General features: G+C 36.8%; 2 protein-coding genes and 3 pseudogenes across 2 annotated transcripts; 1 reads left to right on the plus strand and 4 right to left on the minus strand.

Moving 5' to 3' along the window:
- Positions 1 to 308: 308 nt before the first annotated feature.
- On the plus strand, positions 309 to 3138 carry LOC120192706 (annotated as a pseudogene).
- Positions 3139 to 4861: 1723 nt separating this feature from the next.
- Positions 4862 to 18780, minus strand: LOC120192715 (protein VAC14 homolog). The gene is made up of 20 exons (XM_039195448.1): positions 18579 to 18780; positions 18365 to 18482; positions 18191 to 18276; positions 17738 to 17827; positions 17535 to 17654; positions 17415 to 17443; positions 17154 to 17296; positions 16978 to 17072; positions 16644 to 16730; positions 9693 to 9800; positions 9433 to 9524; positions 9150 to 9231; positions 8680 to 8745; positions 7624 to 7739; positions 7325 to 7445; positions 6967 to 7128; positions 6709 to 6837; positions 6109 to 6177; positions 5663 to 5959; positions 4862 to 5208 (listed from the first exon to the last, which is right to left on the minus strand). The coding sequence occupies exons 1-20, from the start codon at positions 18666 to 18668 to the stop codon at positions 5107 to 5109; spliced, it is 2202 nt and encodes a 733-aa protein (XP_039051379.1). The 5' UTR covers positions 18669 to 18780; the 3' UTR covers positions 4862 to 5106.
- A 1662-nt stretch (positions 18781 to 20442) lies between these two features.
- On the minus strand, positions 20443 to 21245 carry LOC120192657 (annotated as a pseudogene).
- Positions 21246 to 48698: 27453 nt separating this feature from the next.
- On the minus strand, positions 48699 to 49513 carry LOC120192675. Its single transcript, XM_039195421.1, has 2 exons — positions 49204 to 49513; positions 48699 to 49016 (listed from the first exon to the last, which is right to left on the minus strand). The coding sequence occupies exons 1-2, from the start codon at positions 49471 to 49473 to the stop codon at positions 48699 to 48701; spliced, it is 588 nt and encodes a 195-aa protein (XP_039051352.1). The 5' UTR covers positions 49474 to 49513.
- A 19389-nt stretch (positions 49514 to 68902) lies between these two features.
- The window catches only part of LOC120192685, a 4203-nt pseudogene continuing 1016 nt past the window's right edge, over positions 68903 to 72089 (minus strand).

Genomic DNA, 72089 nt, shown 5'->3' on the forward strand with positions numbered 1-72089 from the left:
TATGGTTATGACAATTTCTTATCCTTGTAAAAATATATGTAAGATGACTAGCGTACGATTACATTTAAATCTGAATAAGATTAAGTAAAGAGGATAGATGATTAAAGACTAGGCGTAATGGAAAGTGTTGAAACTGAGCTATGAACTCAAAAACCGACGACCTTGATCTATATATCAAAGCGAGTAAATGGCGAATAAAGCCAAATACTTATAAATTATACCTGCTTCTTTCTTTTTAAGCATCAACTTTACGTCCTTGTCACATGGTTGCAATTACAGTGAGTAGCATTGAAAAATAGAATCCCACAATATAAATTAATCCAATGCCCACCATTGATTTAGCTCTCTATTATCCTTTACAGCAAAGAAACAGCTGCTTGAAAATCAACGCAAAACTCCCTTTAAATGATCAAACAAGAGGGAGAAGAAGAAGAAGCAGTGATGGAATCAAAGCCTTTACGTTCCTAACACAGCAGTGTTTCTTCGCAGCTGTTCGATCTGGGGAGCTCGAGTCCGTGAAGCTGTTATTGGATAAGTTGACGAAAGACGAACCGGCTGATGGGTCATCAACGGTTTCTGATCTTATGGCTGCTCAAAACGAATCGGGAGCCACCGGTTTGTATATTGCTGCCGAGAACAATTCCCAGGACATTTTCAGCTATTTGCTCAAGTTTTGTGATGTGGAGATTGTTAAGATCAGGTCCAAGTCTGATATGAACACTTTTCATGTTGCTGCCAAATTAGGACATTTGGGTATGATTTTATTTCTGATCCATGGTTTTACTGTTTTCAGCTTTGATTTTGATGAATTTTGAACTTGGGGTTGGTGGGAAAGGGATGAATTTTGATGAATCATGTGTATATATCTAGATATGGAATTCGACACATACCGATATTCGACATGCTGGAGTTCGAGTAACATAGCTAGAAATGGAATTAAGCTTAATTTAGCAACATATAATTTGTCATTGCTGTGTGTATCCAGAAGATCATTCACTATTTCTCTTGCTTTGATCTCTGCCTTGGCCTTGGATGAACCGTGTAGCCAAGATAACCACGAGCTCGAGTAGAAGAGCTATCTGCACCCATGATAAATACTCTGTAGTAGCTTCATCAGAACTTTATATCTTTCTTGGTATATTAAGATTCGAGATAATCTATAGCGGCATAAGTATACGATCGACTTTGAGCTGAAATCTGGTATTCAATCGGGCAGCCCTGCGATATAGCCTTCCATTTGATTTACGATAGTTAATGTAGATTGAACATGTTTTACGTTGTCGTTTGTAAACTGTGATCGACTGTTACGATTTTGTAGGCATTGTGAAGGAACTTTTGGGGATATGGCCAGAGCTTTGCGAGATATGCGACTCTACGAATACGAGCCCCCTTTATTCTGCAGCTGTTAAATGTCATTGGAGGTGGTAAACGCAATATTGAGTGCCGATGCCAGCTGCATAAGGATAGTGCGGAAAAATGAAAGACTGCGTTGCATACGGCCGCTAGGTATGGCCTAATCGATATAGTAAAGCTCTTATCGATTGTGATCATGGAATTGTTAGCGTCAATGATAAGAAAGGCCAAACTGCGCTCCATATGGCTGTCAAGGGTCAGTGTCCCAGTGGTAGTCGATGATATATTGTTTTGCCGATCACTCCATTCTGAACGAGCGTGACAAAAAGGGGAACACAGCTTTGCACATAGCTACGAGGAAATCTCGCCTGCAGGTATCTGTGTATATATGATAAACCACATATATTGCTTCAGCCTTTCATTTTTCTTGAAGTTCCTTGTCCAAAATCCGTGTCTAATTCATATACCCGTTTTGGACACATAGCTATATCCATGCTCACATCTGAGTTTCAGTAACATGTCTAGAGATTTCGAATATTGAGGATATGTAATCTGCATCATTATGGCTATTTTCCTCTTCTTATGTTCTGTTTTTCTGCTTCCTTTTGCAGAATGTTAGCTTGTTGCTAACTTATAGATCTATCAATGTCAACACCCGTAAATAATCAGCAAGAAACCGCGATGGATTTGGCAGATAAACTCCAGTATGGAGAATCTGCACTCGAAATTAAAGAATCTCTAACTGAGGCTGGTGCTAAGCACGCTAGGTATATCGGTCAAGTAGATGAAGCAATGGAACTAAAGAGGACAGTGAGTGATATTAAGCACGAGGTGCACTCGCAGTTCATACAAAACGAGAAAACAACCGAAGAGTTTCCGGAATCGCCAAAGAACTTAGGAAACTTCACAGAGAAGCAGTCCAGAACACCACGAACTCCATCACGGTCGTAGCGGTGCTCTTTGCTTCAATAGCTTTCTTGGCCATCTTCAACTTGCCCGGTCAATACATAAGCGATGGACCGGATACTGGGAAGGCTAACATAGCCGATCATGTCGGTTTCCAGGTTTTCTACCTCTTGAACACTATATCCCTCTTCATATCACTTGCCGTTGTTGTCGTTCAGATCACGTTGGTTGCATGGGACACAACGGCTCAGAAACAGGTCGTATCAGTGGTTAACAAGCTGATGTGGGCCGCTTGTGCTTGCACCTGCGGAGCATTTCTATCAATAGCTTTTGTGGTTGTAGGAAAAGGTAGTTCATGGATGGCTGTTACTATAACCATCGTAGGAGCACCAATCCTGGTCGGAACGCTTGCTAGCATGTGCTTTTTTTGTTTTCCGGCAACGTTTCGGGATTTTCCGGAGCGACTCTCAGAGACGAATAAACGAGCGAGCGGGAGTAAGTCTTTCTCGTGGTCATACTCTGCGAATATATCAGATGAGGATGACTATAATTCTGATCTTGAGAAGATATATGCTTTGTAAACACTTATTGTAAGCATTGTAAAAAAGCAAGGTACGGCGAAGAATAGCTAATACGAAATAACCCGGAATGACAGAAGAATCGGTTATTCCGTGCAATGGCCATTCATCGGACCGACGTCCGGGTTACTTAACGGAATGGTCATTCCGTCGAGCCAACCTTGGTGTAAATGACCGATGATTTGGAGTTGTTGCTTACAAGGTCTGGATGTGTAAGCTAATAGGACACGGGAAATGTTAACAAACGCTGGAGTACCGGTTAGGTATATATTTATAGAAAGGAGTTTCTCTTTCTGTTCCCTGTAAAATGATAATTGAATCATCTCTGTTTTAGAAGAAGATAAAAATGGGGCTGAGAAAAAAAATATATAAAAAAATTGATCGAAATTATAGTATTCCCGTGATTTTTTTTATTTTTTATTTGGTTCATAAGCTAAAGAATAGGAGTATTCGAATGAATTAAAATCTAATTTTATTTTTTATATAATAATCAAATAAATATTTTATATTTAACGGGAAATAATTTTAAAGTATTATACACGAAATTATTTTTAAAAAATATTATATTAAGAATTATTGGCTTTTTTTTATATATTCGATATATATTTGGTTATAGTGTACTAGAAGCCCTTAAATTATAATCAAGTGAATTTTTATCATTAATTTTTAAAAAGGGTAAAATACACAAACTGTCCTCCGACTATAGGGTATTGTTTTATTCAATCTTTTGACTATTAAAAGTGATAAAAACAGTCCTCCAACTATAGAGTGTTGCTTTGTATAGACCCTCAAATATCAAAAGTTGCAAAATTATCACTCTGACTACTCATATGTTTCAAGCTTGTCTTTTCCGTCAAAAAATTGTTGACCTTCTGAGCTTAACGTTAACCTGTTGACCGATATATTATAGAATTTGATCACATAATCTCAAACGACTATTATATCTCAATCATCGTATTAATGTTCAGATCGGACGAATGATATTTTTTTAACTGAAAAATAAGAGTTTGGAACATAATGAATAGTCGGGAGACTATTTTATAACTTTTAATAGTTGAGGGACTCAACAAAGTATCATTCTATAGTCTAAGTAATTTTTAATATTTGAGAGGCTTAATAAATCAATACCATATAGTCAAGGGACTATTTGTGTACCTTTAACCCTTTAAAAATTACAAAAATAATGATTAAACTTACTATAATGTTACAAATGGTCAACTTATCATTTTTATGATCATATAATTTGATTAGTTTAATAATTAGTTTATAATAATTTAATAAATTTATTTGATCTGACTCGCATAACTGGGATGATCGACTCAAATGGCTGATTGATAACTTGAAGGGTAAATCTCTCCGGGTGCAGATTCTCAAGCACTTGGATTGGTTTTTTGTATTACATTTGAGAGGAGCGTAATCATAGGAACTTCATGGGTTCTTCACGCTCTGTTGATATGATTGTAAATAGTATAAAGGATGCTCTAAAAATCTGGGAGTTACCTTGTTTTGTAGCAACTAAGCTGCATTCTTTTTTGGATGAATATAATTTACTTATTTAAAAAATAATAATTATTATTTTTATAACGATTCAATAAAATTTAATGATCATTTATAATAAATTACTCATTATTTTATAACTTTATAATAATTATTTTATGACAATTTAATAAATTTAAGAATCATTTTAAAAAATCATTTAAACATTATTTAAAAACCTCGTATGTACTTTACACGTAATTTTAAAAAATATTTTTGCGAAAGATTTTGAAATGTTACCTAATAATGTTTAAAAAACAATAAGAGAGTTCGATTTTAATCCTAAATTATTATTATAATCAATAAATCCAAATAACTATAACTACAATCAATTATTATAATAAAAATCTAATTCATCAAAATAAATGCACTCATTTATGTCTAAAGATCCCTCGGCAAACGAATAATCAATTTATGTAGAGAATACAGGCAAAGAATAGTGTCAAATTTTGTACATTAAATCAGAAAATTCCCTTATTTTATAAAGATTCCACCAACAAACAAATTCTATTTTTCTAAATTCATTTTCTCCCTCTAAAACCATGTGGTTTTTTCAATAAAATAATCCAACCACATGGGCGTATTTGTTTATAAAGGGAAAAAAAGAATAGCTTTCAAACCCCCCAAAGCTTATATTCACCATGAAATTTAAATGAAAACAAACTACCATGATATACAATTTTACAAGCTACTAACAGATACCGGATCTCACCCGGACCATGAATGGCAATGGTTAAGTGTACGACTGCCCCGGGCCTTTCTTAGATAATCTCGAAGGGGGTCTATTTGTGTCCGATGTTGCAGGCTGCCGGAGTTCTTCGGCTTTTGGCCCCTCCTGCATAAAGGAATGACGACAAGTTGAATCTCATTGTGTGGAAAGCCATAAAAGAGACGGGAAAAAGCATATAGTAAATCAGAGTCGCTGAGGCGTGCTTCTTAGCGCCAAAACAACAGAAGCACATTACAACCTTTAAGACGACGCCTAAACATGCATTTTTCATTAAGCAATAAACCCCCCCCCCCCCCAAAAGGCCCGCTCGATATAGGCAATAGGCATAGGGCTTTAACTCAAAATACAAGGAAATCTTGAAAATAGTTTTAACTCAAACCCGAGTCCAAGTTACATAGGGTTTTCAACCATCTTCAAACATACAATGATATGGATTTAATTTACAGTTATTTCACTCCTTTAACATAAATTTAGAGATTACCGGCGTATGCTACCACAACCATTATAATAATATCCACAACAATTTAAACGAGATTCTCTCAACAAGCAGCTTACATACCTTCAATAACGAAGTGGAACTGTTTCGTGATTGTGATTGTGCTTGCGATTTTGCTGCAAGCAAACGGTATTGTTGCTGAATTTGCTCAAACTGTCGCAGCCTTGAAGCAAAATCAATGTCGTTTTGTAAATTACCATTATCATGGGTAATGTCACCATCCAAAGTTATTTGGGATACACCGTGTAAAATTTGGGAGTACTGGTTGCCTGATGATGCTTGTTTGAGTTGATCACCATTGAAGGAGTATGATGGCACAGTTTTTAAGCGAGTTCGCAATATCTTGAATGCGGCACTTTGCTGCAGTTAAATAAAGAAAACGGAGCAACTTAACAATGAAAAATTAATGTCCGATGTATATGTTCCATCAGTTTCTTACAGGCAGGAATGAACTCGAGGTTTCCCATCATACCCAAAAATGGAGTAAAACAAAAAGTATACAGACATACCTGTGGAAATAACATTAAAAGACCATATAATGCTTTCAGCAACCATACATGTCTTCCGGGTTCAAGAAGCTGAAAATAGAGTAAAAAAAGGACCAACTACATAACGGATCTTCAAAAGAAAAAAAAAGGGAAATAGAAATAAACCAATTACTCACAAAGAAAAATACAACTATAAAGACATTTTATGAATTCAACTATGCTATGCTCGAAAATCTAAATTTAGATATCATTTGTATAAACTGTGAAATGAGATGCATGGGTTATGAATAAGTTAGTTGAGATACAATATGATAATATTTTGAAAGGTACAAGAACATGAATTTCAAAATCATAAATATTTTAAGAATTTCAAATCCACCACTGAATAGTAATCTAGCAAATCCATGAATTTGAAAAATAATTACCGATGTTACATTTGTGTGTTTTATCACACTATATTTAGAATCCAAATCCATCGTTCAAAAATCCAAGTTTCAATTGCAAATAATGCTTCAGAATTGCTGAAACGAACATGCGATGTTACAATTTTCTACAAATCAAGCATATTAAAGCTATTAAAAGGACAAATTTGGAAGGTAAGTAGTTAGTATATTTATGCACCTGCAATCTTAGATAAGCGAATATTGGAGTTTCGAGCAAGTGAACCAATTTATCAAGCTGAACCAAGAATTTGACGTTAATATCTTCCTCGACCAGGGACTGAATCACAGCACTTGCGTGCTGATACATCTATCAAGAAAATAAAACTAGATTAACAATCACGAAAGTAGATGGAACCAGATCACATCTCCTTCCCCTTCGCCCACCACAAAAGAAAATAAGAGATTGGCAAGCCATTTCAAGGAAATAGTTTCTTACCTGAGCTAATAAACAAAGACTTATAATTGCCATGGGTGAATGGCTCCATGAAGCATATAAAGAAACAAATAAATCTTTTCCGGAAGCATTAGCCAGTGATTGTTTCAAAAGTTTACGAAGCTCAGATAGCTCAGAAGAAGTAAGCAGAATTAAATTCAAAGCCTGAAATGGAAGAGAATCAAATTTAAAGTGCTTGATGGAAATAACAAGCTATTAAAAGAAAAAAAATCGAAACTATTTTCTCTTTAATAACAATGTGAAGGCTATCGCATATTAAAGTTGTGGGGTTACATTATTTATAACTTTAACCAAAGAGCATAATTCATTAGTTAAATTCTTAAATATATTACAACAGAACCTGAACCATAATGCATGCAAAGTCTAGGTCTGCTTCTTCCTCTAGTATGGTGGATAGCTCACGGTAGACCCTTTCAGCACCCAGGAGAACACAAAGTCTACGGATTATCAACGGACCACGCCTAAGAAAACAAGTATGGTTTGCAAAAGAAACAAATGAGACACAAGTAAATAGTTATCATAACTATAGCTAGTTGGGCATGTAGCCTACATGACTGCCCAACATAACAAAACAACTAATAAGAGTAACCAGTTTGATATTAAAATATAAAAACAGGGGCTTGAGGGGCGTAAAATCACCTCTCCAGGAGAGAATGATCAATCTGGAAATTATGCACCAGAAAAACAACAAGCTGGCGGAAGTGTGGGGGGTCTTGTGCTATGCATGCATGAATGTCAAGAACCAGGAGCACCACCTGGTAGTAAAAATTCAATTTGCAAAATAAATTAGTATACACAAACATGAGACAAACATATAACAACTATATTAATGAGAGCAAAATAATTTCATTTTTATGAAAAATAACACGTTTTTTATAGGAAGAGACATCACTCTATTTAATACAAGGCAGAATAATTAAGGACTAAGTAATAGTAATGACTAAGATGTTTCAAAAACATTCCTAGGAAGAAATTTTTCCTAAGCATTGCCCCATTATCTTCCATTCAGCCTTTAAAATAACTATTGGAGATAAAGAGAGCAGTAACCAGGACCAATTATTGCAATAAAAGAACAACTAGAAATGAAACCAAATAAACTAAATAATAGAAGTTGAAAATGCACTACCTAGTAGTAACTTGAGCAGTTGAGCCAAATTATGGAATATAATATAAAAGGGATTAAGATAGATGTTTTTATAACAAAATTAAGAGAACAACCAAAGGGACACAAGAAATGAAACTAATTGTGTCCAAGAAAGAGAAACCACACTCACAGCATAATATAGTAATGTTTTACTTCTTCATAAGTACTATAATCTTCCAACCCATTTTTTTCCCTTGTTGATATTTTTTAAGCCCAACGTTTCAACATAACAGGCACATCCCAGACTCATCCTTAATCCCCAACTCCTTCCAAAAGAGGAAGGAAAAGTAGGGAATGTGGACAAGGAAAACCCCTTGCAGAGGCACCTCTTTCTATTTATGGGAAGACAAAGTTATATCCAGCTGACTTAGCTATAAGTTTCAATAGCAGTTTCACCCAAGAAACAAAAGTGTTACACACAGGGCTCATCCTATTGTAATTATACTATTATAGCGATACTATATACAGAACAAGAATAAAGGAATACAATAAAATAAAATCCTTAATGGAACAATTAAATATGGAACACAAAGGCATCAGCAGAAATTTACCTCATCAGAAGAGTCAGATAGAGCTTTCAAAAGGGTGTCAAATATGTCATTTAGAAAACACAAGACCTGTTTTAGGTAAAAAAAAAATAACCATCATCTATATTTGTCATATAAAATTTAAAATGACTATAGAAGTCAAATGATGGATTTTAAATGAGCCTATACACTTTTTCCTTTGAATTACATTGAAATTATCATGCCTTTACACAGGTAAATGTGGTCTTATTGATACATGGAAATATTTCAGGTATGCAGCACCCATGTGCTCAGTGCTTCCACCAAACATGAAAGCCAAACAACCTATAAAAGATATGAGATTTTACAAGAGCCTTTAAACCCTTAAACAATGATAAAAACATGGACCTCGAAATTTTTTGGAAGTAAAGATCACTATGATGATAGTAAAAGGCTAATATATATTATGCACACCACCTGATGTATATGAAATTCACAAGTAACAAGCTCATTACCTCAGAACGATATCTGTCTAAAAGGGTTGATATCCAGTGCAACGCTTCAATTCTTGTGGCTTCCCACTCACTATCCAGTTGCCTGTTCAATCAAAAATATAGTAATCACTACAAAAGCATTGTAATGTGAAATTATTTCAGGAGTAAAACAAGTAATAATTTTATGCACTTCTTTATAGCTCTTCAAATACAGAAGAGTTATATGTAGCCATTTTTCAGAAGTAAGTGCAAACTGCTAGTAAAATTTCAAACCTAGAATTTTTTCAGGTAACAAAAACTACACCTCCTTGCAATGGATAGAATGGCTCCCACATTAAAGGCTTCTTCAGGCTCACCCTTGATTGAACGAAGCTCCTCATTGGTTTCACGAGCAACCTAATAAGAAAATATAAACACAAACAAAATTAACACAAAGGAAAGAACTCCAAATGAGTTTCTAAAGACATTGCAGATAGTTATGGAAACAACCCATATGAGTTTCTAAAAGACATTGCAGATAGTTATTTAAGATACATTAAGGAGAATACAGAATAAAAAGCTTACCACTCTAATTTTCTCTTCTTTATCAGATATGCAGGGGAGAATTGCTCCCAGTATGTCAGCATAATAAGGAACAAGCTGGTCTCCACCAAGTTTTACAAACTCATTCATCTGTACAACCAGAAAATCAATGTGAGAGAATAATAGACTTATGCCTTAAAAATGATAGAAAAGGAAAAGATGAGAGAGAGAGAGAGCAAAACGTAGAGAGGGAGAGTCTCAAAGGAAAGTCAGTCTCCGATGAGAACTGGACGGTGTTCATCGAAAATCTTAGTAGGAGGGTGTCCCGACGTTCATTAAGGGATATTTTCATAGTACATGGTTCTATTGAGAGAGTTTTCATTCCCAAAGTCACTAGGAACCCAAAATACAAATTTTCAACGTTTGCTTTTGTTCAGTTTAAGAGTGAGGATGGGTTGAAGAGGGCAGTCGAGGCCTTAAATGGTGTTCTGATAGATGGGAGAAAGATTTCAGTTGGTCCTGCAAGATATAAGGGAGCTTCTTCCTGGTCTGAGGGAAGGAAGGTTGCTACAATGAAGGTCCTCAGTCAGAACATTGCTGGAACATCCAATTCCCATCAGGCGAAAGTTTTAAACAATTGTTGTAGGGATACTAGGTCTTACAAAGAGGCTTTGTTGTCAAACAGAAGTGCAATGGGAAATAAGGCGATTTCATCCGAAGATATTCATAGGGGGAAAGTGAAGAAAAATACTTTGGAAATGCATATTCCTTCTGAAAGTTCCAATTGGGTTAAAAGGTCATTAACGGGGATTATTAAGCACTCATTGCAGATTGAGTTAGTCAAGAAGGCGCTATTTAAAGAGGGTCTCAAAGTCAAAATTATCAGATGGGGACATGTGTGGAATTCTTGTGTGATTGTCTTTAATTCATCGGAAGAGATGAGGGATACTTGGCTGAAGAGGAAAGAAGAACTAGAGTTATGGTTTGATCGATTAGCCCCTTTGTTGAATGATTATGGTGTCCCAATGGCCTTTTGTTTGGTGGAACTAGTGGGGGTCCCTCTGTTATGCTGGAATGATCAGTTCTTCGAACAAATAGCAGGGAGATGGGGGATAGTTGTTGACATTCATGAAGCCACTAGGATAAAAGAAGACCTCACAACGGCGAAATTTTATTAAGGGTGGAAAGTTGTTTTGATGTTCCGGAGGTGATCTCTCTGGGTTCCTATGGAAGATCATTTAAAGTGTGCATCAAGGTGGGATCGGCGTGCCAATCTTCAAGTTCTTTTTTTGGCAACTCTCCGGTGGAAGTTCACAGTGAGGGACGTTATGGAGAGAAGGTCACTGTAGAGGAAGAATTCAAATTGATGTCAGAAAGTGGGAATGATATAGATGTTTCAGCAGAAGATTTTCCGCAAAAATTTGACAGCTGGTTTGACAATAGAGGCTTTTCTGTTTCTGGGGTTGTTGGTGGGGAAAAACAGCTCAGTAGACTTTCTATAGATAGGAATGGCATTAATGGTGGACTGTCAGAAAGTCAGAGTATTGGGAGTATAAAAGTTGGTGATTATGCCGGCTTAGGAATTAGAAAGTCAAAATTTTCTGATTTTGAATCACAGGCCCAATCAGATAATGAGGGATTTTCTGGGCTTGTTGGCTCAAAAATTATTCCAGCTGGTCCAGCAATTAATATTGACAAGTTTGGCAAAATGATCCTCAAGCACAAAAATGTTAACTCTGGAAATTCGAATGAAGAAGAGGGAAATGAGTCAAATTCAGAGAAGTGTCTTCAGGCGAAAGTTAGACAAGTTGGGCAGCAGTTAATGTTGTTAGAGCCAAGTATAAATATGGCAGAAAGCTTCTCAAGGGGGAGATCGCGGTACAGAAATAAAAGATTGTTGTCTTCAAAAAGTGTCCCGTTAGAGAGAAAGAAAACAAGCAGCTATAAGAGGTTTTATTCAAGGTCGACGAGTAGGAAATTCTGGCATGGGAATGTTCTGAATGTTACTCCTGAAAGAGAGGAGGATTGGACCAATAAGGAGGAGAATTTTCAGCCCTCAAAAGATGTCCAACAGATAGTGGAAGTGGAGGTTGCAAGAGAGTTGTCAGAAGGTGATAGATCTAGATTCATTTCCGGCTCGGACTTAAGAAGAGCTAAAAGATGCTTGTTAAGGGAAGCTTATGAACAGGTGTCAATCTCAACAGTTTCTACTTCAGATTTTTCGATTTTAGTGGAGGAAGCCTTAGCAACTTGGGAAATCAACAAGTTATTGGGGGTGTCCTTTAAGCAAGGGAAGGAGGCTTTTCTGGATAAGATTATTAGCTTGGAGAAAGCTTTGAATAAGGTTAATCAAGGAGAGCTTGATGGGGATGTAGATTGTGGACTAATTAATGATGAAGATTAATTTTATCATTGCTTCATGGAATGTGAGAGGATTGAGGAAAGAAAAACAGAGGGCTATTCAGAGGTTAATTGATAAAAATCACCCACAGTTTCTTTGGCTGCAAGAAACGAAAATGGAGAAGATTCCTAGATCTATGCTTAGAAGAAAGGGGTTTAGTTATTTTAATGGAGTCCTTGAATCTCCATCGGTTGGCTCATCAGGGGGTTTAATGAGTTGTTGGGATGTTAAAGTTTTCGAATTAGAAAATCAGTATATCTACAGAAGATTCATTGTCTTATCCGGAAAATTTCGTCTCAATAATTTCAGTTGTATTTTCATCAATGTTTATGGCCCTTCAGTAGAGGAGGAGAAAAATATTTTTTTGAAGAGTTGAGCATGTTCATAAGTGGTCAGAGGGCTCCTATTTGTGTAGGGGAGGACTTTAATGTTTATTTACATGATGGAGAGAAGATCGGAAGAAGAAGAACTCAGAACAGGAATTCAATGAGGATATTCAATCTTTTTATGCTGCAAACAGGCTTAATTGATTTACCTTTAAATGGAGGAAGGTTTACTTGGTGCAATAATCAAGATACCCCTACACATGTTAGATTGGACCGATTTTTGGTTGATGGCCAATTTCTTGGAGCATTTCCTGATTTGGTGCAAACCTTACTGCCTAGATCTCTTTCAGACCATAATGTTATTATGCTGGAGAATGGAGGTGTCAATTGGGGTAAAAAGCCTTTTAAACTTTTTAACTATCTCATGGAAGAAGTTGGGTTTGAGGATTTGGTCAGATCTTCTATTCAAGAAAGGAAGAATCAGCAGAGGAAGGCTGGAATTTATAGTATACTGAGAAATACAAAAACTGCTATCAAGAATTGGGTGGGCAGTAGGGACCAATTTCCTGGGGCTAGTATCTTAGCCTTAGAATCGATGATCCACAACCTAGAATTGGATATTCAACAGTTACAGGATGGTGTTAACAGTGGAATGGCAGCAGAGTTAGTTTCAGCAAGAACAGAATTGTGGAGACTATATAAAATAGAGGAGCAAATCTGGTTCCAAAAGTCCAGGTCAAAATGGATAGAAGATGGAGATAGAAATACAAGATTTTTTCATAATTGTGCTTCGATTAGGAAGAGGAGGAATGCTTTGAATGCCTTGAATATCGGGGATAATGTTATTCAACAACCTTCTGTCATTAAGACCACTATTAGGGACCACTTCTTTAAGATTTTCAACGAGCATTCGACTTTAGAGGTGGAAGAGATCAGGTTGATTTTTCCTAGTATTTCAGTTGAGCAGAATCTAAGTTTAGAGAAGGAATTTTCAGAGGAGGAAATCTGGGAGACTATACAATCTTGTGATAGTAATAAAGCACCGGGACCGGATGGTTTAAATATGGGCTTCTTCAAAAGATTTTGACAGGTCCTCAAGGTTGATATTATGAAATTTTTTCATGATTTTTATTTGGGGAAAGAATGGGAACATGGGATTAATCATACCTTTATCACTCTCATTCCAAAGGTCTCTAACATTGGTGGTCTAGACGACTTTAGGTCAATTAGCCTAGTTGGTGGGTTGTATAAGATCATTTCTAAGTGTTTGTCGAGGAGATTGAGGGGTTGCATTTCAGACATCATTAGCCCAACTCAGTTTGCCTTCATACCGGGTAGACATATTCTGGACTGTTCTTTAATTGCTAATGAAGGAGTGGATTATTGGAGAAAAAATGGACTCAAGGGCTGTGTATTCAAGGTTGATTTCAAGAAAACTTACGACTCTGTTGAGTGGTCTATTTTATTTAAATTAATGGAGAAAATGAGATTCGGGTCCAGATGGAGGGGCTGAATTGAGCAGTGTGTAACCACAACTTTTGTTTCGGTTCTTGTAAATGGAGTTTCTTCTGAAGAATTCTCAATGGCTAAAGGTCTTCAACAGGGTTGTTCGATGTCTCCTTTGTTGTTTAATTTAGTAGGGGAGCTACTTAATCTATTGATTCGAAGGGCAGTGTCATAGGGTTTGTTTTCTGGAATGGTGATTGGCAGAGAACAGGGGTTTGTAAATGTGTCACATTTACAGTTTGCGGATGATCTTATTATATTTTCTAGTGCTTCGAAGATGCAAATTCAGAATGTCAAAAGGGTGCTTCGAGTTTTTCAATTAGTTTCTGGTCTACAGCTGAATTTGAAGAAGAGTAAATTGTTTGGTGTGAATGTTAATAAGGAAGAACTGCTGGAATGGGCTACTTCTATTGGATGTTCAATTGGGAGATTTCCTTCTGAATATCTAGGACTTCCCCTAGGTGCTACTAGAAATTCTGCAGCTATTTGGGAACCTGTCATTAATAATTTTTTTAACAAGTTATCCGAGTGGAAAGCAACATCTCTCTCTTTAGCAAGGAGACTAGTGTTAATTAAGGCGGTTCTATGTTCGCTTCCTACATATTATCTTTCCATATTTAAAATTCCAGCTTCTGTTCTTAAAACCCTTAACTCTATTATGTCTAATTTCCTATGGGGAGGGGGAAATGGCATTAGAAAAATTCACTGGGTTAGCTGGTCCAATGTTAGTAAGCCGATGAGTGAAGGGGGCTTAGGAGTTCTTAATCTTAACTTGATGAATAGAGCGCTTTTGGGGAAATGGACTTGGAGGTTTGCAAATGATAGGGACTCAGTTTGGAGGGAAGTTGTTTGTGCCAAATATAGACTCGATTCTTCAGTTTTAACTCTGGACAGTAAGCTTCCACCTAAGGTATCCTGGATTTGGAGATCACTGCTAAATAATTATTTTAAAGAAGATTTCTTCGGCACTAAGTTTAGAAGCATGAGTAGTTTTCATGTTGGTGATGCTAAAAATATTCGATTTTGGCAAGATATTTGGGCTATGGATCATCCACTTGATGTCATTTTTCCGAGACTATTTTCTATTTCCTTAAATCAATTTGGGAAATTATCTGAATTTGGGGAGTATATCTCTTCCGTTTGGACTTGGGATGTCAAGTTCAGAAGAAATCTTCATGACTGGGAACTTGAACAATGGTCTAACTTGTTGGCTATCATTACAAAATTTTCACTCTCTTCGAAATTTCCTGATTGTGTGATCTGGAAAGGTACTGGGGATGGGGTTTTTACTGTTAGATCAGTTGTTAATCTAGGTTCATTGGAGACTTGGGATTGGAGGAGGTCTTTTTCTGGAAGAAGATCATTTGGAGAGGTCTACTACCTCCAAGAGTAGAGTGTTTTCTTTGGCAGATCGCTCATGGGAAGCTGGCTGTTAGGACTGAACTTGTCAGAAGAGGTGCTCAAGGAATTGAAGATGTGTTCTGTCCCCTAAGCAAGATGTCGGATGAGTCTCCCTCTCATTTGTTTTTCTCTTGTTCGATGGTATGGTCCCTTTGGAATAAGTTTTTAAGTTTTTGGAGGATTTGTTATGTTTTACCAGCGGACGCTAAAAGTTTCTTTCTAGCTTGGGATGGTTTAAAGTCTAACTCTTTGATTTGCCCTTTTATTCCAGGGGTCGTTCTGTAGACCACTTGGAAAATGAGGAATTTTGTGGTGTTTGAAGGGGGGAAGTTTGATAAGGCAGAATTCTTCTTTTTAGCAAGGTTTAGACTTGCTTCTTGTTTCTTAGCAAAGTATAAAGATGTGTCTATTCCTAAGGACTCACTCATTTCCGATCCTTCTCTTGGGGACTTGTTTTCTCTTCGCTCTACTCAGATTTCTCCTACTTTACTTTGGTCTCCTCCTCCTTTGGGTTTTGTTAAATTAAACGTTGATGCCGCCACTACAAGGGATTGGAAGAAAAGCGGGTTAGGAGGAGTTCTAAAAGATTCCTCAGGTTTTACTATAGGCTATTTCAAGGAAACTGCTGGTCCGGGACCTCCTACGTTGATGGAGTTAAAGGCTATTCTTATGGGGTTGTCTTTCTTTGCAAACTATCGACAGAGGATCAAGGACCGTCGGATTATAGAGAGTGATAATAAGATGGCTGTGGATTGGATAAAGGGGGATGAATTATGTCCTGTTGTATATGCCTTCTTGATTAAAGATATTGCTCATAGGCTTAAGGCCTTTGAAGGTGTTGTTAGATGGGTTAGTAGGACAGCCAATTTAGAGGCTGATGCCTTAGCAAAAGAAGGCATAGGCTAAGTCAGTAAAGTTGTTGATGGCTGTTTAGGGTGGTGTATGGATTTTATGTGTTTTGTAAGGGGATTACTAGTGTTGTTTTCGCTGATTTTGTGTTTTTAGTTAGGGTGTTTTATGGGTGTTTCCAGCTTATTTGGTTCTGTTGGGGTGGTTTTGTCGGTTGTATTGTTGGTTGTATCTTATGTAATTTTATTGTTCAATAAAATCCTAAGGCACTCTTTTCCTCCTTCCGCTGATTAAGGAGCTTCTCTACAAGCTCCATTAATCAAGAAGGGGTTTTTTAATGAGGCCTGAAATTCTTATAAAAAAAATGTGAGAGTACCAGATGGGATAAATAGAGAATATGATAGTATGGGCAAATATATTGATGAGGGGAACAATCCACTATCAAGATATTTATCCTTTTATGCTTTACAAATCTTTTTTACATTGTAACCAAAGTTTAACTCTACTTACCCAAGTGATGGCTGTTAACCGAGTGAATTCATCTGGAGAAGCTGCCCTTTGCACCAGTATTTCAGCCATGCGACCATAATCTACAGACTTCAAGAGTAGCACTGCTTGAGTCAGAAAATTACAAAATGAACAAAATATTTAATTTTTAAGAGAAATACTTTGGTAAGTGATACATATAAATGGCGTAACTTTTTTTACTAAAATGTTTAGGCATCAATCAAGTAATTTCCATAAAGATGTGTGGAGAAGATAGTAATGGCATAAAATACTTAAAAATAAGCACTCACGAAAACAATCAAGCAGTCAAAGAACAAAATACTAGTAGAAAACTTACTGGGGAGTTCTTAATCTCTTGGAGAAACTCCGAAAGTGCTGAATCAGCTTGTTGCCGTATTTCATGACTAGAATCACTTAACATATTAAACAAACCTGAAAGTTAACAGCTAGTTAATCAAAACAACATTTCATAGAGAAGTAGTAAATTAGTTTAGAAGATCAAATTTTTATTACCATCAAGAAAATCAGGTAGGAAACCCAACATGTCAATATCTGGAACACTATCCAGTACTGTTATCCATCCAACCAAAAACTGACGGACAAAGGGATTCAGGACATTCATGCGCTCTCTCAACAATGGTATAAATTCTTCAATACTGAAAACAAAGAAACAAAATAACATTAAAAATTTAAAAATAGTTCCCAAAAATCTTGATCAAGACCTGTAAATATGACGAGATTCATGGAGTGAAATTGGATGGCAATAAAGCACACCTGAACTGGTCACTTTCAGTAACAATGTCCTGTTTCACATGGCAAAATAGAAGAGCAATAAATCCCACATTTCACATAATTACCGAGATGCAAAATTTAGATGAGGGAGCAATTATTAACCTTCACTAGCCTGTCCAAAAGGTGAGCAGCACTCTGCACATTGGCAGCTGAATCAGCCGATAGCTTGCATAGAGCATCAAATATCTGATTAAAGAATATGATAAAATCTCCTCGAACAACCTGTACAGCATATGAGATCATTAGTCAATAAAGCAATAACTGACGAAAAATTAAAAATCATAAGCTAACCAATCTCCTTTCACCTTTGCAATGTTATATAGAGCTTCACAAGCATAATAACGAACCCAGCTATCTTGGTCAGAAAAAGAATTAAGCACTGGTGGCACAATTTGCTGGCAGATTACATCAAAAGCAAACTAATCACTAAAACGTATACAAAAGAAGAAAAGAGAAACAAGTTAATAAAGTAAACAACTGAGATAAAAACTGACACTTTTATGAACACAGGAAAAGAATAATCATCCGATGTAAGAGCAACATTTTTTTTTTAAAAACATTACTCTGCATTCTACTCGAGAAAGATTTGGAACCTTTCTAACTGCATGAAATAGCCTAGAGTCTCAATTCTTTTAAGTGTCCTGTTTCCAATTCTATACATGCTTCTAACAATGCCACGGTAAACATTATTCTATACATGTTTCTACCAAGATTTAAACATGTTAATAGACAGTATTCAAATGCAAATTAATCCTTACCTCAAGATGTTGGGAGGCTTCAGAAGTCAACCCAACAGTAGCAGCAGCTAAACCTAGTATCCTCCCTACATAAACACAACAGCAAACTTCTACAAAACTGAGCCAAATTTTAAATTATATAGATACACAATCTTATAAAAAAATCAAAATTCTGAAAAATTAGTCATCATGCACAAACCTTACGGTGATTGGCTTGTGGCGAGTATGTAAACTCTGTGGTCAACAAACTGATCACCGCTGATATCTTCTCATGGTCTCCCGACGCCGCCAGCTGTTTCACAATTCCTTCAACCTAAACATGTAATTATTAAAATAACGGTAACAAAAAAATTTAAGCAACTCACAATCCAAAAATCAAAGTCCAAGGAAATTCACATAAAAGATGAACCTCAAGCGCCGCATTCTTCCGTTTCTCGTATAGCTTATCGGAGAGATTGCGGAGAACGGAGGCGGGAATCACAGAGAGGGCGTCAGCCATAACAGAAGTATTTTCAAGTTTCAACAAAGAAAAAGGAGGAAAAACAACAACGAAGAATAAACTTAAAAAAGAAAAGAAAAATCCTTCTATTCAATTAAATTCGTTTTCTGATAATTTCAAATTCGAATCAGAACATAGGTTTGTTATTTTACTTATTTCTTTTTCCCCCCAGTTATGGTCTTTTTTTATGGGATGGAGAAATGAAAATTTGAGGGAAACCAGATCTGACGAAATTAAGCATAGACGAAGCCCTTTTATTCTTCTTTTTTTGGTAAAAAGTCGATCGGATTTTCTTTTTATTTTTAATTATGAAAATAATAATAATAATAATTAGGGTAAACTAACTATTTAGTCATTACACTGTAAGATCGATTTAATGGTGATCACTGAATAAACAATTATCAATTAAATCACTAATTAAATTATCATTTTACTCACTGAACTATAAGATCAATTAAAGAAAACCTTTAGATAATATCAATTGAACTTCAATTATTAAATCAAAGGAAGGATAAACTGATTAAATTCCTGAAATTAAGATAGAGGACGGACTTGACTAAGGAAATGACCATGCTACTCTTCTTTAATGCAAGCATAAAACCACGCGGGATGATCCGTTGCCAAGCCAGTGATTGGGGTTAGTCTTAAGGCTATACTTGGAATTTCAAGAATTAATATGGCCATGGTACTTTTAAATTTATTTATCCACCACCAATTCTATTATCCATTGTTAATTAATTAATTCACTTTTGAATAAATTCTTTTATAAATATTTTTTTATTTTTTAAAGGATTAATTATAAAATAAGTATTCAAACTATATCGTTGCCTAAATTATTTTTTGAATGATTTCGGTGTCTACCGTTACAAATGTTACCACTTTAGGTGTTGGGGACATAACGTCGTTAAAAAATTATGTTAATACACACGTCACACATTGGTAATTTTGAAATAATATATATATAATATAATATTTGTAAAAAAACTTATTTTTCTAAAATTATAAAAAATCCCAAAATTCCCAAATATTAACTTTAACCTTAACTCCACCTATGTTTCAGCCACCGTCTCCAACACCTCCCTTGCCATCTCTGTAGTTGGACGACGTCGTCCTTGCTGTGGAGTTGTCGTGTTCTTTGAGATGGTCGATGTTTCTTCGCGTTCATCGGGATTGATTTCGTCATGATTTCACCGTTGTTATGATGATTGTTTATCGGGAAACAAGTCTTCAATGGAGGTGTAGTTAGGTGGAAGTCCAATCGACGGCAATAAAGGCGACGGACATGGATATAGAGATTAGATTTAAGATTTTTAAAGTTTGGGGGAGATTTTTAAACTTGTAGGCTTTTTAAATATATATATATATATATTTAAGTTTTTAAAAGAAATAAAATTTTAAAATTATCATAATATAGCGTGTGTTACTTAATGAAAAAATTAACGGTGTTTAAAACCTGACCATCTAAAGTAATAACGTTTGTAAAATATAAGCACCAAGATCATTCAAAAAATAGTTTAGACACATATTCGTGAAAAACGTTATAGTTTGGACATTTATGTTTTTTTAAAAAAAAAAAGTTAGAACTATATTAAAAATATAGTTGACTTTACCAATTATGAAGTTAAACATTTGAATTAAGAAAATTCAGTTGAAATTTTACAATAAATATTTATAAAATTAAATTAAAATTAATCGAATACCCAAAAAAATTACCTGTTCATAGAGTACCGCTCAACTAGATTGTTAGTCGGGATGCAAATAATATATAGGTAAAGGCAAATTCAAATGTGTTTGCTAACGCTTTTGAGCTTTCCTACGTCTAGACTGTGTCTTCTGCCATTTCTTTCTCGGAACCAGCTTGCTCTTTGGTTTCAACTTCAACTCCGGCGAGAACTTATAGTTCGGATCCCTCATTCGTGCTTGAATATCCTTGAAAAACTCCATGTTCAATTTCTTTGGTCCTCCTTTCCGAAGCTCCTCATATTCCGGCCCCGAAAGTATGTTCTCGAATGCTCCTATTAATATGTCGGTGTCGCTCATCACTTCCCAAACATTTGTATATCGCCCATCCGGTCCTTTCTTGAGCTTCTTCAACGCATTCTCTACTGCTAGCTTCCTTGCTTTTTACCTGGGATAGCTCCTCGGGTTCTTTTTCAGATTTCAGTAGCTCTGAGATCGTCCTGTACTTTGGTTTTTCCTCAAACTCAAAAAGTTTGTCTATGTACTTATCGCTAGCTTCATTAGGGTAAGGTTCTGTAGGAATGTCATCGTCATCATCGCCTTCACTACCGGTCCATAACGTCTTTTCCTCATCGCTTCCCGACCATACACTTCTCAACTCATCACTGTCATCAGCATCGATTAGCTCCGAACGATCTTTGGCCTGCTGTCTGGCTTTTCGTATCTCTCTTTCCAGGCGGTTTCCGTCGGTTTTGGAATCGTTTTCGGGATCACTTTCATCTTCGCTGCCAGTCCATAGGGTCTCATCTTCATCCATCTCTTTCTGCCAGGCCTTCCTGAAATCTTCATCGCCTGGCGTTTTGCTCCCAAAGAGATCGTAATGTTTTAGCATACGATCGCAACACTGCCAAACATTCAACAATGCAGGGATGAGCATTCAATCCATTCGGTTTGTTTAATATCAAAATTTTGAAAACCAATCATACCAGCTTAGGCGATCAATTTTGAAAAACAACGGTAACCAACTAAACTAATCAAATAAATCAATTTTCAAACTGAGTAAACCGAACCAAAATAACCAAAACTTAAGTCGTTTTAAACAATGAATCCACGCAGAAGTTCAGGATTAATGGTCACAAGAGAAACACAATATGAACATCTAAAAAGGGTTAACTGAAAAATCCTCAAGCTTCTTCTTTCTGTAAGTACTTTTTACAAACACATTGACTCCATTCCATATTAGCACCTAATTCAAAATAACCATCTACAAAGACTAATGGCTTCTTCACATGCATTCAATATATAAATTCAAGAAATGGGTATCAGGAAAAAAAAGACATTTTACACGCAAATGAATAGAAATACTTTCTATTAGTACTTTTTACAAACACATTGACTACATCCCATATCTGCACCTATTTCATCGTTCCAGCTTCATGGCTTCTTCACATACATTCAAGAGATAAAATCAAGAAGTTTAGACGTAAGAGAGCAGGAACCTTACCTTGAAAATTTGGATAAAATCCGCCGCTAAGATGACTTGTACAAGAGCTTACCAGCGGGATTAGAAGAGATTCTGACCTGCAAATGAAATGGGTTTTTTCCCTTCTTATTTTCATTTAAATTTCAGAGAATGATTATATATGGAAAGAGGTGTGAATTTTGACCTTGAAAATGGTTGTGATGGCAGCCAACGGGGTTTCGGCGTTCTGAAGAACAAAAGGCGGGAACAAAGCCTGCTAGCCATTGTTCTCAATAAGGCGGTAGAGCTAAAGCAAACCAAGACATAATAATTAATAATCCAATAGTATGGATGATTATCAATCTTTACCATGTGTGTTAAAAGTACAGTTCACTAAACTATGGTTAAATAATTATTTTAACCATTAATTTTTAAAATATATATATAAATAATTACTGAAATATTATTTTAAATTATAAAAATTTATTAAATTTAATGGTTAGTTTATAATATTTTAATAAAATTTAATAATAACTTTATAATAATACAATAAACTCAATATCATTTTATAATCATTCAAAAAAAAATTAATGACCATCTTGTAACTTTAAAAAATTCAATTATCAAAACAATCAATTCAACATAATTCAATGAACTCTAGTGAATAAATTTCAGTATCAGACTTCTTCCATTGTTTTCTAAAATATCAAGTAAATAGGTCAGTTGTAACATACTCGTATACGGATACATATATCTGAGACTCACACCGAAACTCGCTTTGAATAATGAACATCTTCAAGTCGTTTGTAAGGTGGCATCTTTCATGATTGAAATGATTTTCCATGCAAGTTTTTCATCAGCCACTGACCAAGAGCAACAAAAGAGAACTGATTCCAAATCGACCTGAAAACTACCGGATAATCTATGAGGGCAGCTGTCCGACGAACAAACTGATACACGGAATGATTCTACTTGAAGTTTGTCGAAACGATTTTTTCTTGAAGGTGAAAAAAGGTGAGATTTTGAAAACCACATTAATTCTTAATTGCCTCTTTTCATTTTAAAAACATATGCGATTTAAAAGACCTCTCGTTTCGAAAAAATTTGAATTTCCTTTACGATCGACAAACACGGTTCGAAGAGTCGCCACCAATCTTTGATTAGGGTGTGATTGGACACCCAAAAATGCTTTGTCATTTTAAATAAAAATTAATTTTAATTAAAACAACAAATTGAGGTCTGCGTTATCAAAATCCGAGTTCGGGAGTCGGTTACGTGCAGGGAAGGATTAACACCCCCACAACGCCCTAAAACGGTACCTAGTCGATTAATTAACGTCTTTGCAATGAACTTTATAAATTCGAGTTTATTTTGATTCTTGATCCCATAAAGTAAAAATGTAAATTTAAAACATTCAAAAACACTTAAACAAATTAAATTAAAATTACCAAGTCATTTTAGAAAGATAAAGAATGTTCGATTATTTACAAATATCGAGACCAGATCTTAAAGATATAACAACCTTTTCTCGATATATTTAAATAAACGAACATTTCTTTTTCTCTCGTTCCCAAATTTTAGGTGACGAATCATTTTTTTTTTGTTTCACTTTCGGGATACACTTTTAATTTAAAATCATTAAAGGCGGACCTCAAATCAGTTATGACTGCCCACTTCAACAATTTTAAATTAAAGGTATATTACCCTTAATCCAATTATGTCATATGGTCAAGTTATACGTGAGGGTATCATACAAAAATTAATATATACATAAAATGATTATCTAATTAATGAACAACCTATGTGTACATGCATACATATCATCATCATTCAGCCATATGAAGCATACATTCGAAACGAACCTTAATTAACTATACATACATAGGCATAAAAAAAACTTAAGCGAATTAAAACGTAAAGAAAACTAATTTAAGGTTGAAACCTAAATAACGTAACAACATACAATTGTAAAAATGATAAAAAATTTAAAAGAACTTAAAGTCATGTGACCAAATTAAAATGGGAATGTAAATATGATACTAAAGTAACAAACTGTACAAACATTGAGTTATGATACAAAAATAATAACATTTCAGGCACAAAGGTTAAAATTTGTCTTCTAACAAACAGGGGATTAAAACGTAAAAATAACTAAATAGGAGGAGCGTGAGCAAAATATACCAAAATAATAAACAGGGAAACTAAACTGAAAAATAATAATATTTGGACAAAAGGAACCCCGAACTTAAAAACAGCCCCACAAGTGACTAAATTGAAAATAAGCATTAGACCTATAATGACCAAAAGCTAATTTTACCCGAAAATTTCAGTGACTACACATTAGTTTAACCAAACGCCTAATGTAACACCTAATTAAAACCTAAACTTGACCTAAGTTACTCAGCCGTTCACTCTACTCTCCTCACCCTCCTCTTCTTCTCCGATCAAGAGCCCTAAAGGCTTCCACTTGCGCCACCATGAACACCGATTGGCCACCGCGATGGCTAAAGAGACCAAACAACACCTTAATCAACATAAAACGCCTTGTTCTACTCTCCTAACCTTTCTCTTCTCTGCTTCGACCAAAGAATGAAACCAAGGCCAACATGCAAGAACTTCTACCCCTAAAAAGGATCGACTGCAATTTCCTAGCCCCAACAACAAGACCCTGTTAGCGAAATTACTAACAAAAGGTAAACTACTCTCATCTTTTCCTATATTTTGGTTCAAATCAAAGAGATGGTTGCAAAGAAAAAAAACGTTGCAATTCTTTTTGTTCTGAAAATGATGAGAATATTACATGGGTTGTCTCTTTTTCCATTTTATTCCGGTTTCGAAATAAAGAAAATATATGTTGTTTGAAATGCAAAAGAAAGAAAGCATTTTGAGAAGTTTTTGTTGTGTATCTCTTTGCTATGAATTTTCCAGGGGGGAAAAAGATGGAGGAGAAGCCTTCCTTGCTTTCTATTTTTCTTAATCCCTGGTGCCCTTACAACGCTCTACCAACACTGATGTGCGATGAAACTACTACCAGTCGAACTTTTCCTAAAACAAATTTCAACCTAGACCCGAAGCATAACAGGTAAATCGAGAGTAACTTAATATTTCTATTTGCTTCGAAATAAAACGATAAATATGCATGCTCAATATTTATAAAGCATAAAGAAGATAACCTGCTTGTATTGATTCTACTGCTTTTCAGAAGAGTAAACCGAATCCTTTGTTACCAATTGATCTTTGAATGTGGCTAAGAAATATCTTACACACTGTTTTTTTTTGCTCTTCTATGTTTTTCGTTCCGTTTTTTTTTTGTCTCTGGTTTTCCCCTATTGTCTATTGTCTCCCCTTTTCCTTGTGTTGATGAATGGTTATATCTAAAAAAAAACTGACCATCCCCCATTTACAGTTTTTTGATAACTCACCATACCCCCACTCTCTACAAACCGTTCCCTCTAATTTTTCTGGTTTCCTAACTACCCAGACAAATTAAGCATCTACAGCTGCCCCTCTTTGTTCATTGTCGTGTAACGAGAATAGAGCAAAGATCAAAAGATGACCGAATTTGTCTGGTCTTGAGAATGTTACGTCAGGATAAATACTTGAAAAATCTTCAAATGACGAGCCTGCTCCCTATTCCTTCAGGAAGTATAAGACTCGAACAATCTTCATAAAACGTGTCTGCTCTCTATTCATTCAGAGAGTATAAGACTTGAACAATCTTTAATAAAACGGGTCCGCTCTCTATTCCTTCAGAGAGTATAGAACTCGAAAAATCTTCAATAAACAGGTCCGCTCCCTATTCTTTCAGGGAGTATAGGACTCAATCTTCAACGAACTAGTCCGCTCCCTATTCCTTCAGAGAGTATAGGACTCAATCTTCAACGAACTTGTCCGCTCCCTATTCATTCAGAGAGTATAGGACTCAATCTTCAACGAATTTGTCCGCTCCCTATTCATTCAGAGAGTATAGGACTCAATCTTCAACGAACTTGTCCGCTCCCTATTCATTCAGAGAGTATAGGACTCAATCTTCAACGAACTTGTCCGCTCCCTATTCTTTCAGAGAGTATAGGACTCAATCTTCAACAAACGAATTTGCTTCACTACTCTTTCGTGAAGGCTTATAGATGATTTGCTTCAAAGGTCAAACCTGAAAATCAAACATTATTCATCATGAATGTATATTTGAAAAATATTATACTAAAAAATTTAGAATTTGAGAAATTTTTTGAAGATCCATCTCCATCGTGAAAACTTGTCTGGAGCCATTGGATATTTAAATCTGCTTTGACTCAATTTTCGTATAAACAACATTCTTGTCAAAATCTCAAGACCAGTTATCTTCATCTCGATGCTTCAAACTCTTCAATCTTCAACTATCATTGGGAAACCTACAAATGCTTAAGTCATCATGCAATTATGAATGCCATGATCTTATTCATGCCTAAATGTATGCAAATATGCTATTTGATACATTTTCTTCTTTGAAGGAACTCTATCTCCTTTGATCTCGATGGAACTCAGCTTCATCTTGGGCACAGAACGTTTGACCAGTTCACCCCAGTTGACAATCTCAATTCCATATCTCTCGGCTTAACATGACCTTGACTCCTTTTTTCTTGAAACCCGCCAGTATCCATGACCAACTTCTTGATTAATGGTAACCTCATTGGGTCATCTTTCAATGGCTGAGATTTTCTTTGAATTTGAAGATTTTAGTTTCCCATGGCCACACAAGCTTACATGTTTAAACCATTGTCAACTTCAGAATACCTGCATTTTCCAAAACCTTTTGCACAATAATACAAAATGATCTCATGTACTTCAAGTTAAGCCATATGTTTTAACCTTTCAAAATAAGATGTTTGCAAAAGGGAAATTATCAAGAAAAGACATCTCTTTATTTATATAAATACAGAGAATTTTAGGCAACTAAATGGCAAACTTTTAACTGGAAACAGTAAAAGAACAAAAGAGTAGGCGTCTTCAAATATCAATAATGCAAATGCTTTTGAACTGGCACGCCGTTAGAATATCTCGAGTGTAGCTTCTGTCAGAAGGATTTCCAAAATTGTGGTGCTTAAGAGTATGAAGCTACTTCTAAACTCCCCAAATCTCTATCATTGGATGCCCTAAACCAGTATTGAATCTCATATGCATTCAATTTCTCTTGGTTATTTCAATCGAGACTCATTAATCTTTAGTCTCATCCCTGATCACCAACTGTCATTGTTACTATCCATATCAGGAGCTCTTTCCACTTCCAAAATTAATTCAGAACCTTCCACCATGCACGAATTCTGAATTTCAAATTCAACTCAAGTCGCCCTTTGCGGGTTTTCAACTTGAGACCTCCTTATGGTTCCAAGACGCCCTTTTCGGGTTTTCGTCTTGAACCCTCCTTTTATTTCTCTTTTTTTTTCATTTTCATTTTTATTTTTTCTTCCCTTTTCCATTTTTTCTTCTTTTTTCCTTTTTGTTTTTTCCATCATTTTTCTTTTTTCTCATTTTCTCATTTTTTCTCTTTTATTTCTTCTTCAAGCAAAATATCTCTTAACAGCGTCGGAATTCACTGGATATGGTAATTCTGATCCGTCCATTTCAGTTAGGACTAGAGCTCCCCCAGAAAAGGCCTTCTTGACAACATAAGGTCCTTCCCAATTGGGCATCCATTTTCCTCTGTAATCCTTCTGAATAGGCAAAATCCTTTTAAGCACCAAATCTCCCTCATGGAATTCTCGAAGGTGAACTTTCTTACCATGTGCCCGTATCATACGTTTTTGGTACATCTGACCATGACAAATAGCTTTCAATCTCTTTTCTTCAATCAAATTCAACTGGTCATACCTAGCTTGGACCCATTCTGCCTCATCAAGCTTTACCTCTGACAAAATCCAAAGTGAGGGAATTTCCACCTCAATAGGTAAGACAGCTTCCATCCCATAAACCAAAGAAAACGGAGTTGCCCCAGTTGAAGTCCGTACTGAAGTTCGATAAGCAAACAGAGCAAAGGGCAACTTCTCATGCCAATCCTTATAGGTCTCAGTCATTTTCTCTATGAGCCTTTTGATGTTCTTATTGGCCGCCTCTACTGCCCCATTCATCTTTGGGCGATAAGTGGTGGAATTATGATGTTTTATTTTGAACTGTTTACAGACCGAGTCCATCATCTTATTATTTAAATTCAGCGCATTATCGGAGATAATCCTCTCGGGCAAACCATATCTACAAATGATCTCTTTCTTCAAGAATTTACATATTGTAGACTGGGTAACATTTACGTAAGAAGCCGCTTCTACCCACTTGGTGAAATAATCTATGGCTACCAGAATGAAACGATGACCATTTGAAGCTTTGGGTGAAATTTGTCCAATAACATCCATGCCCCACATTGAGAATGGCCATGGCGCTGTCATTACGTGCAACGGATGAGGAGGAGTATGTATCCTATCTCCATAAATCTGACATTTGTGACATTTTCGGGCATAATTGATACAGTCTGTTTCCATAGTTGACCAGTAATACCCAAATCTCATAATCTGCCTAGCCATAACATGCCCATTAGCATGGGTGCCACATATTCCCTCATGCACTTCTTCAAGAATCAATTTGGCCTCTTTCGCGTTCACACATCTTAACAAGACCTGATCCAGACTTTTCTTGTATAGGGTCTCACCATCAAGCACATACCCTGATGCCATTCTTCTAATGGTTCTCTTATCATTCTCAGTAGCCTGTTCTGGATAACTCTGATACCTTATATATTGCAAGATATCATAATACTAGGGGTTTCCATCTTCTTCCTCTTCAATATTAAAACAATGGGCTGGATACTCATAAGCCTTCATTTCAATGGGCATCATATTTGAATGCTCGTTCATCTTAAATGCTGCTGCCAATGTGGCTAAGGCATCTGCCATTTGATTCTCTTCTCTGGGGAGGTAATTGAAAGTTACTTCTTCAAATTCTTCAACAAGTTCCATAACCAACTTACGGTATTCTACAAGCTTGGGATCTTTTGTCTCCCATTCTCCTCTGAGCTGGTATATTACCAAAGCTGAATCTCCATACACCTTGAGCATTTTTACTTTGCGTTCAACAGCAGCTCTAAGTCCCAGAACACAAGCTTCATACTCAGCCATATTGTTAGTACAATCAAAATTAAGCCGACTGGTGAAAGGATAATGCTCTTCCTCTGGTGAGACCAAAATTGCCCCGATTCCATGTCCCATGGCATTTGAAGCACCATCGAAGTTCAACTTCCAATATTTACTAATGGATGCCACTGCTTCTTCTACCGAAATAGCCATTAAATCTTCATCTGGGAAATCAAAGCTCAACGACTCATATTCTTTCGAAGCCCTGCTTGAAATGAATTCTGCTATAGCACTTCCTTTAATTGCCGTCTGGTTTACATACTGAATATCAAATTCGGACAATAGGATCTGCCAACGAGCTAATCTTCCAGATAATGCAGGCACACCCATTAGATATTTCAAGGGATCAAGCTTGGATATAAGCCAAGTAGTATGATACAACATATATTGCCTAAGCCGTCGGGTAGCCCATACTAAAGCGCAACACAACTTTTCAACGGGTGAATATCTTGTCTCACATTCAGTGAACTTCTTGCTGAGATAATAGATAGCCCTTTCTTTCTTTTCAGTTTGGTCACGTTGCCCCAGCACACACCCCATTGAATTTTCATAAACCGACAAATAAAGAATCAAGGGTTTGCCTGAGATGGGTGGTGCTAAGATCGGAGTGCTCGACAAATATCTTTTCACTGCTTCAAAAGCTCTTTGACAATCCTCACTCCATTCCCCCTGAGTTATTCTTGCGAAGAAGGCGGAATATGGGATCACACTTTTCCATCAGCTGTGAAATAAACCGAGCTATATAATTCAATCTCCCCAAAAATCCTCTGACTTCTTTTTGTGTTCGTGGGGCTGGCAAGTCTTGAATAGCTTTTACTTTATCTGGGTCTATTTCAATTCCTTTTCGGCTTACTACGAAACCCAACAACTTTCCAGATGTCACCCCAAAAGTACATTTATTTGGGTTTGAGTTTTAGTTGGCATCTTCTTAGTCTTTTAAAAAGCTTTCTCAAATTCACAATATGTTCTTCCTCTGTCTTGGCTTTGACAATCATATCATCGACATAAACTTCTATCTCTTTATGCATCATGTCGTGAAATAACGTCACCATGGCCCTTTGATATGTTGCTCCTGCATTCTTCAGTCCAAACGGCATTACTTTATAACAAAACGTTCCCCACATGGTAACGAATGTTGTTTTTTCCATATCCTCAGGGTTCATCTTAATTTGATTATAGCCAGAGAAACCATCCATAAAAGAGAACAAAGAATTTCCAGCAGTATTATCCACTAGAGTGTCTATATGTGGCAAAGGAAAATTATCTTTTGGACTAGCTCGGTTGAGATCCCTGTAGTCAACACACATTCGAACTTTCCCATCCTTCTTCGGTACTGGGACAATATTAGCTACCCATTCAGGATATTTAGCCACTTTAAGAAACCCGGCATCAAATTGTTTCTTCACTTCCTCTTTAATCTTGAGCAGCATCTCAGGTCTCATTCTTCTCAGTTTTTGCTGTACCGGTTTACATTCAGGCTTTATTGGCAATTTGTGAACAACCAGTTCTGTATCTAAACCCGGCATATCTTCGTATGACCAAGCAAACACATCTTTGTATTCTTGAAGCAATTCTATCAAATCATATCGACCTCCAACTGACAGAGTGGTACCAATCTTTATTTCTCTCTTATCCTCATCCGTCCCTAAATTCAAACTTTCAGTAGACTCTTTATGAGGTAGAATCTTCTTATCTTCATTCTCCACCATTTTCAGCAATTCAGAAGGTAGTTCACATCCTTCATCATCATCACAATCCTCGATCTCCCCTTGACATATAGGCTTTTCGAAATCAATCTCCGGGTCAGAGTCATTAGCATTCATATTATTGATATCTGAGCTCCTGAAAAAATAATGAAAGAGAAGATATATATATACATATATACATATGGGAGGATCTTTTCCCATATAAATAAATATAAGGAAATAAATACATACATATATACAACAAAGAATGAATGAATGAAATGAATGGGAAAATGTTTGCCATTTGGAACTAACAGAATGCATCTTTTATTGAAAGCAAGAAAAAACAAACAGCTTAACCCTTTACATAAAATCACCTATTGCCCCAGGGTATGAACAACAGGGAGAAAGTTCCAGTGCATTACTCTGTAAAAGATTTGTAAACTACATACAGTTCTTCCGCGGTCCAATTGTTCAACACAAAGCCTGGTGGTGCAGGATAAATGCCCATAGCTCTCATTTCCTTGGATTCATCATCAGTTATAACGTGAATGCCTAAATCTCCCAAGGCATCCTCAACCATCACCTCAGTGTTCCTCGAATTCCCTTGAAACATATGCCCCCCAGACATGAAAATGCTACTCAACGGCGGGAAGGTCATGGATTCCCAACTAAGGTCTTCACCAGCCAATCTGGCCTTTCTGATTTCTTGGCCCTTCTTAATTCCCCTCATCTTATCCCTCGAAGTTGGCTGATATCCCAAACCAAATCGATCTTTTTTAGTAATAGGGCATATGGGATTCACCGGTCCTTGCAACTGTCGGCCTAAACCCTTTCCAACTTTTGCTCCTCTTCCAAGAGTCAATTTAAGCCCCATCTTGGTACAGTTTGACAATCGAGGCTTTGGTATCTTCTTGCCTTCGGCCACAAACGTAGCATTGACAAACTCCAACGATCTGAAAGAACACTCGACAGCTTGCTCATCAACTTCAATATACGGAGCAGTAGTAGAAACAGAAGCAATAATGTCCTCTTCAGCATGAATACATACCAACCTTCCATCAATTACAAATTTCAGTCTCTGATGTAATGTGGACGGAACTGCACCGGCCTGATGAATCCAAGGCCTTCCCAACAAACAATTGTACGTAGGCATAATGTCCATTACGAGAAATTCTACTTCATAAGTTGCTGAACCAATATTCAGAGGAACATCAATCTTGCCCAACACTTCTCTTTTAGTCCCATCGAAAGCTCGAACCACACTTTGACAGGTCCTCATAAGTGTACTATCTAATGGAAGCTTCTTTAGAGTCACTAAGGGCATCACATTCAAAGCTGAACCATTATCAACCAAGACCCGGGACAACACATGCCCTTTACATTTAACTGTAATGTGCAAAGCCTTCTGACTACCCATCATCCCAGAAGGGATTTCATCCTCAGAAAAAGATAAAAAATTATCAGCTTGTACATTGGAAACTAACCGATCCAACTTTTCAACGGGCAATTCTTTCGGAACAAAAGTATGGTTCAAAACCTTTAACAGAGCATTCCTATGGGCCTCTGAACTCAAAAGTAATGATAAAACAGAAATACGGGCAGGCAACTTGTGTAACTGTTCCACAACACTGTATTCACTGTGTTTCAGAAACTTCAAAAATTCTACCGCTTCACTCTCGGTTACTGGTTCATTGATAACAGGCTTATCCTCTTCTATCTGCACGTCAACCTTTTTCCCTTTATCAACTGCAACTTTCCTCTCAGACTCTTTAAGTGGATTAAGAGAATAACACCTACCACTTCTAGTAAAGCGTCCCACCTCATCTATTTCCTCATTCTCTTTTGTTACATCTCCCATCTGACAATCATATCTCCAAGGCACTTGTTTATTATCCCGATATGGGAATGGAGATGGAGGTGTAATAACCACTTTCGGGGCTACCTTCTCAGCAACTCGATTTTTGGGAGTAATAATTAGAGGACAACTGGCATTGTATACCCCTTTAGACGATCCTTCTGAAGCGCAAACCTCCGCTTCCTCTTCTTCAGCAATCTCTCTAAAAAACCCAATTTCTTTACTGTCCATCATGTCTTGTACCAAAGATAGGAAGTCAGGACATTGCTGAATATTGTGTCCCTCACTGTTATGATACAGACATACCTCTCCACTGTTAAACTGTTCACCCATCAAACTGGGCTTCAACAATCCTACCTTGACCATCTGGCACCACACCCGACTCATAGGTGATACCACCTCACTAACATTCCTTACAATTCTCTTTCCCTTCTCTTCAGTAATCGCGTTAACTCCTGCCCCTGCATGGCTTGGCAACGGATTCTGAGCTATATTTGGCTGCTCACTGTCACCAAAGTTGATGACATTCCTCATTCTCAAAGCTTGGACAACCTTCTTAAAAGCAGTACAATTCTCAATGGAATGCCCAGGGTTCCCTGCATGGTACTCACACTGAGCACTAGCATCATACCATTTGGGAAAAGGAGGTTGCATTGGTGTCACGTGATACGGTGAAACCACATGCTGATCATACAAAATCTGAAACAATTCCTTATAAGTCATCGGGATGGGGTCAAATTGAGGCCTCTCTCTCCTCTGGTCCCTCGCCCCTTGTCTATTGTCATTTTGTGTCGATGACCCTGCTCCTTGAGGACGGGAAACAGTGATGTTATTAGAATCGTACTGCCTCACATTACTGACTTCGCCTTCCTTTTTCCTCGTTGGTGGCCTCTTACTATACTCTCCTCCCTCGAGCTTCCCACTCTTAACAGCCATTTCAATCATTTCTCCTGCCGTAACTACATCAGCAAAACTTCGATAAGGATTACCAATAAGATGAGAGAAAAAAGGAGCCTTTAAGGTGTTGACAAAAAGCATATTTGTTTCCTCCTCTTCCAATGGCGGGTGGACTTGCACTGCTACATCTCTCCACCTTTGAGCATATTGTCTAAAACTCTCGTTAGACTTCTTTTCCATTCCTTGCAACATCATCCTGTTGGGCCTAACATCCTTCACATGTTTGTATTGCTCAAGAAAGGACTTAGCCAAGTCTTTCCACGATTTAATATTAGCTTTACTCAGCTGGTTATACCACCGGATTGCCGAGCCAGTTAAGCTTTCCTGAAAGCAGTGTATCAACAATTGATCGTCCCCTATATATCCGGTCATCTTCCTACAAAACATTGTGATATGTGCAGAGGGGCACCTGGTACCATCAAACTTTTCAAAGTCAGGAACTTTAAACTTTGGAGGCAAGACCAGATCAGGAACTAGACTTAACTCCTTTGCGTCAAATCCATAGACACTGGTATCTTCCTTCATGGCTCTGACCTCTCTTTCTAACTGCTTCCATTTCTCTTCCAACAGATTGTTTTGATCCTTCTTGGCTTCTTCATCAAGGTCCGGAACTTGATGATATTGATGTTCTTCCTGATATGAACTAGATCTAGACTGTACGTTTACAGAAGCACCGACTGGATTAATGTGCACCTTTCCGACATGAACAGGGGGTCACTTGAACATTCTGAGATTGTTCTGGGGTTAACCCTGTATGATGAAGTGGGTCTTCAGTTACACCTTCTGGCATAGGGCTTTTCCCATGTTCTGGATTTCTTCCATCCAACATACTCGCAAACTTGGCAAACATCTCCTTTTGGGCATTCATCATATCTTCTTGCATTTTCTTGATATTATCTTGTAACTCCGACTGAGCCTTCTCAATTTGGGCAAGTTTGTCTTCCATAACTTTCTTCCTGGTTTTGTAGATGTACTTGGGATTTTCCAGTATTACTCTGTCACAGAGTCATTTTGTTATCGCTGATATTCATTAATGAGTATGAAATATATGATTATGAATGAATAAAATGCGATGCAAAAATTAAATGCATTAAAAATGCATATGCAAAATGCAGGGTGTTGATCCTGGAACGACTCCTTAGAACAACTCTTTATATTAGAACGACGTTCAATTACAAAGTTGAAACATATCACAAATAAATCTGCACCATCTCTCCTATTTCTTGTACGTGTGCTAGTAACTCTACAATCTTCTGGTTTTCTTCAGCCTTAGGATCCAGTTCTTCAGTTACATCAGCAGCTTCCTCAGATAGAATGACCAAATATTGAGCTATTCCCCGCGCGTGGTTTAGGTAACAAGCAATAAAGTCCTCTATTTGCTTGACTCTCGCCTGAGCTCGCTCCCATCGAAAACGCCACTGTATATCCCCCTCATATGGAACTATCGATAGCTCACTTGCTTGCCTCTGAAACTCTTGAACCATGGCTTCAAGCTCGCTCACTTGTCTCTTCAAACTTTCAACCTCCCCCACGGCTCGAGCTACCTTCCTCGCTTCGGTATCGTCGTAATGCGGTCCTTAAACTTGAAATTTCCTCCTTCAACTTCTCATTTTGGACTTGACTCTTTTGTAACCGCTGCTCTAAAGAATCATTCTCCTTCGATAAAATCTTAACTTGGTGCCTGCTTTGCTTGAGCTCTTCTTGATTATCTCCAGCTACTCTTTTGAGGCTCGCCACCTCTTGCCTCAATTCAACAGACTTACTCGAGCTAGAACCTGTCTGAGCTTTTACCATTCGCTGATAAGTTGACCGAAGATCGTCAAAGTCTAGTCGAAGTTGTTTCTCTACTTTTTCAATTCGATCTGCTCTACTCTTCTGAATGTCAATCTCCAATCCCTTTTGATACACTTCATCTTCTAGCTTCTGTAAAGTCATTCTCCATTGTCTCCGTTCTGCTTCGAAATCGCGCTTGGCTAACTCTAATGGAGATGGCACCACTCTCAACTGTTTCTCCACCGGCTGAATATTTTCAGGATTCACCATCGGGATATTGTCATTTACTCGACCGCTTCTCCACTGCTCGTACTCTTGAGATAACTCGAGATCATAAGTGAACAGATTCACACGAATAGTTTGCTTCCAGGCCTCAGCAACCCCTTTAACTTTACCCTTATACTGATCTCCTTTGAATGCAAAATCCGATCCTAACAAGTCCCACGTGGCTGGAATGAACTGCCTCGATCCATACTGTCTGGAAACTAGTAGCGGTGCATACCCAACAGAACCCCATATTCCTGAGAAAGGAACCCAATCTCGCTCTCCACATCGGTAAAGTATATCCGAAGAGGTATTCCACGAAGCTCGCCACAAAATATCACCATCTCTGATATCCTTGAAGATGACCATCCATTTTTCTTCAGTAAAACCCCCAGGCCACTCTTTAGCAAGAAAGTCCTTCAAAGGTGAGAAACCGTCTAGAAATACTCGTCCTGGTGCTCTTTCAACATGTTTGAAATGATTCAGAATCCACACTAGCAGCAAAGGCGCACATCCTATAAAGCGTCCTTCTCCCTCACGCCTACAAGAACTCAAAGACCGGAACGTCTCAGCTAGAATGGCTGGAACAGGATCCACGTGCTTGTCTAATCTTTCAAACAGGTCAACAACTGATACGTCTATATATCCTAGCACTTTTGGAAAAATAACGAGCCCATAAATCCCTAAAGCAAACAAGTCCAGCTTCTTTCTCTTATCAAGATGATGAGCAATTATTTCTTTCAGAGCAACCCAAGAAATGCACTCGCTGTCTCCTTTCTTCTTAATGTTTCTGACTACCCAATCTTCACTCATTCCGGTCATCAATAGTAATTTCTTCTTAAATGAAGGAGTGACTGGCAGCTTGGTATATATTCTATCAGTTTGGGACCTCGGACAACGGACCAAAGCTTGATATTCCTCTATTGTTGGTGTCAGGTCCACCCTACCAAATGTGAAACAGCTATAAGCCGGATTCCAAAACTGCGCCAATGCTCTAAACAGATTTCGGTCAATAGGAACATCCAGAAGACAAGGAATATCGCCGTACAATTGATAAAACATCTCCTTATCGGCTGCTTCCCATCTTCCCCATATATCTCTTAGCTCACTCAGATCATTCTGACGTACGTTGATGTGGGTGTAACCAAATAACTCTGACACATATCCAGGCATCACGCTGTCTCCATTGGTCAACTGGGACTGTTCCGACCACCTCAGAACATCTGCATTGTCCTCAACCTCTTTCCGAACCGTTCGTTCCATATTACTGGCCTTCTATATGGACATCGACCCCAAATCAACACCATGTAATGGACAATGCAATGCAACACAGAAAAGAAACAAGGCAAAAACAACAAAAGATCGGTTAGTAAACATAAAGCAATTAAGTCGGGATAATAATTTATTCAAGAATCCTACCCACATGCTGGCTACCCAATCATGTTTTATCAGATCCTACCCAACATGATATCTACCCCCATGCTTTGTTATCCACAAAAAGAAATCCTAACCTCATAATATCTAATTCACATGCTTGCTTGACAAATAAACCTAACCGCATGATTTCTAGTTCGCATGCATTTATTCGAAAAACGAAAATAAATGACTCAAAAAGCTTTTCCTTGTGTACCCTCCTCACGGGACTCTTAAAGTTCGGGTTAGGCTCGACCTAAGTTTGGGCTCTATGTTTACTATATGCCAGGTTAGGTTCTAAAGCAATAGGTTCTCGAATTGTCCTTGTCGGTGCCCCCTTGGGCTGTCGAACCCTCAATCCTGGCCCATCACAGGCTTTAGGGGATCGAGTTCAATTTCGAGGGAACACACCTCCTTATGTCCATGCGGAGGTGATTACCATCACGAGGACCATAAGGCGTGAGCTCCAGGAGCGATCCACTATCCCATGCGGAGGTGAAAACCACACGAGGGCATAGTCTCTCACTCCTACTTAAATAGGACGGAGCGGGGTTTTAGCTCATGTTATGACAATGCAGCTGTGCAGTGTGTGAGGAAAAGCGAAAAAACAAACAATAAAAATACTCAAAATTTCCTAAATTCACACAATTAATCTGAAACCATTAGCAAATAGATTAGTACAACTATTTAATTGTTAATCAAATTAAATTAAAAAAAAAATCAAAATACAAACAAAACTTATTAAAAACCAAACAAGGGATCAAAAATCAAACTAAAACGAATTTGTAATTTTCAATTGTAAAGACAATTAATTAATCGACTATCGGCTTGACTCTCTAAAAAAAGTCCCCAGCAGAGTCGCCAAGCTGTCGAAACGATTTTTTCTTGAAGGTGAAAAAAGGTGAGATTTTGAAAACCACATTAATTCTTAATTGCCTCTTTTCATTTTAAAAACATATGCGATTTAAAAGACCTCTCGTTTCGAAAAAATTTGAATTTCCTTTACGATCGACAAACACGGTTCGAAGAGTCGCCACCAATCTTTGATTAGGGTGTGATTGGACACCCAAAAATGCTTTGTCATTTTAAATAAAAATTAATTTTAATTAAAACAACAAATTGAGGTCTGCGTTATCAAAATCCGAGTTCGGGAGTCGGTTACGTGCAGGGAAGGATTAACACCCCCACAACGCCCTAAAACGGTACCTAGTCGATTAATTAACGTCTTTGCAATGAACTTTATAAATTCGAGTTTATTTTGATTCTTGATCCCATAAAGTAAAAATGTAAATTTAAAACATTCAAAAACACTTAAACAAATTAAATTAAAATTACCAAGTCATTTTAGAAAGATAAAGAATGTTCGATTATTTACAAATATCGAGACCAGATCTTAAAGATATAACAACCTTTTCTAGATATATTTAAATAAACGAACATTTCTTTTTCTCTCGTTCCCAAATTTTAGGTGACGAATCATTTTTTTTTTGTTTCACTTTCGGGATACACTTTTAATTTAAAATCATTAAAGGCGGACCTCAAATCAGTTATGACTGCCCACTTCAACAATTTTAAATTAAAGGTATATTACCCTTAATCCAATTATGTCATATGGTCAAGTTATACGTGAGGGTATCATACAAAAATTAATATATACATAAAATGATTATCTAATTAATGAACAACCTATGTGTACATGCATACATATCATCATCATTTAGCCATATGAAGCATACATTCGAAACGAACCTTAATTAACTATACATACATAGGCATAAAAAAAACTTAAGCGAATTAAAACGTAAAGAAAACTAATTTAAGGTTGAAACCTAAATAACGTAACAACATACAATTGTAAAAATGATAAAAAATTTAAAAGAACTTAAAGTCATGTGACCAAATTAAAATGGGAATGTAAATATGATACTAAAGTAACAAACTGTACAAACATTGAGTTATGATACAAAAATAATAACATTTCAGGCACAAAGGTTAAAATTTGTCTTCTAACAAACAGGGGATTAAAACGTAAAAATAACTAAATAGGAGGAGCGTGAGCAAAATATACCAAAATAATAAACAGGGAAACTAAACTGAAAAATAATAATATTTGGACAAAAGGAACCCCGAACTTAAAAACAGCCCCACAAGTGACTAAATTGAAAATAAGCATTAGACCTATAATGACCAAAAGATAATTTTACCCGAAAATTTCAGTGACTACACATTAGTTTAACCAAACGCCTAATGTAACACCTAATTAAAACCTAAACTTGACCTAAGTTACTCAGCCGTTCACTCTACTCTCCTCACCCTCCTCTTCTTCTCCGATCAAGAGCCCTAAAGGCTTCCACTTGCGCCACCATGAACACCGATTGGCCACCGCGATGGCTAAAGAGACCAAACAACACCTTAATCAACATAAAACGCCTTGTTCTACTCTCCTAACCTTTCTCTTCTCTGCTTCGACCAAAGAATGAAACCAAGGCCAACATGCAAGAACTTCTACCCCTAAAAAGGATCGACTGCAATTTCCTAGCCCCAACAACAAGACCCTGTTAGCGAAATTACTAACAAAAGGTAAACTACTCTCATCTTTTCCTATATTTTGGTTCAAATCAAAGAGATGGTTGCAAAGAAAAAAAACGTTGCAATTCTTTTTGTTCTGAAAATGATGAGAATATTACATGGGTTGTCTCTTTTTCCATTTTATTCCGGTTTCGAAATAAAGAAAATATATGTTGTTTGAAATGCAAAAGAAAGAAAGCATTTTGAGAAGTTTTTGTTGTGTATCTCTTTGCTATGAATTTTCCAGGGGGAAAAAAGATGGAGGAGAAGCCTTCCTTGCTTTCTATTTTTCTTAATCCCTGGTGCCCTTACAACGCTCTACCAACACTGATGTGCGATGAAACTACTACCAGTCGAACTTTTCCTAAAACAAATTTCAACCTAGACCCGAAGCATAACAGGTAAATCGAGAGTAACTTAATATTTCTATTTGCTTCGAAATAAAACGATAAATATGCATGCTCAATATTTATAAAGCATAAAGAAGATAACCTGCTTGTATTGATTCTACTGCTTTTCAGAAGAGTAAACCGAATCCTTTGTTACCAATTGATCTTTGAATGTGGCTAAGAAATATCTTACACACTGTTTTTTTTTGCTCTTCTATGTTTTTCGTTCCGTTTTTTTTTTGTCTCTGGTTTTCCCCTATTGTCTATTGTCTCCCCTTTTCCTTGTGTTGATGAATGGTTATATCTAAAAAAAAACTGACCATCCCCCATTTACAGTTTTTTGATAACTCACCATACCCCCACTCTCTACAAACCGTTCCCTCTAATTTTTCTGGTTTCCTAACTACCCAGACAAATTAAGCATCTACAAAGTTGTTCCCCCAAATCTAGGATATTACCTTCGGAAAGTTCGTTTGAGAGTATCGTTGATAATCGAGTAATCAAAGTGCGTCTGTCAAGATCGCAAAGTAAACCGGGAGCAGGTGGGATGTCTTCGGTTCTTGTCGCATGCATATGGCGAAACAATAAGGAAACTGAATCTCATGCTTTTTTTATCCGAATGTATTCAGAAGTTCATCTTGGTGTATAACCTTTGCCTTTTTGCTTTTTCCTACTACTAAGATACCTTCGGACACTCTATCATCACTTACGGAAAGCCTTGAAACGGCCTTCGATTCGTTTGAATCCAAATAAGATTTATCTACTGAACTACATGTTGAGAACTTGAAGTCTGGATTCAAGCAACTCTGGATAAAGGTACCTGATGCATCTGCTTTCACATAGTGCGTCGAAGGGATGGTCACCGTTTCATTGTTTGACGGACAATAACACGAAATCCCAAATTCAGATTGAATCCTTTCTTTAAGAGTGACCATTTTCGGTTTCTCACCATGAACAAGAATAGCGTGTTTCGGCGAGAGAAATTTGACAAGATCCATAATCCCTTTGGCATCGGTACGAGGACTGAAAGATAGCTGATGAATCTGCAATACAGATTATAATATGAATTAAAATACATATGACCGTTTCTAATTGCAGAAACGAAATAAAAAAAAGCTGGAAGAAGTTGAAAAGAAAAGTAGGAGCATGAAAATGTGTTACAAAGATATAGCTCATGCAACTTTTAATTTCCCTGCTTTATGCTGTTCTTCTATACCAAAGGGAACTTCTATTTTTTAACACCTTCAAGTTCTCACATTCTGCCTCTTCAATTCAAGAGCTTACATACATGCATGAACACATACATACATGCACATAGGAAATTTTAGGCTTTTTTTTAGCTTTAGGACATTAAAACGTATATTAAGCGTTTGGTGTTTATGTTAGGGTTTGGATGCAGTTTCCTATTAGTACTTCCTATTTCAACATCATTAACTTCTCAAAAGAAGAAACCTAGCAATGGCAGGAAAAAGGAAATAAGTAAACTGGTAGGACGCATTAATCATTATCTCAGCAAGATCCGTACCATTTTTAAAATCAAATGCATTATGTGTGGCATGTGTCTCCTTGATCTTCTGGCTCGTCCAGTTAATAAGCATTTTATAATACATATTGGCTTGGATGGCCAAACCTGAAACACGATAAATCCGTCCCATCAGCAGAAACTCGTTATCTATCAGTTAACATAAATGCAGCTATGAATGAAGACATTGACAAGAACATATAGATTCCACTTCCAATAATAAGACAATAAAAAATAAGAAAAAGAAAAACCAGAGACAAAAAAGTTAAACACAAAAGATGGATCAAACCTGCTGAGAAGTAGATAGGAACTTTTAGATTCATGCGTTCCCAGTAATCTTCCAATAGTATACATAGATGTTTTGCTCTTTTTCATATTTATTTTCCTTGAAACTTCACTATGATTCCATCTTTGTATGTCAATTTTTATTTTCTTACTCAAACTAAGATCGAACGGAACTCAAGCTGAACTAAAAAATGTTAAATTCATATGATAAGTGTATAGAAATATGGGATAAATGATGAATGTCACAACGATCGAAGAAAAAGCAAAGAAAAAGTGGGAGCACCGCCGGTTTGTAAAAAGCAATAAAGGAAAGAGAAAACCAAAAAGAAAAAGCTCCCCTCAATTCATGTAGTAATAAAGAGACATTTCCCAAGCACAATCAACATTATAATTAATTATCACTTCATTTAACATTTTTTTTGGATAATTAAGATTTTATTATCCATAAAAGCAGTAGCTACAAAAATCGTCCCAAAAGGGAGTATAAACAATACTTACAACAAAAAAATAGTTAGTCTATACCCCAATTACAACAGATATTAAAGTTAACAATATCAGTTCTGTTGATGTTTTTTCCACTAAGCTTGATCCGAACAATTTCTTTGATAGTAGACAAAAGTTGAGCAGCCTCCCTTGTTATTTGTTGGAAAATTCTTCTATTCCTCTCCTCCCAAATCGCATAGATGTAGGAAGTCCATACAATTTTCAGTAGGATGTAGATCAAAGATTTACCCCTCCATTCATTGCAAGCCTATTCAATCATTGCTTCCCAAGATATTTGGGGTTTATGCAAGTGAGTCAATTTTAAGATAGAGTTCCATAGATTTTTAGCAAAGCTACAATCTGTAAAAAGATGGTTCCTAGATTCGATAGTCTCATTGCATAGAACACATTGAGCATCATTGAGAATTCCCATCCTTGACAGTCTTTCCCGAGTTGGAAGTCTGTCTAGGATTGTTATCCATGCTATCATACTAAACTTAGGAACATGCATAGGGAACCATATGATTTTATGCCAAGAAACCTTACTCTTTCTATCTCTGACAGCTTCCTAAATATCTTTAGTGCAAATTGTTCGTGTATTCAGAATGGGAAGAGCAGTATGTCTCAGTTTCAGAAGCTTTTTAGTACTCCGGCTATGTGCATTGCTTACAGCCATGTCACGGAAATCATTATTCTTGAGAACATAACAGTGCAGCCAAGCCACCCAAAGGGATCCTTCAACTGCCAGAATATTTCGAATTAACTGCATCATGCAAGCAATATTCCAGGATTTTAAGTTTTTCAGACCTAAGCCACCTTTTGATTTAGGACAACAAATATTTGACCAGCTAACTCGCGCCCCTGAAGCAACTTGATTTTTACCTTTCCACAGGAACCGAGAACAAAGTTGATCTATACGGTTAATAATGGACTGAGAGAGAATGAATTGCCTGCACCAGAAATTAGCCACGCTGATAAGGACTGTTTTGATTAACTCAAGTCTCCCGGCATAACTGAGCAGCTTACTAGAAGAATGATATAGCCTTAACTTGATTTTATCCATAAGAGGTTGGCAGTCAAGTTTAGACAGTTTTTTAGTGATTAATGAAACCCCTAAATACCAGACTGGAAGCTAACCATGCTTAAAGCCAGACATGGTATGAATAATTTCAAGATTTCTAGAGGAAATACCAGCAGCAAATAATTTGGTCTTGCTAACATTAAGCTTGAGTCCAGACAAGGCATACAAATGGTTTAAAATATAAATGATTCCAGCAATAGATTCAGGATTTCCTTTGCAGAAAATAAGAAGGTCGTCAGCAAAAGCGAGATGGGTTAGACCAATTTTTTTGCATTTAGGGTGATACCCAAAGATCCCTTTAGAAGCAGCAAGATTAAGGATTTTGGAGAAAATGTTCATAGCAAGCACAAAAAGGATAGGGGATAAGGGGTCTCCTTGTCTAATCCTCTTTGACCTTTGAAATAGCCCACTAAGCTACCATTGAAGGAGATAGAATATATGGCTTCTTTGAAACAAACCTCTATCCATTTTAAGAAGGTACTAGGAATACCAATGGCTTTGAGAGTAGCAGAGATGAAATCCCAATGGAGAGAATCAAAAGCCTTATGAAGATCAATTTTAAGAGCACACCTTGGAGAGATATGTTTTCTTCCGTAATCTTTAACAAGTTCCTGAGCTAGAAGAGTGTTGTCGGTAATAGATCTTCCACGAACAAAAGCATATTGGTTAGGAGTAATAATAGCAGGAAGCAAAGTGGTCAGTCTTTTTACAAGGATTTTGGAGATGGTTTTGTACACCACTGAGCAACATGAAATGGGTCTATAATCCTTGATAGTACTAGGATTATGAGTCTTAGGAATCAAGGTTATAATCGTGGAGTTAAAAGCAAGCAGGATGAATGCTTCTTCAAAAAAAGAATCTGATTGCTTTGGTAACATCATCTCCAACTACTGACCAAGATCTTTTAAAGAAAAGAGGGGTAAAACCATCTGGGCCAGGAGATTTATCATTTCCTTGTCTGAATATAGCTTCTTTGATCTCTTCATTAGTAACATTTTTTACTAAGTCTGAAGAGAACTCAGTAGGCATGTTGAATTGAAGAAGTTTTTCAAGAAATGAGGGTCAGTTTGCTAAAAATTAGGATCAACAGTACCTAATTGTTGTTGGAAGAATTCTAAGGCTTCTGAAGACATGTCTTCGAAAGATTCCAGCCTTTTACCTTGAGCATTTATAAGGACCCTTATGGTATCATTTTTGTTTTTTGTTGGCATAACTGAGTGGAAGTATTTAGTACACCTGTCTCCCTCTTTAAGCCACTTGACCTTAGATTTTTGCCTTAAAAACAGTTTTTCAGCTTCCTCTAATGCAGCAAGCTCATTATGAACAGACAGTTCCTTCTCAAGGGGGTTGGTTCCTTTAAGAGTAGATATTTGAACTTGTTCCAGCTCTGTTTTCTTTAGCTTGACTCAAGCAGATAAGTTACTGTAGGAATTCTTGTTCAAAGCTTGTAAACAAGGCTTAAGTCTTTTAAGTTTGAGGAAAAGAACATGCATTGGATTACCATGAATAGGTTGCTGCCAAGATTGTCTCACTTCATCAAGGAAAGTAGGATGGTTGGACCAAAAATTAAAGAACTTGAAAGGTTTGAGTCTATTGGTATGGGCTTCTTTGTTCAACCATGCAAGAGCCATGCAATGATCAAAGTGTCCAGGAGCTAAAAATTCCACAAAAGACTTATTGAAGGAATTGACCCAATGAGAGTTTATGAGAACTCTATCAAGTTTCCTTGCAAGGAAGGTTTCTTTTTGTTTGTTACTCAAAGTAAAGGTAGGTCCAAAAAATGGATGGTCTTGAAGGAGGAGGTCTTGAACCACATCAAGGAAGTCTTTCTTTATCTAATGCTTAGGAGATAGATTTATTGTAAATCTATATATTTTTGCTCTTTTAATTTTTTTTATCTTTATCTTTACACAAATATTTTGAATAAAGATAAAAAAAAATATCAAAGTTCCTTGTGTTTAAAAAAATTAATATTCTTCTCGTATTATTTTTTTCTCTCAATGCGATCCTTGTATTGTTTTCTCTATATGTGACCCTCCGACTTAGAAAATAATCTCAATGTGGACTTTTTGACGAATGTTTTTCGTTGTTGACCGTTACGATGCTAACGTGACAGTTCACGGTACTGACATGGTGGTCCACGATGCTAATGTAATAGTCATCGGTGGTTGATATTGTGGCGGATGACATGACAGATGAGTTGAATTGGCAACTCAAACGTGACAGATGGATCGTCACGTCAGCATCGTGAGCTACCATGTCAGCACCTTGTTAAGAAATTAATAAGAAAACCACATTGTTTTTTTTAAAGTACATGTATCTCTTGTATTTTTTGCCTTAAATAAGCTAATTATATTAAAAATATTGCTATTTTTTGTTTTAGAATAATTTTATAATCCGATTTTTCTTTGACTTAAATTCAACATGAAGTATTTATATAGGTTCGTGTGTGTATATATTATGGTAGGAGGCGAGGGACCGTTGATGGTGTTTCAGTGTGCAAGTGTTGATTCTTCCTTTTCTTCTGCTTTACTTTCCATTCATCTCTCTCTCTCTCTTACTTAATACAAGCTCAAGTTTTCCTCTTTACAATCTGTGCCATGAGCTTCACTCCTTTCTATTTCTCTCCTCAATTTCCATCTCTCCATCTTCTCGTAACTCCTCTCCTTTCTCCATCTGCATTTCTTCAATTCCCGAATCTTTCTTTTTTTATTTATGGTTGAATCCATGTTTGTTTTTGTTTTCAGGAAAGTCAAGTTGTTGTGAGGGGGCAGCCGGGGCTGGACGGTGGTGGAATGGACATGGACATGGACTTGCGCCGGCAGCCACATGCGGTGGAGTTCGACATCGATTTCTTCTGCCCCGTTGAACATCCCATGGAACCTGTAGGTGAAGATCGGCCTGTGAAATGCCCAATGTCCGCTGCTTCTTCTTCTTCTTCTTCCATTTATGTAGCAGAGAGTTCACGGAAGAGATCAGAGCAACGAACGGCGGCGAACAATGGAATTGCGGCGAGGGCAATGACGGCGGAGCCACCGGTAAGAGCATTCCGTAAAAGGCATCACCCGTGACAACCACATAATGGCGGAGCCTCTTATTGGAATGCCTTCTCTTCTCTCCCTCCGATTCCACCTCAGACTCTTTCCATTTCTCAAATGCTTAACCGATTCCACCAAGTTTTAACCATTTCTCAAACGCAGCCATCTTCTTTTTTTCAATCTCGTAATGTTTTAGTTTCAAATGAATTTGGAGAGTTGAGAAAATCGAAAATTTTCCTGGGAAAATGCTTAAAAAGAAAATGCAGCCCAATGTAGTAGGAGCATGTCGAGTCCATTATGTGGAGTAGAGTATTATTTATATTTGAAGCTTTTTCTTAACGAGGAAACTCTTATGACTTGGAATATATGAGATTTACTCACTCCATATAAATATCTTTGTTTCTCTTTAAAATAATAAAACATTGTAAAATCTTAGTCTCATAAAACTAACTCAAATAGAAAATATAAATAAAATTTAAAATGTCCAAAGAACGAGTATTCTTCTTTAACATTTTAGACGCATACAATCGATATTATCTTATACTTATCTCATATTAATAAAAAAAATATGAATATCAAATAAGAATATTTAGAAAACACAATCGATAGAGTTGGCCAATGAAGATGGACCAGCAGAATCCAATACATAAACGCTCAAACAAACAGAATGAAGTGAAAAGGTTTAATTTCCTCGGTTCTCAATACAGCAGAGGGGACCCTTCTACTGCTAAAATCCACTAGAAAGCATGCACCAAATCTAATCTTTTTTATATTTTATTTTAATAACTTTATTACTCCAGCATGCACCAAATCTAAGTTTTTTTTATATTTTATTTTAATAAAATTATTACTCCGGCATGCACCAAATCTAATCTTAATTCAGATTTCTTTATTTTATTTTAATGATATATCTTTTCCACTTACAGAGACCATTCTCTTATTTTACACACCCGTGTTTCTAAAAAGTATTATCAAATTCTGATGATAAAGAGGCAAGTTTAACGATGAGAATTATAGATTAAAGTTATTTTTTTTCGAGTTTTGAACTAAAATTTAATAAATTTTAAGAAAATATAAGATAATAGAGTGATAGGAGACGATAATATAAGTTCGTCAGCATCTAAAATGGTTGAAAAAGACGACGGAGAACTGTGAGATCGATAGTAGCATGTGATGAGAATGAAATTATAAGAGTTTTACAGTTGTTGGAAAGATAATAAAATAAGAAGAAAAAAATTCTACTTCAGAAGAAAATATCCCATGTCAACAAAAGCTGATTTAACACTTAAATAACTAAAATTCAAACAAATCGAAAGTTAAAGGATGAAATTAATTTTATTTTAAAAATTTAATGGTCAAAATAAGAATATGATCAAAAGTGAGGGAGGAAAAGCATAGTTTACCCAAAGAAGGTTTTTTCATGGTAGCGTGTAGATACATATCCGGATTTGGATAACATACTTATATTCCGTTCTGATGATAAAAATAATATACCCTCTGGTTCTGCCAACGAATCCACGTTTATTTATTTGCATAAACATATTTTTTAACTTTTAATAGAAAAATAATGAATATATTTTTTAAAATTGGAAAGAAAAATAGAAAAGGGATTTCGGTGCCAAAGCTAAAATATGTCAGCAAATGCAGCATGTGGGGACAAAAAGCAGTACCACTTTATCAAACAATATAACGTTACTACCTGTTTTAAAGAAAGAAGGGAATATAACAGAGAAATGTAGCTTTCACCTTTCACCTATGCGGGAGGGTGAGTGAATGATTATGTTACTTGGACTCCAATACTCGATATGACTATCAGATATGAAATATGTGTCCGATAATGAAATGCTTAAGAGAGATGCATCATGTAGATTTCACCTTTCGACTCGAATTTTATGTGCCTAAACGGAGGGAGAGGTGTAGTTTTCTCCTTTCGGCTCGTATTTTATGTGCCTAAACGGAGAAAGATGTGTAGTTTCCACCTTTCACTTATGGGTTAGAGAGGAACCACTTTGACTCGAGTGTAAGTATTGGATATGGGATATGTGGTCGAGAAGGATACAATGTCGAAAATTAGCTGACCCTATTCCCATATGTAATAGGGTGAGGGGGAGGTAAGGTAGTAGGTTGTGCCCCCAACGCCAGGTTGAGAGCAGCTTCCGTAAAAAGACCTCCGACAGTCAGAATTATGAATTGACCACCGTGGAATTCGATCCCACGACCACAAGGTTAAGAGCTTTGCGTTCTACCAACCGAAAGTATATAACTAAAGTCAATTTTGACTCGCATCTAAAGACTAGGGGTAAGCATTTATCGGTTTAGTTAATTTGATAAAAAAACAAAAACAGTTTTGGCTATAAAATCTAACAATCCAAATAGCTAATAAGCTGACGCATTTATCAGAAGATCACCATAGAATCATGCCACATCAAATTTGATACGATATATAGCTTGATGAGCTCTCCATTGAGGCAAGCTCAGTAATATTTCTTTATGCAACTTACATGAATAGTCCTCCCACGCAGCAATAGAAGCAGAAAAAGTGACTGGATCAAAATAACATTGATCCGCGCTATGAAAAACCGTCTCCACCAGTTTAGTATCCTTCAGAAAAACAGAATTCACCTGACTGATCTTCTCAGATTGTGATTGTGATAATCGAACCGCCTTTCCGCATTCAACTTTGTTTGTCAAAGCTTGAGATTTCCACAATTTCCAAAAGTAAAACTGTGCCACCTGTTCAACATCAGAGATTTACTCTGGTTATCGCAGGATGATCGGAATATCCTCTGAAACAACTTTAGGAATTGCAACGAGTAGACTCAGCTAATCTCGTGGATAAATTTACAAATTATACTATCTTATTATTCTACTGCATAAATCAACAAATTTTTTGAAGCTGAAATACCGATAGTAAGAATACCTGAAGTGAATGCAGAATGTTGACAAATTTATGGTCAAGCAATTGATCTCGCCTTGCTAATTGCATTGGTTCCGTAAGGAGTTCAGACAAATCCGTGGTAAATTTCAAATCTTGGCGATAATATACAACAAATCCAAGAGAATGTAATCTTCCCAAGCGAATATCAAATCCGATGTCTTGATTAGAAGCTTGGTTGGGAGAAAACCAGTACATATTATCTGATGCCGGCAAAGGTAGCAATGACCATGGCACATTGTTAGACTTGTGCATTAGGTTTTCTTCAAGTTGCGAAATAAGTTTAGCATCCTCGTCATGGGTGTCGAAACGATTTTTTTCTAAAAGGTGAAAAAAGGTGAGATTTTGAAAACTACATTAATTTTTAATTATCTCTTTTTAATTAAAAACAAATGCGATTTAAAAGACCTCTCGTTTCAAAACATTTTGGATTTCCTTTACGATCGAAAAATACGGTTCAAAGAGTCGCCACCAATCTTTGATTAGGGTGTGATTGGGCACCCAAAAATGCTTTGTCATTTTAAATAAAAATTAATTTTAATTAAAACAACAAATTGATGTCTGCGTTACCAAAATCCGAGTTCGGGAGTCGGTTACGTGTGGGGAATGATTAGCACCCCCACAACGCTCTAAATCGGTACCTAGTCGATTAATTAACGTTTTTGCAATGAACTTTACAAATTCGAACTTAATTTGATTTTTGATCCCATAAAACAAAGATATAAATTTAAAAACATTCAACAGCACTCAAACAAATTAAATTAAAATTACCAAGTCATTTTAGAAAGATAAAGAATGTTCGATTATTTACAAATATCGAGACCAGATCTTAAAGATATAACAACCTTTTCTCGATATATTTAAATAAACGAACATTTCTTTTTCTCTCGTTCCCAAATTTTAGGTGACGAATCAATTTTTTAGTTTCACTTTCGGGATACACTTTTATTTTAAAATCATTAAAAGCGGACCTCAAATCAGTTATGACTGCCCACTTGCAACAATTTTAAATTAAAAGGGTATTACCCTTAATCTAATTATGTAATATGTCGAGTTATGCAAATGAGGCTATCATGCAAATTGTGAAAAAATATCATGCTAAATTTAATTAAACAAAAATTAAAAAAATAGCATACAATGTGACATACAAAAAATTATATACATACATTTTAAAATTAAAAATTATAAATTATGCACATTAACATATTATATATATATGTGACCTAAATATAAAAACAAAATCATAACATGCTAAACTATAAATTTAAAAAGTATATATATTCAAGTTAAAATAATGACTAAATTTAAATACACATAAAATTAAACATGCAAATCGAAAATTAAACCAAGGACTTAAATAAAACAACACGCATAAACAAGGGATCTACACCTAAATAACCCAAATTAAATGGTATCTATGTAATTTTCCTAAAATACTAATCCTAAATGTTTAAGGACTAAAAAGTAACATAAAAAAATTGAGTTCAAATGTCTAAAACAATAAAAGTTAAATACAACAATACTACTTGGGACCGAAATTAAATGCAGGCAAAATAAAAGGACAAAATTAAATACATGAAAAATAATCGATTAGGGACTAAAATGAATTTAGAAGAAAACTCAAATGAACAGTAGCTCAAATAATTCAAAAATATGACAAATTTAAAATGCTAAATTTCGAAAAACAGGCTTTAAAAGTGACGGAAATGCAAAACAAGGCTAAACTTAGAGGACTGAAACCTAATTTACCATAAAGTCTGAGTGGCCAAAAGTTAATTTACCAAAATATTATTATACAAAACCTAACTTTACACTAAACCTAAGTAAATTGCACGCATGAATGCCTTCAGCCGTTCATGCTTTGCTCTCCACTTTCCTTGTTTCTAACTCGACGCTCCACCCTCCTTTAAACACCACCGCAACCGTTATCACTCTCGACTCTTCTCGCTCACATGGCCGAAAGCCATGGTCGGCCACCACATAATGGTACCCTCTCTCTGCACCTTTGAACATCACTGAACCGGAAGGGGAAGCAAAACCGTATCCTAAACGCAATTAACCCAAGTCTCCCTCATCTCTCAACCATTCACCTCTTCAACCCCGATAGTAGTCCCGACGCTCGGCCAAGGTAAATTCTCACTTTCACTCTTTTTTTTATTTTATTCTGGTTTTTCTAAATTAAATCCCACATTTTCCTTGACAATAGAACCAACACATATAATGAATGGAATCAACAAGACACCATTGGTGTTCGGGCAGGCTAGGTATGTCCTAATCTCTTTCAAATTTTAGTTTTAAACCACAATCACACATACATTAAAAAAAACAATAAAAAAGAACTGGAAAAATAAAGAAATTAAAGAATGATTCCTCGAAAAAACATACCTTTATTGCGTTATTTGTTTTTCAATTGTAAGATTACAATAGTGTTTCCTTTGGCACTCCTTTTGCACTTGTAAAATTATTGATAGCTAGTATATTTTTTTGTTGAAATGTTTTCCTTTATTTCGTGTTCTCTCTGTTTCTTCTCTGTTTTCAAAAACAAATAAAAAAATTTCTCTTCCCCCAATCTGTATGATTTCGGATGGTTAATGCCTCCAAAAACCGACCCTCACCTCCACTTTGCTTTTTAACTCCTAATAACCATTTTTTAGTTTTTTAGGATTTCACGTGGACTAGGATTGGTCATTGAATTGGGCCTCCAACTACTCTGCTTCGGGTCTGCTCCGACTTAGCCCCGGATAAATCGAGCATCTACAGCTGCCCCTCTTTGCTCATTGTCGTGTAACGAGAATAGAGCAAAGATCAAAAGATGATCGAGTTTGTCCGGTCATGAGAACTTCAAAAGATTAAACCATTCCACTGTTACTTCAAGAGAAGTGATACTTGAAAAATCTTCAAATAACGGGTCTGCTCCCTTTTCTTTCAAGGAGTATAAGACTCGAACAATCCTTGGCAAACGGGTCCGCTCTCTATCCCTTCAAAGAGTATAGAACTCGAACAATCTTCATAAAACGGGTCCGCTCTCTATTCCTTCAGAGAGTATAGAACTCGAATAATCTTCATAAAATGGGTCTGCTCTCTATTCCTTCAGAGAGTATAGAACTCGAACAATCTTCAACAAACGGGTCCACTCTCTATCCCTTCAGAGAGTATAGAACTCGAACAACGGGTCCTCTCTCTATTCCTTCAGAGAGTATAGAACTCGAACAATCTTCATAAAACGTGTCTGCTCCCTATTCATTCAGGGAGTATAAGACTCAAACAATCTTCAACAAACGTGTCTGCTCCCTATTCATTCAGGGAGTATAAGACTCAACCAATCTTCAATAAACGTGTTCGCTCCCTATTCCTTCAGAGAGTATAGGACTCGAACAATCTTCAACAAACGGGTTCGCTCCCTATTCATTCAGGGAGTATAGAACTCAAACAATCTTCATAAAATGTGTCCGCTCTCTATTCCTTCAGAGAGTATAGAACTCGATCTTCAACAAACGTGTCCGCTCCCTATTCCTTCAGAGAATATAAGACTCGATCTTCATAAAATAAGTTTGCTTCACTACTCTTCCGTGAAGGTTTAAGATTGACTTGCTTCACTACTCTTCCGTTAAGGCTTAAGATTGACTTGCTTCGAAGGTCAAACCTGAAAATCAAACATTACCAATCATTAATATATGTTTGAAAAATATTATACTCAAAAATTTAGAATTTGAGAAATTTTCTAAAAATCCATCTCCATCGCGAAAACTTGTTTGGAAGCCATTGGATATGTGAATATGCTTTGACTCAATTTTCGTATGAACATCATTCTTGTCAAAATCTTAAGACCAGTTATCTTCATCTCGATGCTTCAATATTTTCAATCTTCAACTATCATTGGGAAACCTGCAAATGCTTAAGTCATCATGCAATTATGAGTGCCATGATCCTATTCATGCCTAAATGTATGCAAATATGCAATTTGATGCATTTTCTTCTTCGAAGGAACTCTATCTCCTTTTGATCTTGATGGAACTCGGCTTCATCTTGGGCACAGAACGTTTGACCAGTTCACCCCAGTTGACAATCTCAATTCCATATCTCTCGGCTTAACATGACTTTGGCTCCTTTCTTTCTTGAAACCCGCCAGTATCCATGACCAACTTCTCGACAAACAACAATCTCTTAGGGTCATCTTTTTAATGGCTGAAATTTTCTATGAACTCCAAAGTTTTAGCTTCCCGTAGCCACACAAGCTTATATGTTTAAACCATTGTCAACTTCAGAATACCTGCATTTTCCAAAACCTTTTTCACAATAATACAAAATGATCTCATGTACTTCAAGTTAAGCTATATGTTTTAACTTTTCAAAATAAGATGCTTACAAAAGGGAAACGAACAAGAAAATACATCTCTTTATTTATATAATGCAAAGAATTTTTAGGTAATTTTATGGCAAACTTTTAACTGGAAACAACAAAAGAACAAAAGAGTAGGGGTCTTCAAATATCAATAATGCAAATGCTTTTGAACTGGCACGGCGTTAGAATGTCTCGAGCGTAGCTTCTGTCAAAAAGATCTTCAAAATTGTGATGCTTAAGAGTATGAAGCTACTTCTAAACTCCCAAATCTCTATCATTGGATGCCCTAAACCAGTATTGAATCTAATGTGCATTCAAATTCTCTTGGTTATTTCAATCGAGACTCACTAATCTTTAGTCTCATCCCTGATCACCAACTGTCATTGTTACTATCCATATCAGGAGCTCTTTCCACTTCCAAAATTGATTCAGAACCTCCACCATACGCGAATTCTGAATTTCAAATTCAACTCAAGTCGCCCTTTGCGGGTTTTCAACTTGAGACCTCCTTTGGTTCCAAGACGCCCTTTTCGGGTTTTCATCTTGAACTCTCCTTTTATTTTTTCTTTTTTTCATTTTTCTCTTTTTTCATTTTCCATTTTTTCTTCTTTTTTCTTTTCGTTTTTTCCATCATTTTCCTTTTTTTCTCATTTTTTCTTTTTCTTCTTCTCATTTTTATTATTATTTTTCATTTTTTCTTTTTTCTCTTTTATTTCTTCTTCAAGCGAAATATCTCTTAACAGCATCGGAATTCACTGGATATGGTAATTCTGATCCGTCCATTTCAGTTAGGACTAGAGCTCCTCTAGAAAAGGCTTTCTTGACAACATAAGGTCCTTCCCAATTGGGCATCCATTTTCCTCGGAAATCCTTCTGAACAGGCAAAATCCTTTTAAGCACCAAATCTCCCTCATGGAATTCTTGAAGGCGAACTTTCTTACCATGTGCCCGTATCATACGTGTTTGGTACATCTGACCATGACAAATAGCTTTCAATCTCTTTTCTTCAATCAGATTCAACTGGTCATACCTAGCTTGGACCCATTCTGCCTCATTGAGCTTTACCTCTGACAAAATCCGAAGTGATGGAATTTCCACCTCAATAGGTAAAACAGCTTCTATCCCATATACCAGAGAAAATGGAGTTGCCCCAGTTGACGTTCGTACAGAAGTTCGATAGGAAAACAGAGCAAATGGCAACTTCTCATGCCAATCTTTATAAGTCTCAGTCATCTTCTCTATGAGCCTTTTGACGTTCTTATTGGCCGCCTCTACTGCCCCATTCATCTTCGGGCGATAAGTGGTGGAATTATGATGCTTTATTTTGAACTGTTTACAGACCGAATCCATCATCTTATTATTTAAATTCAACGCATTATCGGAGATAATCTTCTCGGGCAAACAATATCTACAAATGATCTCCTTCAAAAATTTGCATATTGTAGACTGGGTAACATTTGCGTAAGAAGCCGCTTCTACCCACTTGGTGAAATAATCTATGGCTACCAGAATGAAGCGATGACCATTTGAAGCTTTAGGCGAAATTTGTCCAATAACATCCATACCCCACATTGAGAATGGCTACGGAGCTGTCATTACGTGCAACGGATGAGGAGGAGTATGTATTCTATCTCCATAAATCTGACACTTGTGACATTTTCGGGCATAATTGATACAGTCTGTTTCCACAGTTGACCAATAATACCCAAATCTCATAATCTGCCTAGCCATAGCATGCCCATTAGTATGGGTACCACATATTCCCTCATGCACTTCTTCAAGAATCAATTTGGCTTCTTTCGCGTCCACACATCTTAACAATACCTGATCCAGACTTTTCTTGTGCAGAGTCTCACCATCAAGTACATACCCTGATGCCATTCTTCTAATGGTTCTCTTATCATTCTCAGTGGCTTGTTCTGGATAACTCTGATACCTTATATATTACAAGATATCATAATACCAGGGGTTTCCATCTTCTTCTTCTTCAATATTAAAACAATGGGCTGGATACTCATAAGCCTTCATTTCAATGGGCATCATATTTGAATGCTCGTTCATCTTAAACGCTGCTGCCAGTGTGGCTAAGGCATCTGCCATTTGATTCTCTTCTCTGGGGAGGTAATTGAAAGTTACTTCTTCAAATTCTTCAACAAGTTCCATAACCAACTTACGGTATTCTACAAGCTTAGGATCTTTTGTCTCCCATTCTCCCCTGAGTTGGTATATTACCAAAGTTGAATCTCTATATACTTTAAGCATTTTTACTTTGCAATCAACGGCAGCTCTAAGACCCAGAACACAAGCTTCATACTCGGCCATATTGTTTGTACAATCAAATTAAGCCGACTGGTGAAAGGATAATGCTCTCCCTCTGGTGAGACCAAAATTGCCCCGATTCCATGTCCCAAGGCATTTGAAGCACCATCGAAGTTCAACTTCAAATATTTGCTAGTGGATGCAACTGCTTCTTCTACTGAAATAGCCATTAAATCTTCATCTGGGAAATCAAAACTCAACGACTCATATTCTTCCGAAGCCCTGCTTGCAATGAATTCCGCTATAGCACTTCCTTTAATTGCAGTCTGGTTTACATACTGGATATCAAATTCGGACAATAGGATCTGCCAACGAGCTAATCTTCCAGATAATGCAGGCACACCCATTAGATATTTCAAGGGATCAAGCTTGGATATAAGCCAAGTAGTATGATACAACATATATTGCCTAAGCCTTCGGGTAGCCCATACTAAAGCGCAACATAACTTTTCAATGGGTGAATATCTTGTCTCACATTCAGTGAACTTTTTACTGAGATAATAGATAGCCCTTTCTTTCTTCTCAGTTTGGTCACGTTGCCCCAGCACACACCCCATTGAATTTTCATAAACCGATAAATACAGAATCAATGGTTTGCCTAAGATAGGTGGCGCCAAGATTGGAGTGCTCGACAAATATCTTTTCACTGCTTCAAAAGCTTTTTGACAATCTTCACTCCATTCCCCTGAGTTATTCTTACGAAGAAGGCGGAATATGGGATCACACTTTTCCGTCAGCTGTGAAATAAACCGAGCTATATAATTCAATCTCCCCAAAAACCCTCTGACTTCTTTTTGTGTTCGTGGGGCTGGCAAGTCTTGAATAGCTTTTACTTTATCTGGTTCTATTTCAATTCCTTTTTTGCTTACTACGAAACCCAACAGCTTCCCAGATATCACCCCAAAAGTACATTTATTTGGGTTGAGTTTTAGATGGCATCTTCTTAGTCTTTTAAAAAGCTTTCTCAAATTCCCAATATGTTCTTCCTCTGTCTTGGCTTTAACTATCATATCATCGACATAAACTTCTATCTCTTTATGCATCATATTGTGAAATAATGTCACCATGGCCCTTTGATATGTTTCTCCGGCGTTCTTCAATCCAAACGACATTACTTTATAACAAAATGTTCCCCACATGGTAACGAACATTGTTTTTTCCATATCTTCAGGGTTCATCTTAATTTGATTGTAGCCAGAGAAACCATCCATAAAAGAGAACAAAGAATTTCCAGCAGTATTATCCACTAGCGTGTCTATATGTGGCAAAGGAAAATTATCCTTTGGACTGGCTCGGTTGAGATCTCTGTAGTCAACACACATTCGAACTTTCCCATCCTTCTTCGGTACTGGGACAATATTCGCCACCCATTCAAGATATTTAGCCACTTTAAGAAACCCGGCATCAAATTGTTTCTTTACTTCCTCTTTAATCTTGAGCAGCATCTCGGGTCTCATTCTTCTCAGTTTTTGTTGTACCGGTTTACATTCAGGCTTTATTGGCAGTTTGTGAACAACCAATTCTGTATCTAAACCCTACATATCTTCATATGACCAAGCAAACACATCCCTGTATTCTTTAAGCAATTCTATCAAATCTTGTCGACCTCCAACCGATAGAGTGGTTCCAATCTTTACTTCTCTCTTATCCTCATCTGTCCCCAAATTCAAAATCTCAGTAGGCTCTTTATGAGGCAGAATCTGCTTATCTTCATTCTCCACCATTTTCAGCAATTCAGAAGGTAGTTCACATCCCTCATCATCATCACAATCCTCGATTTCCCCTTGACATATAGGCTTCTCGAAATCAATCTCCGGGTCAGAATCATTGGCATTCATATTATTGATATCTAAGCTCCTGAAAAAATAATGAAAGAGAAGATATATATACATATATACATATGGGAGGATCTTTTCCCATATAAATAAATAGAAATAAATAAATATATATATATATACAACAAAGAATGAATGAATGAAATGCATGGGAAAATGTTTGCCATTTGGAACTAACAGAATGCATCTTTTATTGAAAGCAAGAAAAAACAAACAGCTTAACCCTTTATATAAAATCACCTATTGCCCCAGGGTATGAACAACAGGGAGAAAGTTCCAGTGCATTACTCTGTAAAAGATTTGTAAACTACAGGCAGTTCTTCCGCGGTCCAATTGTTCAACACGAAGCCCGGTGGTACAGGATAAATGCCCATAACTCTCATTTCCTCAAATTCATCATTAGTTATAACGTTAATGCCTAAATCTCCCAAGGCATCCTCAACCATCGTCTCAGTGTTCCTTGAATTCCCTTGAAACATATGTCCCCCAGATATGAAAAAGCTGCTCAACGACGGGAAGGTCATGGGTTCCCAGCTAAGGTCTTCACCAGCCAATCTGGCCTTTCTCATTTCCTGACCCTTCTTAATCCCCTTCAGCTTATCCCTCGAAGTTGGCTGATACCCCAAACCAAATCGATCTCTTTTAGTAACATGGCATATTGGATTCAGTGGTCCTTGTAACTGTCGACCTAACCCCTTTCCAACTTTCGCTCCTCTTCCAAGAGTCAATTTGAGCCCCATCTTGGTACAGTCTGACAATCTAGGCTTTGGTATCTTCCTGCCTTCAGCCACAAATGTAGCATTGACAAACTCCAATGATCTGAAAGAACACTCGATGGCTTGCTCATCAACTTCAATATACGGAGCAGTAGTAGAAACAGAAGCAATAATGTCCTCTTCAGCATGAATACATACCAACCTTCCATCAATCACAAATTTCAGTCTCTGGTGCAATGTGGACGGAACCGCACCGGCCTGATGAATCCAAGGCCTTCCCAACAAACAATTGTACGTAGGCATAATGCCCAGGGTTCCCTGCATGGTACTCACACTGAGCACTAGCATCATACCATTTGGGAAAAGGAGGTTGCATTGGAGTCACGTGATACGGCGAAACCACATGTCGATCATACAAAATCTGAAACAATTCCTTATAAGTCATCGGAATTGAATCAAATTGAGGCCTCTCTCTCCTCTGGTCCCTTGCCCCTTGTCTATTATCATTTTGTGTTGATGGCTCTGCTCCTTGAGGACGGGAAACAGTGATGTTATTAGAATCGTACTGCCTCACATTACTGACTTCGTTTTCCTTTTTCCTCACTGGTGGCCTCTTACTAGACTCTTCTCCCTCGAGCTTCCCACTCTTAACAGCCATTTCAATCATTTCTCCCGCCGTAACTACATCAGCAAAACTTCGATAAGGATTACCGATAAGATGCGAGAAAAAAGGATCCTTTAAGGTGTTGACAAAAAGCATATTTGTTTCCTCCTCTTCCAATGGCGGGTGGACTTGCACTACTACATCTCTCCATCTTTGAGCATATTGTCTAAAACTCTCGTTAGACTTCTTTTCCATTCCTTGCAACATCATCCTGTTGGGCCTAACATCTTTCACATATTTGTATTGCTGAAGAAAAGACTTAGCCAAGTCTTTCCACGATTTAATATTAGCTCTACTCAGCTGGTTATACCACCGGATTGCCGAGCCAGTTAAGCTTTCCTGAAAACAGTGTATCAACAATTGATCGTCCCCTATGTATCCGGTCATCTTCCTACAAAACATTGTGATATGCGTAGAGGGACACCTGGTACCATCAAACTTCTCAAAGTCAGGAACCTTGAACTTTGGAGGCAAGACCAGCTCAGGAACTAGACTTAACTCCTTTGCGTCAAATCCATAGACACTGGTATCTTCCTTCATGGCTCTGACCTCTCTTTCTAACTGCTTCCATTTCTCTTCCAACAGATTGTTTTGGTCCTTCTTGGCTTCTTCATCAAGGTCCGGAACTTGATGATATTGATGTTCTTCCTGATATGAACTAGATCTAGGCTGTACGTTAACAGAAGCATCGACTGGATTAATGTGTACCTTCCCGACATGAACAGGGGTCACTTGAATGTTCTGAGATTATTCTGGGGTTAACCCTGGATGATTAAGTGGGTCCTCAGTTACACCTTCTGGCATAGGGCTTTTCCCATGTTCTAGATTTCTTCCTTCCAACATACTCGCAAACTTGGCAAACATCTCCTTTTGGGCATTAATCATATCTTCTTGCATTTTCTTGATATTATCTTGTAACTCCAACTGAGCCTTCTCAATTTGGGCAAGTTTGTCCTCCATAACTTTCTTCCTGGTTCTGTAGGTATGCTTAGGATTTTCCAGTATTACTCTGTCACAGAGTCATTTTGTTATCGCTGATATTTATTAATGAATATGAAACATATGATTATGAATGAATAAATTGTTATGTAAAAATTTAAATGTATTAAAAATGCATATGCGAAATACAGGGTATTGATCTTGGAACGACTCCTTAGAACAACTCTTTATATTAGAACGACGTTCAATTACAAAGTTAAAACATATCACAAATAAATCTGCACCATCTCTCCTATTTCTTGTATGTGTGCTAGTAACTCTACAATCTTCTGATTTTCTTCAGCCTCAGGATCTAGTTCTTCAGTAACATCAGCAGCTTCCTCAGATAGAATGACCAAATATTGAGCTATTCCCCGCGCGTGTTCTAGGTAACAAGCAATAAAGTCCTCTCTTTGCTTAACTCTCGCCTGAGCTCGCTCCCATCGAAAACGCCATTGTATATCCCCCTCATAAGGAACTATCGATAGCTCACTTGCTTGCCTCTGAAAATCTTGAACCATGGCTTCAAGCTCACTCACTTGTTTTTTCAAACTTTCAACCTCCCCACGGCTCGAGCTACCTTCCCCGCTTCGGTATCGTCGTAATGCAGTCTCTAAACTTGAAATTTTCCCCTTCAACTTCTCATTCTGGGCTTGACTCTCTTGTAACCGTTGCTCTAAAGAATCATTTTCCTTCGAAAAAATCTTAACTTGGTGCCTGCTTTGCTTGAGCTCTTCTTGACTCTCTCCGGCTACTCTTTTGAGGCTCGCCACCTCTTGCCTCAATTCGACAGACTTACTCGAGCTAGAACATGCCTGAGCTTTTACTATTCGCTGATAAGTTGACCGAAGATCGTCAAAGTCTAGCCGAAGTTGCTTCTCCACTTTTTCAATTCGATCTGCTCTACTCTTCTGAATGTCGATCTCCAATCCCTTTTGATACACTTCATCTTCCAGTTTTTGCAAAGTCATTCTCCATTGTCTCCGTTCTGCTTTGAAATCGCGCTTGGCTAACTCTAATGGAGATGGCACCACTCTCAACTGTTCCTCCACTGGCTGAATATTTTCAGGATTCACTATCGGGATGTTATCGTTTACTCGACCGCTTCTCCACTGCTCGTACTCTTGAGATAACTCGAGATCATAGGTGAACAAATTCACGCGACGAGATTGCTTCCAGGCCTCAGCAACCCCTTTAACTTTACCCTTATACTGATCTCCTTTGAATGTAAAATCCGATCCTACCAAGTCCCACGTGGCTGGAATGAACTGCCTCGATCCATACTGTCTGGAAACTAGTAGCGGTGCATACCCAACAGAACCCCATATACCTGACAAAGGAACTCAATCTTGCTCTCCACATCGGTAAAGTATATCCGAAGAGGTATTCCACGAAGCTCGCCACAAAATATCTCCATCTCTGATATCCTTGAAGATGACCATCCATTTTTCTTCGGTAAAACCCCCAGGCCACTCTTTAGAAAGAAAATCATTCAAAGGTGAGAAACCGTCTAAAAATACTCGTCCTGGTGCCCTTTCAACATGTTTGAAATGACTCAGAATCCACACAAGCAGCAAAGGCGCACATCCTATAAAGCGTCCTTCTCCCTCGCGTCTACAAGAACTCAAAGACCGGAACGTCTCAGCTAAAATGGCTGGAACAGAATCCACGCGCTTGTCTAATCTTTCAAACAGGTCAACGACTGATACGTCTACATATCCTAGCACTTTTGGAAAAATAACGAGCCCATAAATCCCTAAAGCAAACAAGTCAAGCTTCTTTCTCTTATAAGGATGATGAGCAATTACTTCTTTCAAAGCAGACCAAGAGATGCACTCACTGTCTCCTTTCTTCTTAATGTTTCTGACTACCCAATCTTTACTCATTCCGGTCATCAATAGTAATTTCTTCTTAAATGAAGGAGTGACTGGCAGCTTGGTATATATTCTATCTATCTGTGTCCTCGGACAACGGACCAATGCTTGATACTCCTCTATTGTTGGTGTTAGATCCACTCTACCAAATGTGAAACAGCCATAAGCCGGATTCCAGAACTGTGCCAATGCTCTAAACAGATTTCGGTCAATAGGAACATCCAGAAGATAAGGAATATCGCCGTACAACTGATAAAACATCTCCTTATCGGCTGCTTCCCATCTTCCCCATATCTCTCTTAGCTCACTCAGATCATTCTGACGTACGTTGATGTGAGTGTAACCAAATAACTCTGACACATATCCAGTCATCACGCTGTCTCCATTGGTCAATTGGGACTGTTCCGACCACCTCAGAATATTTGCATTGTCCTCAACCTCTTTCCGAACCGTTCGTTCCATATTACTGGCCTTCTATATGGACATCGACCCCAAATCAACACCATGTAATGGACAATGCAATGCAAAACAGAAAAGAAACAAGGCAAAAACAACAAAAGATCGGTTAGTAAACATGAAGCAATTAATTCAGGATAATTTGTTCAAAAATCCTACCCACATATGCTGACTACCCCATCATGCTTTATCAGATCCTACCCAACATGATATCTACCCCCATGCTTTGTTATCAACAAAAAGAAATCCTAACCTCATGATATCTAATTCGCATGCTTATTCAAAAAATAAACTTAACCGCATGATATCTAGTTCGCATGCATTTATTCGAAAAAACGAAAATAAATGACTCAAAAAAGCTTTTCCTTGTGTACCCTCCTCACGGGATTCTTAAGGTTCTGGTTTAGTTCAACCTAAGTTCGGGCTCTACGTTCACTATATGCTGGGTTAGGTTCTAAAGCAATAGGTTCTCGAATTGTCCTTGCCGGTGCCCCTTTGGGCTGCCGAACCCTCAATCCTGGCCCATCACAGGCTTTAGGGGATCGAGTTCAATTTCGAGGGAACACACCTCCTTATGTCCATGCGGAGGTGATTACCATCACGAGGACCATAAGGTGTGAGCTCCAGGAGCGATCCACTATCCCATGCGGAGGTGAAAACCACACGAGGGCATAGTCCCTCACTCCTACTTAAATAGGACGGAGCGGGGTTTTAGCTCATGTTATGATAATACAGCTGTGCAGTGTGTGAGGAAAAGCGAAAAACACAATAAAAACACTCAAAATTTCCTAAATTTCACACAATTAATCTGAAATCATTAGCAAACAAATTAGTACAACTATTTAATTGTTAATCGAATTAAATTAAAAGAAAATCAAAATACAAACTAAACTTATTAAAAACCAAACAAGGGATCAAAAATCAAATTAAAACGAATTTGTAATTTTCAATTGCAAAGACAATTAATTAATCGACTATCAGCCTGACTCTCTAAAAAAAAGTTCCCCAGCAGAGTCGCCAAGCTGTCGAAACGATTTTTTCCTAAAAGGTGAAAAAAGGTGAGATTTTGAAAACCACATTAATTCTTAATTATCTCTTTTTAATTTAAAAACAAATGCGATTTAAAAGACCTCTCGTTTCAAAAAATTTTGGATTTCCTTTACGATCGAAAAATACGGTTCAAAGAGTCGCCACCAATCTTTGATTAGGGTGTGATTGGGCACCCAAAAATGCTTTGTCATTTTAAATAAAAATTAATTTTAATTAAAACAACAAATTGAGGTATGCGTTACCAAAATCCGAGTTCAGGAGTCGGTTACGTGTGGGGAAAGATTAGCACCCCCACAACGCCCTAAATCGGTACCTAGTCGATTAATTAACGTTTTTGCAATGAACTTTACAAATTCGAACTTAATTTGATTTTTGATCCCATAAAACAAAGATATAAATTTAAAAACATTCAACAGCACTCAAACAAATTAAATTAAAATTACCAAGTCGTTTTTGAAAGATAAAGAATGTTCGATTATTTACAAATATCGAGACCAGATCTTAAAGATATAACAACCTTTTCTCGATATATTTAAATAAACGAACATTTCTTTTTCTCTCGTTCCCAAATTTTAGGTGACGAATCAATTTTTTAGTTTCACTTTCGGGATACACTTTTATTTTAAAATCATTAAAAGCGGACCTCAAATCAGTTATGACTGCCCACTTGCAACAATTTTAAATTAAAAGGGTATTACCCTTAATCTAATTATGTAATATGTCGAGTTATGCAAATGAGGCTATCATGCAAATTGTGAAAAAATATCATGCTAAAATTAATTAAACAAAAATTAAAAAATAGCATACAATGTGACATACAAAAAATTATATACATACATTTTAAAATTAAAAATTAAAAATTATGCACATTAACATATTATATATACATGTGACCTAAATATAAAAAAAAAATCATAACATGCTAAACTATAAATTTAAAAAGTATATATATTCAAGTTAAAATAATGACTAAATTTAAATATACATAAAATTAAACATGCAAATCGAAAATTAAACCAAGGACTTAAATAAAACAACACGCATAAACAAGGAATCTACACCTAAATAACCCAAATTAAATGGTATCTATGTAATTTTCCTAAAATACTAATCCTAAATGTTTAAGGACTAAAAAGTAACATAAAAAAATTGAGTTCAAATGTCTAAAACAATAAAAGTTAGATACAACAATACTACTTGGGACCGAAATTAAATGCAGGCAAAATAAAAGGACAAAATTAAATACATGAAAAATAATCGATTAGGGACTAAAATGAATTTAGAAGAAAACTCAAATGAACAGTAGCTCAAATAATTCAAAAACATGACAAATTTAAAATGCTAAATTTCGAAAACAAACTTTAAAAGTGACGGAAATGCAAAACAAGGCTAAACTTAAGAGGACTGAAACCTAATTTACCATAAAGTCTGAGTGGCCAAAAGTTAATTTACCAAAATATTATTATACAAAACCTAACTTTACACTAAACCTAAGTAAATTGCACGCATGAATGCCTTCAGCCGTTCAAGCTTTGCTCTCCACTTTCCTTGTTTCTAACTCGACGCTCCACCCTCCTTTAAACACCACCGCAACCGTTATCACTCTCGACTATTCTCGCTCACATGGCCGAAAGCCATGGTCGGCCACCACATAATGGTACCCTCTCTCTGCACCTTCGAACATCACTGAACCGGAAGGGGAAGCAAAACCGTATCCTAAACGCAATTAACCCAAGTCTCCCTCATCTCTCGACCATTCACCTCTTCAACCCCGATAGTAGTCCCGACGCTCGACCAAGGTAAATTCTCACTTTCACTCTTCTTTTTATTTTATTCTGGTTTTTCTAAATTAAATCCCACATTTTCCTTGACAATAGAACCAACACATAGAATGAATGGAATCAACAAGACACCATTGGTGTTCGGGCAGGCTAGGTATGTCCTAATCTCTTTCAAATTTTAGTTTTAAACCACAATCACACATACATTAAAAAAATAATAAAAAAGAACTGGAAAAATAAAGAAATTAAAGAATGATTCCTCGAAAAAACATACCTTTATTGCGTTATTTGTTTTTCAATTGTAAGATTACAATAGTGTTTCCTTTGGCACTCCTTTTGCACTCCTTTTGCACTTGTAAAATTATTGATAGCTAGTATATTTTTTTGTTGAAATGTTTTCCTTTATTTCGTGTTCTCTCTGTTTCTTCTCTGTTTTCAAAAACAAATAAAAAAATTTCTCTTCCCCCAATCTGTATGATTTCTGATGGTTAATGCCTCCAAAAACCGACCCTCACCTCCACTTTGCTTTTTAACTCCCAATAACCGTTTATTAGTTTTTTAGGATTTCACGTGGACTAGGCTTGGTCATTGAATTGGGCCTCCAACTACTCTGCTTCGGGTCTGCTCCGACTTAGCCCCGGATAAATCGAGCATCTACAATGGGAACTATCACGGCTGAACCATAAAGTAAGTGTCAGCCGTTCTCCGTCAGCTACCTGTCAAATAATGTAATATGTAAACACTAGCCAACGTAAAGGACCCTTTTTATAAATTGCAGCACATTACTTCCTAAACAATATTTTTTCTAAAATACTTTATTACATCTTACACCACGGAATTGAGTTTTATGATTATCGGAGTGATTAATCAGCATACAGATTGATCGAAAAAAAAGAAAAATAAAGAACAACAAGATTTACGTGTAAAACCCAAAAGGGAAAAACCACTAACAGAGGAGAAGAAAATTTCACTGTCAAAAAAGTATAAATCTGTTACATTCGTCACTTCCAAAAACCCTATTCCCAATGTTCTATTCATAGGGATAGGAAATCTTGTTCACCAAGGAAACAATCGTAGGAAGAATCCTACTCTAACAGAACTTCCTTTCTTGGTCAACATAAAGGCGGCAGAAGAATCAGAGTTCCAAACGGATTATACTGCTCTGTACACTAACATTATGCATGAGCCAATTTTTCACTAAGAAAATGACTCAGCTAAGACAAAGTATTGAGACTATCTGCTTAGCTCAAATCAAACCTCAATCCAAGTTTGAAATCCTGCTTTAAAAACGATATCAAGCCCAACACTAAGAACCTAAATTTCGCTTTCCCAATTGAACCCTAGTAGCATTCATTTCCCTTTGATAGACGAATTAGATAGCATATTATATATACAAGAGAGAGAGGGAGAGTACCTCATCCACAGAATGAGTGTTGTGGCTGTCAGCTGTATAAATCACGACATCCTGATATATATTAACGCAAAGAGTATCAATCAAATGTCAGAGTGAACATCCTTTCACTAGCTAATAAAATGGACATGGCTGCTTCTTCGCTGAGATGAGGAGACTCACTACAGAAGAAGTTTCCAAATACCTTACATTTCATTAAGATAATCTTAGCAACCAATGCATTCTACGCAAGCAAAGTAATAACTCTCAAATTTGGCACCCCGACCACATCATGTTCCCTTCCTCATGACTAGCAACTCAAAGGCCTTTTCTAACCCTTATTTGATTCCTGTAAGTACTCGGAGAAGTACTCCAAATTAGACCTTAATAATTCTAGATTGCTACTCCGACTATTCATTTTTTTCTTGAAGTACCCAACACATCTCCAGACATGGATATGGAGCTACACCCTCCAGACGATGAAAAACATTTAAATATTTAAGCATACCAGTGCCAACACTCACAATAAGATCCGTATCAAAATCGTATTACTAAAATATGAAAGTAAATTCTACATGTCCGTGCAGGAAATACTAAGAGAACACGTATCTTAAGAAAATATAAAACAGCTGCATCTACTCCAACCAGGTGCAACCATTTTCGGTTCCCCATCTTCGAAATGAAACAGTCCACCTTCAAAATCCCTCCCATAACTATTCAAATAACATACTGCCTTCAAACAAAACTGAAACAACCTCAGGCCTCAGCAGGACTTATTCACAAAAGACTAAATGTGAAAGGCATGAATATTTCCCAGAAAAAGCTGTGAACACACACCGTAAAGTCGCGTTGCTTGAGATAAGGCCTGTTATCATCACTATGCCAACCTATACTTGTTCCTCTGCTCCAACTACAATACGCATGATGTATGGTAATCTTAACATTAATCAAAGGTAAAGTGAATAAACAAGCATATGCACTTCGACATATAACTTTTCTTAAAGTATCTATGTCCGACACTTGGACATGGTTATGGATATGTGGGGAAAAAATTCTACAAATTCAAAGATATCCATGTCAGACACATATCCATCATATCCGACACTCTCACCCGAGTTTGAGTAAGAGATTAACAATCCTTTATTAAATTAAGGCCGAAATTGGTACCTAATGAGGTCAGTGAACTCAGTAGCAAGCTCATATTCACAACCAAAGAACTCCACCTTCTCTTTCAACCTATCTGCACATCAAATTTCAAAAACTATTAATGAGATCATTCATTAATAAAGAAACAGAAGCAAAATCGAAAGGATTAACGAAGAACCTCTAATGGGAAGAAAAGGGGTGATTAGATGAGCTGAGTTAGTGGCGATGAGATGAGAAAGTGTTGTTGAAAACACGTTTGGCCTGTATCCAACCGCACTGCAGCTCGTGTATGAACTCCAATTCCTTTTCTTTTTTGATAAATTCATTCATAATTCGACGATGAAATAGATTATAAGTGGGATCGAAAGTTTGGATCTGACCTTGCATTCATCTTCTGTAAGGAAATTGTGTAGAATCAAATAAACCTGGGACGCTCCATCTCAATCTCCATTTGTTTGTTTGTTTCACCACTAAACCATTAAAATGTTGGGCAGTAGCCCAATGTGCATTGTTGGGTCAGATTATCGGTCCGAAAAATTGTCTTCCAGGCCCGAAATATTTTGGGCAAGAGCCCAATGTCTATTTTGATTCTAGAAAATATGAGCTATTTTTATTTTTATTTTATTAGAAAATAGAAAACGTTTAAGAGAATGTTTTTGGATGTAAAATTAGAAAATAATTTCTAGAAAATATAAAAATATGTAAAATATGTTTTAAGTATTTTCATTAAAATTTTTGTTTTGGAAATTTAAAAATAAGAAAACATGTGATCTTGATTTTTTAACTTAGGGACTATTTGTTTACTTCAGAATGATTAAGCGTTGAATGATTCAAATGCTGAATGATTCAGAGGCTCTATATGAATTAGCTCTGAATGTGACATGTTGTTTGATAATGACTCTGAATCATTCAGAATGTACTTCTGTGTTGAATCATTCAACACTGTTTTGCTGAATCAGTCAACACTAAATCATTCAGATGTGCGAAACAAACGCGCTGAATGCTGAACGGTTCAGCACTCAGCGCTGAATGATTCCATTAAGAAGCAAACAAACAACCCCTTAACTTACACAAGTTTAAATTCTTTTAACAACAATTTTTTTGACTTAATGGTATCTGAAACCCTCAAACTTTTATAAAAGAATAAACATGGTCCCTAAATTTCTGTTATACTCAATCAGGTTAGCCAGCTTATGGTCTTATAGTCGCTTGTAATGCAAGACATCATTGACATGAGCTAGATAGCCTTCGAATTCCATGTTTGGGTCGTAGGAAAGTTTTGCTACCGATCTGTGAAATGTTCAGCAGTACTGACCTCAGCTTATATGTTTTTCACCTTGCGGTAAAGGCGACTGATCACAGACTGAGACTCATAGGTTAACCTATCGGGCTTTTCCATGAAATCTGAGTATTATTCACTGATGCGTAAACGACTAGGTATTTTGGCTGGAATCCTGGTCTTCGGGAGGTCGAACGCTTTGGACAATAGCTTGGCAAGCGCAATGCATTGCTCGCTCATTGCCTTTGCTAGCTCCTTGTTGGCGAGCACTGCATGGGCATTAGAAATGACTCCCAAGCTATCGTTGAGGATGTAGTCCGTGAAATATTTTGCTACATCCAACACATATAAACGTATGAACCTCTATCAAACACTAACCCGAAACCCGAGAAATGCAGACATGCTTCATGCAATGGTAGTATGAATGTTAATGATTTGAGCAAATACCTCCATGGAAACATCACGATCCAAAAGGGCACTTGGTTCAACACGATAATCGATTGGCGGAAAGTTGCAGGGAGGAATGAGATCTTCATCCCAAGAAACGATCAACCAGGTGATGCAGGACTACATCATCCACCGCCTATAGAACTCGTAGGTCTTCAGGGTGAAAATAAGGGGTTTTAGCAATTGCGACCTTCCCCTCCACAATATGGAAATTTCGACTCGATCGACAATCGTTGAATGTTAATAAGCTATCGTTCAAAGATTGCCTCGACTTAGAGTCGGAGTATTGAACAAAAACCTGCCCATAATCAAGTGTCCCGATTTCATCCAGACACCTCATTAGAATCCCTCTTTTATCAATCAAAATCCTTGTTCTTGTCCTCAAATCAAGTAGTTTCGAGGCACGAATCGTTCGTAGCATCATCGATAGAAATGGTTCAAAATCTGATTTGTAACCATGAAGAATCATTTCTCTTAAGACTTTTACAAGTTCACCGTGGCATATCCTATCCATTGTTTCCCTTGCCTTTTCTGGATCCACCAAAATCGCATCCAATTGAGCTAAAAACTTTTTCTGCTTCGTCTTGAAAACACTATCCTTGACCCCAAGAGTCGACATAAGGATGATTATTTGTCAATTAAGGTAGCAAGGGTGAAGTTTGCTCTATGACAAAACATCTAGACTTGTAGAATGTGCATCAAACTTCTGCATACTCTTTCTCAAGGATAATTTTGTCGAAGACGATGGATCGACAGCCACGACTCCTTTGTAACCACCATAACTAATTTGAAATGCCGATGGAGTGTTTCTCTGTCCACATTTCCTAGCTACTTCCCTGGCAAGTTTAGCCGATATTTTTCCAATACCGTTAGAGAAATTATACCTTGTCTCATCGATTTCAACTTCAAGATCAAGAATTATCTTGATTTCATTCTGGCTCACTTGTAAGGTTTCCCTAGATGAACTGAGAGACTGGCCTAATCTAGCTGCATATTTGGCCATATTCCTTATGACATGGAAATGACCCATTTTCTCTCGGATACCCTCTGTAGTAAGCCCAAGCTTTGAAGCAAACACCCAGATGGAGTTTTCTCTTAATTGACTTATTGAACAAGCAAGAAATTCAAATTTCTTGTCCCCAGTAAGTATACCATTTTGGAGAGTCGACAATATCATCTGATATATTCTACTAGGCTTTCCATCAGTAACCGATGTGCTTGATGAAAAATCAGACGAATGTATCTTTCCAAGCTCCTCGTGCACGAAAGAAACTCAAAGAAAATTATCGATATCTTTAATGTAACTTCGAAGAACACAGTTGGAGAGATTGATATCCGGACAGCTGAAATAAACCTTAGAATGTGTCACTTGAATCCTTCTAACAACTACCAACCCTTCAAGAAGAACGGGAGGTCTAGGAGGCTTGTTGCAGTATTCCTTGTATTGCTCATTCGGCCATTTAACAGGCTCATGGCAACAATCTTTGAAGGTGAACATTTTTTTCCAACACATGTTCGATGAACACGGCATCAATCTGGTTGGGATCGATATACTCAAAGAACTGGGAATCGAATACAGTGGGAGGAAGAAAACCATTTTGGACCAAATAATTGATTTTGAACAAGATGTTGTAAGGTATGTGAATGGGTGCATGTGGGTTTATGATGGGGACCAGATCAATGTTGGATGAAAAGGTTGATCCTTGCTGGAGAAGGAAATTGTCTTCTACTTTCTTGTAGAACAAACTTGAATCGAACCTCAGAAGTTGAACTGATTGAGGATGCTCCAAACAAATTGCAAAAGATTGGCCAATGCAATTCCCTGGTGTGAAACCCACTTCCCTAACCCACTGTTCATCCTCTGTTACTTCCTTAGAAGGATCTCTCTCATAGATCCGAGGGACTCCCAGTATCTACAATAAATCATATTAAAAACAAAATTTTCAATCAAACTAACTCAGTTTTAGTTCTAGTTTATTAAAAAAATTCAATAAAAATATGTTGAATACAACAGATAGGAGAGGAAAATTGAGTCAAAATGTAAAATTATTTTGGGTAAATTACGTGTTTAGTATCTAAACTATCAATTTTTATCCATTTTAATACTTAAACTTTCATTTTTTTTCAAAAACATACCTAAAATTTAATTTTTGTTTCATTTTAGTAGCCCGCCATTAAAAAATTTAGCTTTTGTTTCATTTTAGTATCATGTCATTAAAAAAATTAGCTTTTGTTTCATTTCAGTACCTCGTTCAAAATTTAATGTTAAGTTTTGAAAAGAAATCAAAGTTTAGGTACTAAAACGGATCAAAACTGATAGTTTAGGTACTAAACGTGTTAAGTTCTCAATGGTAGGATAATAGAATGAAATGCAAACTAAATGATTGGCATGATTTGAAAAAAAATATGAAAGTTTAGGTAATAAAATAGGGCAAAACTAACAGTTTAAGTATTAAAGGCATAGTTTACCTAATTATTTTATTTTTGTTAAAATTTTATATTTTGTTTTTGTTAAAATATTATTATTTTAATTTTTATTCAAAAATATCTAAGATAATATAAAGCATTATATTGATATAAAGATTTTTAAAATA

Source organism: Hibiscus syriacus, unplaced genomic scaffold (genome assembly GCF_006381635.1).
Source record: "Hibiscus syriacus cultivar Baekdansim isolate YM2019G1 unplaced genomic scaffold, ASM638163v2 tig00004238_pilon, whole genome shotgun sequence".
Classification (NCBI taxonomy): domain Eukaryota; kingdom Viridiplantae; phylum Streptophyta; class Magnoliopsida; order Malvales; family Malvaceae; genus Hibiscus; species Hibiscus syriacus.

What these genes read in the sequence shown, in the direction of transcription:
- LOC120192715 (XM_039195448.1), bottom strand. Translation starts at nt 18,668, where the DNA reads ATGGCTGACGCCCTCTCTGTGATTCCCGCCTCCGTTCTCCGCAATCTC. An exon ending in AGCCAATCACCGTAAGGTTT is followed by an intron (nt 18,277 to 18,364) that starts GTGCATGATGAC and finishes GTTTTGTAGAAG; the next exon opens with TTTGCTGTTGTGTTTATGTA. An exon ending in GATCATTCTCTCCTGGAGAG is followed by an intron (nt 7,446 to 7,623) that starts GTGATTTTACGC and finishes TTGTTTTCTTAG; the next exon opens with GCGTGGTCCGTTGATAATCC.
- LOC120192675 (XM_039195421.1), bottom strand. Translation starts at nt 49,473, where the DNA reads ATGCACAAGTCTAACAATGTGCCATGGTCATTGCTACCTTTGCCGGCA. An exon ending in ACATTCTGCATTCACTTCAG is followed by an intron (nt 49,017 to 49,203) that starts GTATTCTTACTA and finishes GATGTTGAACAG; the next exon opens with GTGGCACAGTTTTACTTTTG.